At 37.5% G+C, this 72089-nt stretch overlaps 1 long non-coding RNA gene across 1 annotated transcript; it reads right to left on the bottom strand.

Annotated features, from left to right (window-relative positions):
* Nucleotides 1-28867: 28867 nt before the first annotated feature.
* On the bottom strand, nt 28868-30068 carry LOC140174988 (uncharacterized). The gene is made up of 3 exons (XR_011865156.1): nt 29705-30068; nt 29198-29356; nt 28868-29113 (listed from the first exon to the last, which is right to left on the bottom strand). It is a non-coding gene; the product is annotated as an uncharacterized lncRNA (long non-coding RNA).
* Between the last annotated feature and the right edge of the window lie 42021 nt (nt 30069-72089).

The raw sequence follows: 72089 nt of genomic DNA on the forward strand, positions 1-72089 counted from the left end.
ACTGGAACACAAGGCCTACTGGGCAACCAGATTCCTGAACCTTGATGCCAAGTTAGCTGGAGAAAAACGATTGCTTCAGTTAAATGAGCTAGAGGAATTTAGACTCAATGCTTTCGAGAATGCAAAAATTTACAAGGAGAAAGCAAAAAGATGGCATGATAAGAAATTGTCATCCAGAGTCTTTGAGCCAGGGCAGAAAGTTCTGCTATTTAATTTAAGGCTCAAATTATTCCCCGGGAAATTAAAATTCCGGTGGAGAGGTCCATATGTAATTACAAGTGTATCACCATATGGATACATAGAACTTCAGGATAATGACTCTAACAAAAAGTTCATTGTTAATGGACAAAGAGTTAAACATTATCTTGAAGGTAATTTCGAGCAAGAATGCTCAAGACTGAGACTTAATTGAAGATCAGTAATAGTCCAGCTAATGACATTAAAGAAGCGCTTGCTGGGAGGCAACCCAGCCAATCACAAAATTTAATTTTATTCGTTTTTCTAATTAATTAAAGTTTTACAGGTAGATGCTAAAGTATCTTGAAAAGGTGAAATAGCAATTGGTTGAAGTCACAGAGTTACAGGGAAATTTGGAAGCTCACTGGCGTGAAAAAGCCAGTAAGAAACACTTTGGGCGTTGAACGCCCAAAAGAAGCACCCACTGGGCGTGTAACACCAGTAAGGGTAGCCATCTGGGCGTTAAACGCCAGAAAGGGGCATCTTCTGGGCGTTAAACGCCAGAAAAAAGCACGTTCTGGGCGTTTAACGCCAGACTGCTAGCATCCTGGGCGTTCAGAAAAACGCCCAGTGACAAAGGACTTCCTGGCGTTCAACGCCAGAAAGAAGCATCAGCTGGGCGTTGAACGCCCAGGAGAAGCAACAATTGGGCGTTAAACGCCCAAAACATGCATCGTTTGGGCGTTTAACGCCAGGATGGTGGGAGGAGGTAAAAATTCGTTTTTAATCCTAATTTTTCTAAATTTTTATGTTTCAATTCATGATTTCTTACATAAACATGTTCCAAACTGTCATCCATCATATCAAGTTAGTTTTCTAAAAACCCTGATTTCTAAAATTCCATGTTTCAAAAAATTTTAAATATATCTTAATCCAAAAAAACAAATGGTTTTCCAATCAAATCCAATTTTTTGTAAGTTTGTTCTCAAAACTCAATTACATTTTTAAAAAAATCTTTTTCAAAATTAAAAATTCAGATCTATCTTTTAACTATTAGTTAAATCTTTTTTTAAAAAACTATATCTTTTTCTTATCATATCTATCTTTTACAAATCATATCTTATATCTTATCTTTTCCTATTTTCGAAAATTACCCACCCTCCCTCCCTATATTTTGAATTCGGCGCCCCCCTCCTCATCACCATCAAACACTTGCTCTCCTCCTATTCCTCTTCTTTCTTCTCTTTTGCTTGAGGACAAGCAAAGCTCTAAGTTTGGTGTGTTTTATCCGTGATCACAAAAACATACCCACTAAAGATCATGGCTCCTAAAGGAAAACAACCCAACCCAAGAGGCAAGAAAGAGAACACTCCAAAGCCACTTTGGAATCAAGGGAAGTTCTTAACTAAAGAACATTCAGACCATTACTACAAGATAATGAGTCACAGATCAGTGATCCCGGAAGTTAGATTCGATCTGAAAGAAGATGAATATCCGGAGATCCAAGAGCAAATTCGAAACAGGAATTGGGAAATTCTGGCCAATCCTGAAACGAAAGTGGGAAGGAACATGGTTCAGGAGTTCTATGCTAATCTATGGCAGACAGACAGGCAAAGAATAATTGGAGCTGCTCTCTTTGACCATCGGACCATAGTCAGAGGAAAGATCATTCATAGCAATTCTGACAAGATCAGGGAGATATTTAAGCTTCCCCAACTAAAAGATGACCCAGACTCCTTTAATAGGAGAATGATGAGGGTCAATAAAGGGCTGGACAAGATTCTAGAGGATATATGCATCCCTGGAGCCAAGTGGACCACCAGCACGACTGGCATCCCAGTTCAACTCAAAAGGGAAGATCTAAAACCAGTAGCCAGAGGTTGGCTAGATTTCATAGGGCGTTCCATATTGCCCACCAGCAACCGTTCTGAAGTCACTATTAAAAGAGCAGTAATGATTCACTGCATCATGTTGGGAAAAGAAGTAGAAGTCCATCAGCTGATCTCATGTGAGCTATACAAAATAGCAAACAGGAATTCTAAGGATGCCAGATTGGCCTATCCGAGCTTAATTTCTATGCTCTGCAAAGATGCTGGAGTAAAGATGATGGGAATAACAGAATATATCCTAATTGAAAAGCCAATTACTGGAATATCAATGGTCAGACAACAGCAACAAGATGATTCAACCAAGAGAAGAGCACAAGAAGCCCTCCCAGAACTGCCTCAATTCGAATATTGGGAACATCTTGAGGCTTCTATTTCCAAATTGCAAGAAGCTATGGACCAAATAAAGGAAGAACAGAATAATCAAAGTAGCATGCTTTGCAAACTGCTCAAGAAACAGGAAGAGCAAGGGCGTGATCTAAGGGAGCTGAAGCGCCAAAAATTAATCCTTGAACAACACCCCACAGATTAGAGGAACATCTACTCCTCAAAACAACAGGTTGCTGAGTTCCAATTTTTCTACTTTAGCTTAGTGATAGTATTATTATAGAAATTCACCTTAGGAGATATTTAGTAGTAATTAGTATGTCTATTTTGATTTTATTTCCAATTAAGCTATAATTTATTTTTCTCATCATCATCAGGCATGAATAAAGTAGTAGATTTTTTAGAATAAAGAAGTAATCTATATTTTTCGAGTTCTCAATAATAAAAATTATAATTAATTATATGTGGTGGCAATACTTTTTGTTCTCTGAATGAATGCTTGAACAGTGCATAAATTGTACTTTGAATTTGATGAATATTGGCTCCTGAAAGAATGAGGAACACGAAAAATATTATTGATAATCTGAAAAATCATGAAATTGATTCTTGAAGCAAGAAAAAGCAGTAAAAAAAAAAGAGAGAAGGAGCAATAGAAAAAGCCACGAGCCCTTAAAACCAAAAGGCAAGGGTAAAAAGGATCCAAGGCTTTGAGCATCAATGGATAGGAGGGCCCAAGGAAATAAAATCCAGGCCTAAGCGGCTAAACCAAGCTGTCCCTAACCATGTGCTTGTGGCATGCAGGTCCAAGTTACAAACTTGAGACTGAGTGGTTAAAGTCGTGATCCAAGGCAAACAGAGTGTGCTTAAGAGCTCTGGACACCTCTGACTGGGGACTTTAGCAAAGCTAAGTCACAATCTGAAAAGGTTCACCTAGTCATGTGTCTGTGGCATTTATGTATCTGGTGGTAATACTGGAAAACAAAGTGCTTAGGGCCACAGCCAAGACTCATAAAATAACTGTGTTCAAGAATCAACATACTACACTAGGAGAGTCAATAATACTATCTGAATTCTGAGTTCCTATGGATGCCAATCATTCTGAAATTCAAGGGATAAAGGGAGATGCCAAAACTGTTCAGAAACAAAAAGCTACAAGCCCCGTTCATCTAATAAGAACCTGAGCTTCATTTAAAACTCTAAAAATGTTATTACTTCTTAATTTCTGTTAAAACCTATTTTATTTATCTAGTTGCTTGAGGACAAGCAACAGTTTAAGTTTGGTGTTGTGATGAGCGGATATTTTATACGCTTTTTAGGGGTAATTTCATGTAGATTTTAGTATGTTTTAATTGGTTTTTAGTAGAATATTATTAGTTTTTAGGCAAAAATCATATTTCTAGACTTTACTATGAGTTTGTGTGTTTTTCTGTGATTTCAGGTATTTTCTGGCTGAAATTGAGAGAGCTGAGCAAAAATCTGAGCTAGGCTGAAAAAGGACTGCTGATGCTGTTGGATCCGGACCTCCCTGCACTCGGAATGGATTTTTTGGAGCTACAGGTGTCCACTTGGCACGCTCTCAACGGCGTTGGAAAGTAGACATCCAGGGCTTTCCAGCAATATATAATAGTCCATACTTTGCGCGAATATAGACGACGTAACTTGGCATTGAACGCCAAGTACATGCTGCTGTCTGGAGTTAAACGCCAGAAAGACGTCATGATCCGAAGTTGAACGCCCAAAACACGTCATAACTTGGAGTTCAACTCCAAGAAAGGCCTCAACTCGTGGATAGCTTTAGTCTCAGCCCCAGCACACACCAAGTGGGCCCCAGAAGTGGATTTCTGCACCAATTATCTTAGTTTACTCATTTTCTGTAAACCTAGGTTACTAGTTCACTATTTAAACAACTTTTAGAGACTTATCTTGTACCTCATGACATTTTCAGATCTGAATTACATACTTTTTGATGGCATGAGTCTCTAAACTCCATTGTTGGGGGTGAGGAGCTCTGCGGCGTCTCGATGATTTAATACAATTCCTTTATTTTCCATTCAAACACGCTTGTTCTTATCTAAGATGTTCATTCGCGCTTAATTATGGAGAGGGTGATGATCCGTGACACTCATCACCTTCCTCAATCCATGAACGTGTGCCTGACAACCACCTACGTTCTACATCAGATTGAATGAGTATTTCTTAGATTCCTTAATCAGAATCTTCGTGGTATAAGCCGAATTGATGGCGGCATTCATGAGAATCCGGAAAGTCTAAACCTTGTCTGTGGTATTCCGAGTAGGATTCTGGGATTGAATGGCTGTGACGAGCTTCAAACTCCTGAAGGTTGGGCGTTAGTGACAGACGCAAAAGAATCAATGGATTCTATTCCAACCTGATTGAGAACCGACAGATGATTAGCCGTGCTGTGACAGAGCATAGGAACATTTTCACTGAGAGGATGGGAAGTAGCCACTGACAACGATGACACCCTACATAGAGCTTGCCATGGAAGGAGCTATGCGTGTGGGAAGAGGACTTCAAGGAAGAGTCGAAGTCAGAGGACAAAGCATCTCCAAAACTCCAACATATTTCTCATTACTGCACACCAAGTAACGATTTGATTCTCTTTTACTTTTCTTACAATTTTAAATACTTTGACTTCTTACAATTAAATCCAAATAATCTTATTGGCATCCTGACTAAGATTAATAGAATAAACATTGATTGCTTCAAACCAATAATCTCCGTGGGATCGACCATTACTCACGTAAAGTATTACTTGGACGACCCAGTGTACTTGCTGGTTAGTTGTGCGGATTACAAATTCGTGCATCAAGTTACAACAATGAGCAACTTAGTAGAAACAGGGATACTATCAGTTTATCATAATGTCTACATAAAGTAAAATATAAGTAATTCGTTCATTTGTCCAATCTGGTCTAAGAGTTGGGAAATCATCTGCAATGAAATTACAAGTTAGCTAAGTTTACAAACACAAACAGAAACATAACATCCATGACAATATCATATCACAATAGTCATAAAATGTCACATCATATCCACATCTTACTTCTCTCGTTCTAGTTACTAACTACTAACACTTTGCTTTCTAGTTCAAAATCTTGCTAAGATAACTAAATGAATTTGGGAAATGAAGCGAGGAAAGAAAAAAGGAGCGCCTTAGCAACTGGAGATGCAATTTTGAAATTACCAGGGTCCTGTTCGAGATTCTCGGGCTTGAATTGAGAAGATTTTAACATTAGGAATTCAATCAATTCATGGCAAACAAATCTTAACAAATACATACAAAACTTTTAAGAAGATTGCAAAGAATAATAATGAAACAGTGAATATTAGAAAAGAAAGAACACAAAAGGAGGTTCTTCTTCTCCCTCATTAGACTCACCTCAAAATAGAGAATATCAAAACCAACCCTAGAATTTGTTGAAACGAGAGAGTGATTCAAGGAGCAGAGGAGCACGATTGAGAGCGCCAGTAGTAACAACCCCGTTTTTCGAGTACACGAGATCTTTTCTGAAGGCACGGATTTCTCCGAAAGATCAGTAAAGGGAACACCTCTGCTGTATCATCAAGCATCTTAATCCTCATTGTCATTATGTCATCCTTAAACTAGAACCTCTTCTGAAGAAAGCTCGATTATGCAATCACGAAGAACCTAATTTTTGAACCGTATCAGTTAGGAGTTTTGGTTCTAGTTTTCATAAATAGTCTCTGTTTGACAAACTGGACACGATTCATGAGAGAAGAGAGATAATAGTATAATACTATTATTATAGTAGATTTAGGAGATGCTTGAATAATATTATAAGATTAGCTGGTCTGTATTAGTTAAAAACATGAAATCGGTTTAACCGGGTTCACAGTTTACTGGTGTAGCTTTGCACCAGCACTCCCTGATGACTTTAGCAATGCTAAGGCCTCATCATGCATATTCTATTCTCATAATAAATGTGTTACTAGTATCATTTATGCTAGTAGCTCAGAAAATAATTTTTAGAGATGTTTTTACAAGTGTTCCAATACATCTAGTTTTAGTAGTTATACACCTAAGATATTCTAATATTATTTTAACCCACCTCCAAGCCAACCAATCACAACTCACCCTACACCCCCAAAACCCGCAAGGCTGCCTCATTTTCTCATTGTGGCCGAAAATCATCAAGAGAAAAAGGAGAGAAAAGTTCTTAGTTCCAAATCTTCAAAGCTTGATTTCTATTGAACTAAAACTCAAATCAAAATTCCAATCCGACCAAAATGATCCTCTCTTCTTTCTCTACATGATCATATGACTTATCAAGGCTGGAATCAAGGTGAGTTGGCTGCACCATCTCCCTTTTGCTTTGGTTTCAAGGAAACATGCTTAAACATGTGTTTTCTTGATGTTCTTCCTAGGAATCATGCTTAACTTGACTTGAGGGCCAAGAAATGTTAATTTCCAGAAAGTCTAAGGTGATATATCCCTTCCTAACATGCTGAGAGAGATTTGGTTAGTTGAGGATTTTTGGATTTAAAGTTGTTCTTGATGTGATTTAGGAGGAAAAATTGCTTAAGGACCACCTGAAAGTCTAACTGGATTAGGAGCAACAAAACCAGGTAGGGTTTGATGAATTTAATCTTGATTGATTGTGTTTGATTTGTGTGATTATGATATGGTTTGGCTGTGCTTGAAATTGATTGTTTATATGAGTAACTCTTGTTGAAAATTTGGTGAAATTTTGATGAAATTTGATGAAATTCAAGCTATGAACTTGTGTTCTTGTGGCTGCTAAAAAATGAAACCCTAACCCTTAAATTGGGGTTCAATTTGTATTAAAATCAAGTAGAAAAGATGGGATTTTGGTGGCTTCTAATTTATTATGAATTTTGGTAAAAATCGGTTGCTGAAAAGATTGAAAAACGGGTAAAAATAGAGAAAGAATTTGAAGAATTTACGAAGAACACTTTGAGTGTGATGAAGACCATTAAAGAACAGGCTTTAGATCTTTAAAAGGGCAAGAAATTAAAATTTTTGGTGTTTGAGGGGTTATTTGGTAATTTCTGAAAGTTAGGGTAGTTAAGGTAGAAATATTAAAAGTTACGGGTGGTAAAAAGTAAATTTTAAAGGTTAAAACTTAAAGTTGGATAATTTTCAAAAATTTAATGATAAAATAATAAATAATAATAAAATATTAAATAATAATATTTAATTGAAAATACTATTTTAATAAAAATAATAAAATAATACGGAAAATGCAGTTTTCTGTAAAAGCTTTAGAAAGACAACTTTAAGCGCAAAATCTCATAATTACCTTCATAAAACACTTAGGGAGTCGTAATAACATGTCAGTGAGGCAAAGATAAAGGAAAGATAAAAAGTTAAAGAAGAGATAAAAATCAAAGAAAAATTCTGTAAAGTTTTAATGATAGAAAAACGGACAGAGAATAGTTAATGAACTAGGACAACATAGTTAGTCCTTGAGTTGCGACTAGGGTTAAGTATTATATGAAAAGTTAAACTGTTTCAATATAGACTTAATGAACCTATACCTGGGACATGCTAACTATTCATACCGAAATTTACATAAGCTATAAATACATACATTAAACAGAGAAAACTATAGCAGAGTAAAGAGACAAAGAGAAAAGAGTAATCAGAGCAGAGTAAAGGGATACAGAGAAAAGAGTAACCAGAGAAGAGTAAAGAGACAAAGAAAAAAGAGCAATATAACAAAGAGAATAGAGGAAAAGAGTATAAAAATAAAGAGTTAAGCCTTGTGGCATGATATTCTATTGTATGTTTATCTGCTGCTTTTTCGTTGGCCCTAGAGGTCCTGTAGGCCCAAGTTCATCTACAGAGCGTTGTTATTCCTGTAGGCCGAAGTTCATCTACAGTAAATATCAATTGTGTATCTCAGGGTGTTGCTCCTGTAGACCGAAGTTCACCTACAGAGAGTTGTGATTCCTGTAAGCCGAAGTTCACTTACAGGGGCGCCATTTCTGTAAGCCGAAGTTCACTTACAGGGGTGCCATTTCTGTAGGCCGAAGTTCACCTACAAAAAGTTGTTGTGTTGTGTTTAGACTATTCCTGTAAGCCGAAGTTCACTTACGGGAAGTGCTATTTCTGTAGGCCGAAGTTCACCTACAAAGAATAAGCCATATCTAGGACTAGTTCCTGAGTAATGTTGGGTTGCATGGTGTAAATCGATACTTGAGCTCATGGCCTGCATAGGACAGACATGCATCATATTTGGTTGTGCATTTCCTCTGTTATGATTGTTGTATGAATATATGTTTTCCCTGTTTGTATTATACTCTTTGTGTCTATGTTTTACTTTCTTGTATTCTTCTGTTTGTGTTCGGTTTTCCATTTTCTCTATTTATCTATCCTCTGTTACTGCTTCTCTATATTCTATTTTTTGTCTGCCAACAAAATTAATGAATTAAACGAATAACCCTGACCATACTAAGAACTCCCCAGTTCTTACCCCTTCTCTCTCGCTTCCTCCTCCAGATGGAAGTAAGATTATCCTTCCGTAATCCACTAATGATCGTTCTGTAAAAGGGTTCTGCTTTGGGTAGTCTTCTGAGTCTAGAGCGAGATTCATTTTCTGTTTATGTATATACTATGAGACCAGCCAACGTCTACACCCCGTTTGTATGCAACTTTTAACTTAAATCCTGTGTACGAGACTCCTGTTATGTGGCTACTTGATGAGGTACCAGAGATACGTCATATGGCAATGTCTGATCGTGCAGAGAAGTAGTAGATGATGTTTCGCCTTTTGATGACGTTTCACCTGACATTAGTTTTGGAGACTTAGAACGTACTTTCCCTCGCTTTAGTAGTTTAGAGGGACTAGGTGAGTATAGAGTCTAGGCTAGCTTGGGCGCTAGCTTAGGGACTTCTTGAACAGGTCAGGGCCTGGGATGTTGTATGTATATACATGTATATTGTTATTATCTAGCTATATATAGGAGTGTTCTAACTAAAAGTCTATATTTAAATAAAGGCTGGATCACTGAATGTTGTTAACTACTTGTGATGTATTTATATGCGGTTGTTTATAACTGTTTTATCTGTTATCAGTTGTGAATTGATAAAGAATGATTCTGTCTATTAATCCAAACGTTTTCAAAAAAAATTACCTCGCAAATTGACTACGTTTTTAACAACGAATCAGGCTCATATGATAAATAATAGATAATAATTAGGAAGACAAATTGGTAGCGCTCAGTTTCCGGTATAATCTAGACATATTGAAAATTGGGTCGTTACACCACTGAGATTGAGAGCGAGAGTGCGAAGGAGAACAGATTTAGAGTGAGATTGAGAACGCTAGCAAGTTCCCCAATCTTTCTTCTGTCCTAGCCGTTTGGTTAGGTCTCTAATTTTGATTTCCAGTGTGTTATAGGAATAGGTAACATTTTTGAAGTTTTTTTTAAAAAATTATATATTTACTAACATTTCATTATAAATGTTACATTATATATAATTTTATAATAATCACTAACACTTTAACAAATGTTAAGCAATAAATGTTATCAAATATTCAAAATGTAGTAGTAGTATACACATCCAGTGAGAAGTTCGATTGTTCAATTCTATGTTTTCACTTGTTATTATCCCTTATCTTGCAAGTTATTATACTTCTTTAAGAAATCAAATTGATTCATGGGAATTACATTGAGTGATATATTGGTTAAGCCCTTGATTGTTTATATATTTTTTTGGAAATTGAATTGTTTTAATCATATATATATATATATATATATAGAATAGTTTAAGATAGTTTTCTTTTAATAAATATTGAATATCTCTTGATTTTATCTTTCTTGATGTTTAACATGAGGATATGTCATTGTTTAAGTGTGGGGAGGTTGATAAACCCATATTTTATTATGGATTTTGGATTAAAATGAGTGGATTTTTTATCAACTTATCTTGCATTTATTCATTGAAATACCATATTTTTGTCAATTTGTCCTAATTGTACTTAATGATTATAAATATGCTTTTTAGACTCTTAAATTGCTAAAAATTCACTTTAATTCCATTGGATGCCTTGATGTGTTTGTTGAGTGATTTCAAGCTTAGAAGGCAAGGACGACTTGAAGAAGTAGAGAAAAAGCATGTAAAAGTGGAGAGTTTATAAAGAAATAAAGATTGAAGTTCCTTATGGCTATGCATACACTTGCCTTATGCATACGCATGAAACTAAATTTGCGCGTATGCATGGCAGATGCGTACGCATGACTGTCAACATGTGATTTAATTAAGTAAACACGTGGTCACAATTTCAAGGCTTTCTTGAGTCCAATCCAACTCATTTCTAAAGTATATGATGCAAGACTCAAGAAGGATCAAGGGGGAGCCATTGGTATAGTTTAAAGCATGTTTTAGATTAGATTTCTAGAGAGAAAAATTCTCTCTTCTCTCTAGAGTTTATGGTTCTAGGTTTAATATCTTCTTAGTTTAGGGTTTAATTCTTATTTTATGGTAGATTTGTTTACATTTCCTTGTTCTATTATCTTAATTTTTCTAATTTTACTTATTAGTTTCTTTATTTTGTTAATTTTAGTTTATGAACTCTCTTGTTAATTTTGATTTTCTTTAACACAATTTGATATTTTATGTTTTCTTATTACTTGTTTGAGTTATTGTTATCCTTTTTTATTTTTGGTAGTTATAAATTTTATTATTATTGTAATTTATGATGTTTTTTTTATGCACACCTAGTGTTTAATAAAATGTTTAGTGTAATTTTAGAGTAGATTTTTACATTCTTGACTTAAAATTGAAAAATAAAGTGACCATGAATCATTAATGTTCAATTTAAATTGATAATTTAGAATTATTAGTTAATTTTATCTCTATTAATTCTAATCATTTGCTAATTCAATTAATAAATTATTGCTGACTTTTTTAAGAACTCTTTTAGCACTTTCATTATCTACATCAACATCTCTATTGACTCCTCTCGTTTACTAGGCTCATTTATGAAAAAATGAAATATGAATATTGGTCCAAAAATTTTGGATTAAAGGGCCAAATTCATGGGAATATTGACTGATTAAAGAGTAGAATTGAGTAAAGAATAAATATTTTAACTAAATTTATAAATGACATTTGCATGACACACGATAAAATCTTTTGTTGAATTTTTTCTTTACTAGAAGAAGTAATTTTCCCTCTTCAGTTCTTCATCGTATCATTTTTTGATAAAATTCACCAAAATTTTGCTTTTCACCGTAATATTATCCGATTAAAATAGATTTTTTTTTTCAAAATATAGTTGAAGTGGATATTAAATATTGATACAAATAAAAAAAATCAGACAGAGAGGGGTTGAAATTAACATAATTTGTGTTATAAATATAATGAACAATATAATATCTACATTTTTAAGAATAATGGCTTTGGAGTTGTAATTTTTCGATTAGCTATGCTAATAACAAGATTCGCCTGTTATATATTATATATGCAAATAAATAAGGATGCATCTAAATAACTATATAACAAAATTCTTTCCAACCCCAAGAAGAAAGCTAAGATCTGTTAAGAACTTAACTGGATGAGCAAATAAACGAGACAACACAAGTTTTAAATAATGTTCCTTGACTAAAAAAGAATATTCCTTGACTGCAAATGGGTATTTCTTATTCATTCTTTTTTTCAGTTCAACATATTATAACCTAACACCTGAAGCCATCGTCATAATTATTTTGTACCACCAACAAGCTAAGGTTATTGTATATTTATATATTGTGATTTCCTTATTATTATAGACACAACCATCTGGGATATGTATATCCTATAAACTTTTTATTTTTTATGGTTAAGATATGATATGATGAGTAGCGATGATTGATCCACGATCATGCCTTAGTATTTTAAAATTTGTGCGTTAGATGTTTGATATTTGTTTCACTTTTTTGGGTTTAAAGAGCTGTATTTAAGAAAAATATAGGTAGCCACCATAATGGAAAAAAAAGGGGCATACACCGACTTATGATTTAAGCTCATATATCTAGCAAGCACAGCTTTTGACAGATTGTATGGGGTCCTCGCTGTTTGGGGTTTCTAGGGTTGTAACACCATGTATTTATTCTTTTGGTTCCATTAAATAGCAGCATGCAATGGACCTTAAGCGTTGTTATGTTTGCTCGAAATATAAATTATTTATTAATTAAATTGGTAAACGGCTCGATGTTTTTATTCTTTTTCTTTTTTGGATGGAGTTATTGAACCTTTTGATATTCTTTCGCAATATTGGAGTGGGAATTGAAATATTGTTAATACTTGTCATTATATTTCAATTTGTATAATCGCCACATAATTTAAAGGCAAGTCATGCTAATTATATAAGGTTTTGATATGAGTGTTATAGATCGGTTTAAATGGGCATTATAGATCAACTAAAAAGGCATAACTCGACCTAAAATGTTAACGTTTTAGTTATCCATAAAACGGTCATTTGAATATAAACATTCCTGTCCGACATTACTCCTCATAAAGGAGGAAAACTTTCAAAATATAATCATCGGATACTCCACCCTATAAAAGGAGAGGTAAGGCGCTTTTTATAAATGGTACACATTGACAACATACAATAGACTTAAGCTTCTGAGTGTTTTTTGCATATACTTCCTCCCTTGTCTTCCTGTGACGTTGTTCGTTTTCCCTACGGAGGCATATCTTTGTTGAAGGCATAAGTTTGAGATCGAAGGCCTAATAGCTCGACGCAGAAACCCAAGGCAGACAAACTATATCTCGACCATTCATGTCAGAAAAATTGGCGCCCACCGTGGGGCCGAAGACATAAAATTCTTTGTCTTTTTTCATCGGCCTCAATACTTCAGTGTCCGTCCATGGCTGATTTACCTCCACCAACACCTTCCAAACTTCTTCGGATGGTCACTTAAGTTACAACAAGCAAACCAGCGCATGGCGGAGAAAAATCAAAGGATGACAAACCAAATCGCCGAGTTAACTAATGCTCGGATCGAAAATAATAATGATCGTAATGAGCAAACGGAGGAGGCAGAAAACGAATCCGACCCAACACACGTCTCCGAAACTGCTTGGAACGAGAAAGATCAGCTCCCCGGAACGAATAAGCTCGCACGACCAGAGAATGAAGAAACTAGGCCTGATAACTCTGTAAGACCATTCACGGTTGACATTTTGAATTTCCAAATACCTATGAGATTCACTTTGCCAACAACCTTAATGATGCGTGAGCATCTTCTCTATGTTTTCCTAGTAAATTTTCACTTGAATTGCTAAGTTTAATCAAGATTTAATATATTTTAGCCACTATAAATGCTACTTTGAGTCGTGTGCATTTCCGTTTATTTCAGGTAGCATTCAGATGGATTTGACAGAGTTTTGTAGCAGAAAAGGAAGAAAGCGAATGATGTTGTCAACCCCGACTCTTTGCACTCAAACCGAAATAACTTGAGCTACAGAGGTCCAATTGATGTGATTTTAGTTGCTTTGGAAACCTAACTTTCAAAGCTTTCCAACGATATACAATATTATACCCTTTTCTTTCATTCAATTTGGCCTTGTCCACGCACTAAGGGAGATGAATGCATCATCAACGCTGAACTTGGAATAATTCAAGTTCAGCATGGGAATTGAGGAAGAGCGAGGAAGCAACACTGCCTCCTCCACATTGAACTTGGGCATTTCCAAGTTCAGCGTGGAGTCCACTTACAAAGGAGGAATTGCACATCACCCCACGCTGAACTTGGGCTAATCCAAGTTCAGCGTGGACTCAAAAGGAAAGCGTGATTCTGCACGCTAAACCTGAAGTTTTCCAAGTTCAGCGTGGACCCTCAATACGCAAGTGGTCCCAGTCATTCATACAAAGTGCGTATGAAGCTAAATTTATTTTGATTGAATTTGTATTTTATTTTAAAATAGGAAAATATATTATTTTAGTTTTAGAAAATATAATTTACATTAATTAGGATTGGATATAAAAGGGAAAAGAATCAGTCCTTCGGGCTCTTCTCTTCTCTTACCTCATTCCGCAATTTACAATTTACCTGAATCCTAGTTTTCTCTCTGAACCATGAGCAACTAAACCTTCAATGTTAAGGTTAGGGGCTCTGTCTATTGTATGGATTGATACTATTACTTTTCTATTTTAATTCATATACTGATTTATAATTCAAGAATTGTTTTCGTTCTTTATTTTATGAATATGGGTAGAACGGAAGTATGACCTTGGTTCTAATTGAGTTCTTGTATAACTTGGAAACGTTCTTTACTTGAACAACAGTTTGAAAACATATTCTCCTAAATTTCTAATTATCTGGACTTAACGGGATACGTGACATATAATCCTCTTATATTTGGGTAATTAGGATTTTTGTGGCATATAAACTAGAATTGAACTTCACCCTCTAAATGGAATTAAATGACCAAGGAATTGGCGATTGATGAATTTTAGAGGAGACTAAAAAGGTCTAAGGAATTAGGGTTTAGTCACATATGGTTTGCCATGAATTAAATCTTACATGATTAAAATAGTTAGAAAGAAAAGTCAATTCGAAAAATAGATAACTCTGAAGCCTTAACTGTTTCTCATTATATTATTCACAACTTGTTTACTATTTGCTATTCTGATTCTCTGATTTATTGTTTAATGATTTGAACTCTCAAACACTATTTTCTGTTTGTCTAACTAAGTAAATCACTTAACCATTGTTGCTTAGTCCATCAATCCTCGTGGGATCGACCTTCACTCACCTGAGCTATTACTTGGTATGACTCGGTGCACTTGCTGGTTAGTTTGTGGTTATAAATTCCGCACCACTTAACCCCTTATGATGGGCTAGCGGATCCGAATAAGCACATCAAAAAGTTCAGATTTATAATGATAGTAAACGGTGCTTCTGACCCTATTTTATGCCGTTGTTTTCCTACTTTTTTAGATGGTCTTGCACTTGATTGGTTTTATTCTTTGCATGCAGATTCTATTTCTCTTTTTTGGAACTAGCGAAGCTTTTTGAGGATCATTTTGCTGCCTCTGCTATCTACCTACACGATTCCGATTACCTGAACACAATCAAATAAGGTCAGAATGAAAATCTGAAAGACTACATTACTCGTTTCATAAAGGTGGCCATGAGCATACCTGATCTTCACCCTGAAGTGCATCTGCATGCCATCAAAGGTGGACTCCGACCAGGCGAATTTCAAAAAGGCAAAAGGTCTGATGGACATGGAGGAACTCTGACAAGCTAGGAAAGCAGAAAAGCCCTAGTATAAAGACGAGGATAAATCTCGGGAGAGTAAGAAGAATTTTAAACTAACCCCTCGCTATGATTCATATACTCAGTTTAACATAAAGAGGGACGACATCATCAAGCAGATCCTAAATTTCAAGCTGATCAAACCACCACAAAAAGTTAGCACCTACCAGGATGCAAAGAATGTGGATAAATAAAATTATTGCACTTTTCAACAAAAGCATGGACATATCACTGATGAATGTGTAATTGCTAAATACTTACTAGAGCGATTAGCTCAGCAAGGTCATTTAGACAAGTATATCAGTGGCCATATACAAAGGCGTACCCCATTCTCTACTGACAACACCTTCGCAAGGCAACACTCCTGAGACCAAGATAAATCAACTTCAAGCCACCCTGACCAACCACGGAGAGTTATCAGCTGTATTTCTTAAGGTTTTGCAGGTGGGGGAGCAACAAGCTCGGCACGGAAGCATTCGTACCGAGCTATGTTGTCGATAGAAGGCAACCTCAATGACAACCAAACATCTTCCCATTTCCCACAAATGACATTCCAGGCATCTGATCTTAATTCAAAAACTTCCAATCTGGATGATCCAGTGGTAATCTCTATTCAGCTCAGAGACCTTTTGGTACGCAAAATATTGCTAGACCCTGGAATCAGTGCAGACATTCTATTTTATTCCACTTTCCAAAAAATGAAATTAAGAGACAACATACTCCAACCTTCCAGGGTGACTTGGTCGGCTTCTCAGGTGAACGTGTTCCAGTGTTGGGATCTGTGTGGTTACAAACCACACTGAGGTAAGCATCCCTTATCTAAAACTTCTGATGTTCAGTATTTAGTAGTTGATTGTGTCAGTCCTTATAATCTAATACTCGGCCGACTATTTTTAAACAAGTTCGGCGCTATAGTATCTATAATTCATCTCTGTGTGAAGTTTTCTGTGCAGGATGACCTTATCGCTACCATTCACAGCGACCATTGTGAAGCTCGTCAATGCTATAATATCAGTCTTAAACAACGAAGCCGAGCTATAGGAGCACAAGTGAATAACGTCAGTAGCTCTAACGACCTCCCAGCATTTGCCGACCTCGATCGAAGAGCCGAGTTTCTTAAGTGGCCAACACCAACAGAGGACTTACAAAAAATATATTTCAATAACAACCCAAACAAATTTACTTATGTAGGTACAACTCTTATCTCGGAGGAAAGAATCTCATTCCAAAGATTTTTGTAGCAACATGACGATCTCTTTGCATGGACACATGCTGATATGCCGGGGATTGATCCTTCGGTCATTTCCCACAAGTTGGTGTTAGATCCGTTCGTCAGACCTATAGCTCAGAAGAAACGCAATTTGGGTGACAAAAAGAAGCAGGCATCTTTCAAAGAAACTAAGAAACTAATCAACGCCAAATTCATCAAAGAGATTTGGTTCACCACTTGGCTGGCAAATGTGGTGATGGTAAAAAAATACAACGGTAAATGGCGCATGTGTATTGGTTTCACAAATCTCAACAAAGCATGCCTAAAAGACGTTTACCCTCTGCCCTCCATTGACTGTCTAGTAGATAATGCTTCAGGTTATAAAACTTTAAGTTTCATGGATGCCTACTCTGTTTATAACCAGATTCTGATGCACCCCTTTGACCAAAATAAAACTGCTATAAGGTTATGCCTTTTGGACTTAAGAATGTAGGAGCCACATATCAACGGCTCATGGACAAAGTGTTGGCACACCAAATCGGCAGAAACATAGAAGTTTATATTGATGATATGGTGGCAAGGACAAAGCTCGGCAACAACCATCTTAAAGACCTCTTGGAGATCTTCAATCAAATATGAAGATACAATATGCGGTTCAAAGAAGTGTGCTTTCGGAGTACAAGGAGGGAAATTCCTCATATTCCTACTTACCATTGAGGAATAGAGGCTAATCCTGAGAAGTGCCAAGTTATATTAGACATGGCCAATCCGCAGACAATCAAAGAAGTTCAGCGTCTAACAGGGAGACTTGTTGCCCTGTCAAGATTTTTACCATGCCTAGCATCTAAATCATTCTGCTTTTTTCAAATATTAAAAAAGAAAAATAATTTTATTTGGACTGACGAATGTGAAACAACTTTTTTAGAGATAAAAACCACCCTTTCAAAATCTCTAATTTTACAAAAACCCTTTTCAGGGGAAGAGCTTGATCTATATTTATCTGTTACTAACTAGGCAATAAGTTTTGTCCTTGTTACAGAAAGACATAAAATGCAACAACCAATTTACTATTCATTAGTAAGTCCCTGCAGAATACTGAGCTTCGATACCCAAAAATTGAGAAGTTAGCCCTGGCCTTGATCTTTTTAGCTCGATATCTTCGGCCGTACTTTCAAAGTCATATCATCTACATTAGAACTGATCAACATTCGCGACAAGTACTATACAAACCAGAGCTGGCTAGTCGACTTATAAAATGGTCGGTGGAACGCTCCAAGTTTGATATCAGATACCAGAGAAGAGGTCCAATCAAGTCACAATACCTCGCAAATTTTATAGCCAAGTTTACAAGCCAGGATCAACAAATCAGTCAACGGAATGGACCCTTTTATGGATGGAGCCTCCAACCCTCAAGGGTACGGAGCCAGAGTCATACTTGAAGATGGCAATGGCTTTGTCTTGGAGCAGTCTCTGCAATTGTCATTCAAAGCTAGCAACAACCAAACTAAATACGAAGCTCTAATTGCCGGTCTAAAACTAGCAACCGACTTAAACATTTAAGAACTCAAGGTATATTGTGATTCCTTGCTCGTCGTGTAACAGGTAAACAACTTCTATCAGGTTAAAGATCTCTTATTAGCGAAATATCTTGATATTGTCAAAACATTAATTTCAAAATTTTCTATGTTTGAAATCCATCATATACCTCGAGAAAAATCACCGAGCTGATATCTTGTCAAAGCTCGCAAGCTCACAAACACCTACTTCTTCTCTTTATCAATCTACACTCCTTACTCCAAGTGTAACTCTAACCGACGTTTTGAGCTTAGCACAGAACGAAGACTGGCGCACTCCTTATATAGAATACATAAAGTTTGGAACCATCCCAGTTGGCATTAAAAATGTTCAAAAATTCTGACGTCAAGCATCCTTTTCCACTTTATACAATAACTCCTTGTACAGGCAAGGTTTTTCTCGTCCTTTGTTAAAGTGTCTTTCTAGAACCGGGGCAGACAGTGTACTCGCCAAGGCTCATGAGGGCATATGTGGTACACACGTCAGCGCTCGATATTTGTCATCCAAAATACTTCGAGCAGGTTTCTTCTGGCTAACACTGCAAAGAGATAGCACTAAAAAAGTCAAAACGTGCAGAAACAGCCAAAAGCACGGTCCAATCACACACTTACCAGCCGAGGTTCTACACATTTCTGAGGTAACATGGCCCTTCAACCAATAGGGGGCTCGATATACTTGGTTTCCATTAGCACCTAGACAGGTAAAGTTTTCTATAGTTGTAATTGATTACTTTTCAAAATGGATAGAGGCTCTACCCTTGGCAAAAATAACATCTCAGTAAATGATTTCCTTTGTTTGAAAAAATATTATCTATCGATTTGGCATACCTCGAGACATTATCACTTATAATTGTCGCCAGTTTGCTGATAACAAATTCACCTCTTTTTTTTTGCAGAATTTGAGAATCAAACAACATTTTTCGTCAGTAGAACATCCACAAACAAACGGCTTAGCAAAATCCTCCAACAAAGTTATCTTATGCGCCTTGCGAAAGAAGTTCGACAATGCTAAGGGACTTTAGTCCGAATTAATCCCAAAAGAAATATGGAGATACAATACTACTGTGAATTCAACAACGAAAGAAATACAATTTTTTCTTAGTATATGATTCTGAAGCAATGATCCCTGTGGAAATCTCTCAGTCCTCACTCCAGACACAACTTGCAGATCTTGAAAGATGATGAGCGGAAATCGGATTTCACACACAAAACTCGCCGGCAAGTGTACCGGGTCGCATCAAGTAGTAATTACTCACATGAGGTTGACTATACAAACGTAGCGCTACTTGTTTTGAGAGATTGCTAATTGGTTTGGAGTGCACTAAAGCTAGTCTTTCCTTGGGAGTTGGCTAGGACTTGTGGCTCAAGTCAATTCATCCACTTGACTTTCCTTTATTTAGTAAGGGTTAACTAAGTGGTAGCAATGAACAATTCTCATCACAATTGAGAAGGATAACTAGGATAGGACTTCTAGTTCTCATACCTTGCCAAGAGCCTTTTATAGTTGTTAGTTTATTCTTCTTGCCATTTATAATTCTTGTCTATAAATCCTAAAAACCCCAAATATAACTCACAACCAATAACAAAGCACTTCATTACAATTCCTAGGGAGAACGACCCGAGGTTTGAATACTTCGGTTTATAAAATTAGGGGTTTGTTACTTGTGACAAACAATCTTTTGTATGAAAGGATTTTTGATTGGTTTAGAAACTATACTTGCAACGAGAATTCATTTGTGAAATTCTAAACCGTGAAAAATCCAATCGTCAAAATGGCGCCATTGCCGGGGAATTGCAATGGTGTTATGTTATTGGTTATTGTATATATGTGAATATTGTGAATATGTTTGCTTTTTGCTTCTTTGTTAGTTTTTAGTTTGTTCTCTTTATTTGTTACTATTTTTTATTTTTGCCCTATCTTGCTACCATGAATTCTCATTTTGGCTATGAGTGTGATTACAATTATGTTGTAGGTGATGAGGACTATAATAGAGATATGTATCAAGGATGGGACAACCAAAGGTGGGAGGAGCCATATGCATATGATCAATCCTCATGGCAACAACCCCCACCAATGCACTATGAAGAAGAGCCATTCTATGATGCATACCAATCAAATGGCTATGGTGAATCTCCTTGTGATTTTCAAGAACCACCACCATATGCCTATGATCCATATCCTCAACATGACCCTCAACCACACTCACAAGCCTATTTTCAACAAACACCTCCATATGACCATGATCCTTACCCACCATACCAACCCCCTTTTGAACCATATGAGCCATACATGGAACCACAATTCCAAGATTACTCCCAAGAACTACCTCAATACACACCACCACCTTACCAAGAAGAACCACCTTCCTATAATGAACCCTTTCTCCAAGACAATGAACCCTCTTATCCACCCCAATCTCTAATGGATGAAACCCTTGATGTTCTTCTTCAAGGGCAAGATGAAATGAAAAGGGATGTGCAACAATTTGTAGCTACCATGACCAAGGTAGTAAATCATTTAGCCTCCCAATGCTTGAATATTCAAGGAACTCCTATAGCTACATGTGAAGGATCCAAAGAAGAGCATAGCATGAAGGAGAGATTGGAGACTCCGGTGGAGAAGGAGGAAGGCTACTTTGTGTTAGAACAATTGGAGAAGCCTATGATTATTGAAGAAAAGGAAGAAGTGGTTGAAGACTTAGGAGATGCGAAACCTCCATGGGAAGCTAAAATCAAAGAAAATCCCTCCAAGAAGAGTAAATTTGATGTTGAGGAGGAATGTGCACAACCTCCAAGGCATATTCTATATGAAGACTTGGAGAGAATGAAGCAAGAATTGAGTTCCCTTGGTGATGAAGATCATGCATCCAACCTTCTTGGTGAAGAATCCTTTGAATTTGAAGAACCTTCTCCCCATGAATTTGAAAGTGATGTGGAGGTAGATTTCTCTCAACCTCCCATTTATGACTTGAGTGATGGAGAAGAGTTAGATGAAGTTGATGAACAAGGGATTGAAAGTGAAAAAGTTTTTGAAAAGGTGGAGGCAATCAAGGAAGAAAACAAGGGAGTGGAGTTTACTAGCACATTGGAAATACCTCTCCCCAAGCCACCACCATCCACTCTCTCATTCAAGTGGGTAAATTCCTTATACTCAAGCTTTATTATTCCCCTTGAATATGGTTTGCTTGAAACGAATGGTCAACTTAGATATATTTGTGGCTTTAAGAGTAAAAAGGAGATAGTTAGTGGTTGGAAGCATCATTCTAGGTTCATTATGGTCACATGTCCAAAGCTTGATAGTAAATGTTGGTGTATAACTAGAGTACATGGGTCTAGAAGGATGTTTGGTCACTTTGTTGAGAATTCACCTTGCTCACCACCCACATGGATTAATGATAATCAACTTGGAGATGGGTGTGAAGATAAAATATGGGATCCGGAAACACATGAGGATCAACATTGGGAGCCCATGGTTTGTGAAGAACTCCATCAAAGCTTGGAGATATTAATCTTGAATGATGGAGCTTATTGGAAGTCCAAGCATTGGTGGAAGTTCCAAGATGAGTACAAGCACAAGCCACCTTGAGAGAAGCTCCCCATAAGTCCAACTTAAGGACAATAAATAAAAGTGCTAGGTGGGAGACACCCCACCATGGTAAAATCCTTGCATTTTCTCTTTTTGTACATATTGGTAGAAATGGTTTAAATTCTTGTTTTGATTGATTTGATGAGTTTAATTGGTATTTTAGTATGTTAAATAAGGTTTTAGGGTGTTTTGGTAGTTGCTTGGAGGTTTGGAATGCTTGGATTGGTGCAAAAACATAGCAAAAATTTTTGAAAAAAACAGAGCACCATCCACGCGTACGCGCACTGCATGCGTACGCGCACATCATGCATTTTGGACCATCCACGCACGCGCGCCATGCGTGTGTACGCGTGGATTGAGAAGTTCCACATTCCATACATTTTCCAGAGAGTTATACCTACGCCATGCCAACGTTGTGCCTTTGGCACAACCCCACTTGCGCGTACGCGCACATGACGCGTACGCGCCATTCTCGAAATAAACCATCCGCGCGTGCGCGCCATGCGTGCGTACGCGTGGATGTCCTTCCTTCACCACATTTCTTTTCTTCTCCTCTTCCCATTTCTTTCCTTCTCATTTCTTCTTTCCTTCTTCTACCCCTCATTCAACACTTCCAAACACCATGGATAACCATTTATTTTGGTTAGTTTTAGTATGGTTTTCATTTTATTTTCTCTCTTTTCATCATAAGTGTTGGATTATTGGCTTTGTTTACCATACATTGTTGCCTCCTTATTGCCTAAATGCTAATTTAGCATTAATGTTTTTAGATAATCTTTCTTGGATCCTATGATTGAGGTTATATTTTGCTACTTGGTCTTGAGTTTTTCATGCTTACCTTTTAAAAATACCAAGTGATGAGAATTGCATTTGAGCTTGTAACTTTTTTTGAATTGCATGATTTGGCCACCATGTGATTTGAACCGTATTCTTTGATTAGGCAATCTCTTGATGGATGATGATGTGCATTTACCTTAATGCATGGTATTTCATGATCATATGCATCCATATGTGTTTGGCTTGAATGCTTTCATGCTTCTTTAATGCTTGTTTTACCTTACAAGTTTACTTAAAGCATCTCAAGCATACTAGAATGAGTAAAGTGCATGCTTCTTTGGTGACATAGCCTTTTATGCTAATGTGTGTTCTAAACCGCGCAATTTAGAATTCACACACTTATTTGTCATTCATGTCACACTAATCCACTCACTCAATTCTAGTGATTTACCTCATTCCAACAAAGTATGCTTCCTTGCTTTTATATCTTCTCATCTTATGGTGTTATATTTTTGTTTTTCATGATGAATGCACCACAAGCAATAACGGAAGCAAGACTAAGAACACGTAGCAATCCGGAGAGTCGCCGTACCCCCTTGCTCATCTTTGAGTGCACCGAGGACGATGCAAACTTTTAAGTGTGGGAAGGTCGTCCGACCGGTCGGCAATTTTAGGTGACAAGTTTCTAATTCCAACACTTTTGCATTTCATTCTAGGATTTTAGGATTCTTACTTGCATTTTCCTATTTTTGCATATATATACACAATAAGCTTAGTCAAAATAATGAAAATTTTCAAGATTTCTATCTATAGGGCACCTCAATTGATTTGAGTGAAAACTCTTCATAGAACTTGCTTGAAACATATATATTGTGGATCATGTTTTTGAGCTAAGAACACAAGCTTGTGAGATTTGAGCCTAATGGTGTGGTTACATCTTATAACCACTTATTTTCCTTCTTGTGTGCATTATTCTCTTTCTATGATTGTAATCTTTGATTTGTTTGATTCTTTATGTCCATTATTTTGTGTATTCATACATTTATATGATTGAGGCCATCATTTCATTAGCTCACTTACCCAAATGGCTTTACCTTTTATCTTCCTTTGTTAGCCAATTTGAGCCTACGATTAACCCACTTGTTTCTTTAATTTAGCACATTACAAGCCTTAAAGCGGAAAACAATAAATGTCCTTATTTGGATCTTTGATTAGCTTAGGCTAGTGTGTGTGAGTACCATTCAAGTGTGGGAACCTTGGGACATTGGGTGAATAAAAGGGTAGTTTTGTATTTTTATTGAAAATATTGGGAATTGGGTACATGTTCATGTATTGATCAAATGTATAGACCTTATGCATTGATGCTCTTGTATATAGAAAGAAAAAATGAATGAGAAAAAGAAAAAAAAGAAGAAGAAAAATAAAAATAATATGGAAAAGGAAAAAAAGAAAAAAAAGTAGAAAAAGAAAGAAATAAAAAGGGGACAAAATGCCCCAAAGCAAAGTGTAGCTCAATAAAATCAATGCATGAGTGTTGTGAAATAAAAAGGAATACATGAGTATGTGAAAAAGTGAGGAATGGGTAGTTAGGTTAGAACTTAATTGTATAGGTTGTCATAGGTTAGGTGGAAAGTTTAAGCTTATCAAAGATTCAAATTTCAAGCTCACTTGACCAAATATGCATCCTACCTTGACCCTAGCCCCATTACAACCAAAGAAAAGACCTCATGATACTTGTATGCATGCATGAAATATATGTTGATTGTTAGAAGAAGAACAAATCTTGGAAAACATGATTAGGGGAGAATTGAGAGAATCAACCCTAAACACTTGAGTGAATAGAGCACAAACACATCCGGTGAAAGTTTGATGCTCAATTACATGTTTCCACCTATGATCATCTCTTCTCATGCAAGTTTGTAAAAATATTTAATAACTCAATTCAATTGTGGATTAGACTTGCTAGTCCTTAGCCCTTGTGCATATATGCTTCTTGGGAATTGATTTATTTTGACCAAGCAATTGCATTCATGTAGATAATTGCATATAGGTAGATTGCATTTAGTTAGTTTTCATTGAATAAATGTTGATCCCTTTGCTTTCTCTTGGTTTAAGCATGAGGACATGCTAAGGTTTAAGTGTGGGGAGGTTGACAAACCCCATTTGTAGGGTTTATCTTGTACTGATTTTAGGGGATTTTATAACCTTTTACCCACATTTATGCAATGAAATAGCATGGTTTTGTATATTCTCCTTTAATTGTGCTTAAGAGTGAAAACATGCTTTTTAGGTCTTAAAATAGCTAAATCTAATTCTCCTTGATTCCATTAGATGCCTTGATATGTTTGTTAAGTGATTTAAGGTTTAGGAGGCAAAGATTGGATCAAGGGAATGAAGAAAGAAGCATGAAAAGTTGGAGAACTCATGAAGAAATGAAAGAACCGGAAAGCTGTCAAGCCGACCTCTTCGCACTTAAACGACCATAACTTGAGCTACAGAGGTCCAAATGATGCGGTTCCAGTTGGGTTAGAAAGCTAACATCCGGGGCTTCGAAACGATATAAGATTTGCCATAGTTGCTACAAGTATGGTGGCGCGCACGCGCATAGTACGCGCACGCGCCGTTGCTGCCACCTAGTCCACTTGAAGCAAAACGTGGCCAGCGATTTTAGAAGCCTTGTGGGCCCAATCCAACTCATTTCTGATGCTATTTAACCCAAGGAGTGAAGAGGAAAACACAAGCTAGTTACCATTAGGATTAGTTTAGTAGTTAGAAGTAGTTTCTAGAGAGAGAAGCTCTCTCTTCTCTCTAGAATTAGGATTAGGATTAGTTCTTAGATCTAGGTTTTAATCTTTGCTTTCTTCTACTTCTACCTTTCAATTCCTTGTTGTTACATTCATCTTCCTCTATTCTTTTGTTGTATTTTCCTTTATGTTGTTCTTATATTTTGTTGTAGATCTAGTATTGTTCCTTCTACATTCTTCCAATTCAATTAGAGGTAATTCATAATTGTGTTCATTTGATTTGTTGTTGTTTAATTCCTTGCAATTGAGTAGTATAGATTTACTTTTCTTGCAATTTTACTATGCTTTCCTTTTATGCCTTCCAAGTGTTTGATGAAATGCTTGGTTGGATTTTAGTGTAGGTTTTGTTCCTCTTGGCTTAGGTAGAGTAATTAGTGACACTTGAGTTATCTAATTCCTTTATTGATTGAAAATTGGAGAGATTGCTAATTGGTTTGGAGTGCACTAAAGCTAGTCTTTCCTTGGGAGTTGGCTAGGACTTGTGGCTCAAGTCAATTCATCCACTTGACTTTCCTTTATTTAGTAAGGGTTAACTAAGTGGTAGCAATGAACAATTCTCATCACAATTGAGAAGGATAACTAGGATAGGACTTCTAGTTCTCATACCTTGCCAAGAGCCTTTTATAGTTGTTAGTTTATTCTTCTTGCCATTTATAATTCTTGTCTATAAATCCTAAAAACCCCAAATATAACTCACAACCAATAACAAAGCACTTCATTACAATTCCTAGGGAGAACGACTCGAGGTTTGAATACTTCGGTTTATAAAATTAGGGGTTTGTTACTTATGACAAACAATCTTTTGTATGAAAGGATTTTTGATTGGTTTAGAAACTATACTTGCAACGAGAATTCATTTGTGAAATTCTAAACCGTGAAAAATCCAATCGTCAAGGATCCATGAGATGGACGGCCTACCTGTGAGGATGAGTGAAGACAAGGATTGCTCCTTTATTGGCTGCATGTGGTTCGGTCTCCAAGGTGCAAAGCCATGCAGATTTTGTTTTCAAGAAAGCACACTTCCCTAGGTACATGTGACTCCCTTCTTCATCTTGTGATGACCATACATGCATCTTTTTGTCCTCTTCTCAATCTCCCTTGTACCTATACAATTAAACCAAGATAATGGTAAGCTTAGGACTTAGATTGGTACGATGGTGTGGGAAGCACAAAAGGAAAGATTTTACATGTTCTTTATTCATAGATAACCAATTGTGTTTCTTAGATAGTGAACCAAAATTTGGTGAACACCAAACTTGTCCCCTGCTAAGTGATCTATGTAAAATACAGAGAATATCCATCACAATTGGTACATTCATCATAAGAAACATTTTATTTTCTAACATAAACTCATAAAATGAAGCTATGTAGACACTGAGGTCTAGAACAAGAATATCTTAGAACAAGAATAAGCTGAATTGAATAGAAGAACAATAGTAATTGCATTGATACTCGAGGTACAGCAGAGCTCCACACCTTAATCTATGGTGTGTAGAAACTCCACCGTTGAAAATACATAAGAACAAGGTCTAGGCATGACCGTGAGGCCAGCCCCCATAATCTAAGAACTAGACGTCCAAAGATTATCTGAAGATCTAAACTGATCCCAAGATGTCTAATACAATAGCAAAAGGTCCTATTTGTAGAGAACAAGTAGCTTAGGGTTTACAAAGATGAGTAAATGACATAAAAATCCACTTCCGGGCCCACTTGGTGTGTGCTTGGGCTGAGCATTGAAGCTTTCATGTATAGAGACTTTTCTTGGAGTTAAACGCCAGCTTTTGTGCCAGTTTGGGAGTTTAACTCCCATTCTTGTGCCAGTTCCAGCGTTTAGCCTCTGAATCAGATTTTTGCTCAGGTCCCTCAATTTCTGCCAGAAAATACCTGAAATCACAGAAAAACACACAAACTCATAGTAAAGTTCAGAAAAGTGAATTTTAAATAAAAACTAAGAAAAACATAATAAAAACTAACTAAAACATACTAAAAACATACTAAAAACAATGCCAAAAAGCGTATAAATTATCCGCTCATCTCAACACCAAACTTAAATTGTTGCTTGTCCCCAAGCAACTGAAAATCAAATAGGATAAAAAGAAGAGAATATACAATGAACTCCAAAAACATCTATGAAGATCAGTATTAATTAGATGAGCGGGGCTTTTAGCTTTTTGCCTCTGAACAGTTTTGGCATCTCACTTTATCCTTTGAAATTCAGAATGATGGGCTTCTATAGGAACTCAGAATCCAAATAGTGTTATTGATTCTCCTAGTTAAGTATGATGATTCTTGAACACAGCTACTTTATGAGTCTTGGCCGTGGCCTAAAGCACTCTGTCTTCCAGTATTACCACCGGATACATACATGCCACAGACACATAACTGGGTGAACCTTTTCAGATTGTGACTCAGCTTTGCTAGAGTCCCCAATTAGAGGTGTCACTACAAGAAAAACACCCATTCAGGTACACTTGAAAAGTGTAGCCAAAAGTGAAAAAAAATGATGCTTTAGGCTACGGCTACGCTTTTTGGGGTGATTCCTATTCGGCCGTTGCCTATTCTCAAAGGCTACGCTTTTCTGCACCAAGGGCTACGCTTTTGGCGTTTGGGAATAGGCTACGCTTTTCAAGTGATGCTGTCCAGGACCAAAGGCTACGCTTTTCAGCTTTCATTTTTCCAGAATAGGCTACGCTTTTCAATGCTACTGCATCACTTATAAAGCGTAGCCACATTGTATACCATAGCTACTTTTTATAAGCGTAGCCTTAGATCCCTCTTTTTTTTTTATACTATAGCTATTGTATATAAGTGTAGCCTTAGGTCCCTCATTGTTTTTTTTATTTTCTCTCTCTCTCTCTCTCTATATATATATATATATATATATATATATTCTAATAATTTTTTTTCTAAAACCTAATATTTAGTAATATGATTATATATTACATGTATAATAATTTTGTATTTTTATTTGAATGAATTGAATATTATAAAATAAAAATAAATACATAATTATACTAAATAATTTCTTTAAATAAATACATAATTCTATTCTATGTGTTAGCGTCTTTTTGAGACTGCTGAGAACAATTTGCGAGTCCTTGCTACCCAAGACAAATAAAAAAGAATTGTTGTATATAATGCTTCCATGACTCTTTCAAGTTCCTTGCTATGAGAAGCCTTCATGTTTCATGAACATTGCATAAAGCAGCTCATTCCATGTATCAGGTACACCATGCAGACACTAGTGGCTGCAATCTTGCCGATGGAGTGCCGCCGTGCTGCCATTCGGACCAAGATAGTAAATTGATGAATGTCCATCTTTTCTCTGAGCTGTCATCTCTGTTATATTCAATATTTTTAACTTGACAAGTTCAGTGCTGTTTTTGTGTGATGATAGCAATGAATTGCCTATTTTGAATTGTGACCAGTTATCATTAGGCACTAATGACATGTTAAGCTCTGGCAGTGTTTCCAAATGACAACTTCCACCGCTTCTCCAATCTCCACTTCTGTTCATACATTATTGGATAAATATATGTAAAACTTGGAAGGCAAAATATAAATCATAACAATTGTTGCAACAAATTACAAACCTGAAGTGCACGGGTGTATATGTACGAAAGAAAACTTAACTCTTGTTAAGATTTACAGTATCTTGTATCCAATTCAACACTGTCTCCATTGACTTCCTATATGCATCTTCCACCTTCATTTCTATCTTAACTTCCATACCTTGTTGGAAATAACAGCCCCTGAGCAAATATGAAAAGGTTTGTTTATAGGTTTGTTTATCGAGATTCCAGAATTAATCCATGTATTAAATGATTCTTAAAAGTTAGCACAACACTGCTACCAGCTCAAACAACTAAACCAAAATAACTGTAAAAATTACAGACAAAAAAATTGTAACTGCCATGCAACCATTTAACCACAAATTCAGCACAATCATCATTTAGCAAGAATTAAATTGATATAATCAAACAGATTTGGGACCCAGCAGCAGCAGCAGCAATTAAATCATTCAAGAGATAACGGCAAAACAACAAAATAGGGCAGGAAAAAAAAAGACAACCTAGAAGAAGGTGGAAATTAGGCAGAACCGGATAGCACAGGACAGAATAGCAGCAGGCAGAATCGAAGAAAAGGAATTTGTGAAACAGCAGGCAAACACAGCAGACGCTGGTGGTGCTGGGTGAGCCACCAAATTTTGCTCCTGAAAAGGAAACACAATTATGTCCACTAGCAGGTCTCCATAGGAACAGTTTACTAAGTTTTTAAAAATTATAGGGACGCATCAAAGATCTTATTATTGCTTCATCAAAGGACATATGCTCAGGATCTTAGATTTAACAATTTTTTCTATCTTATATTTACTTAATTTGAATTAATAACTTCAAACTTAACTACTTAAAGCATGCACTACTCAATCATTTTTTCCATGAAATGGAATTTTGTAACTCATCAATATGTTCATATATTCCTCGACAAAACATTAAGGTGTATTGACAGGTATTAGTCATCTTAAATTTTTCTCTTTAAACCATACTCACAACCAGCAAAGCATACAAAATTAAAGATGATTTTTTAAATGCAGAGGTTTCATAGTTGTTTCATGCAGTCTACCTTTATCACCACATCTTTTATGGAAAGACTCATGGAAGTTTACAGCATCATCTGAGAAAAAGTACCTAAAGAAGTCTTCAACCTTTATCTACAGTTTGTAAATTTAAAATTTTAAAATTTCTAATAAATTTACAAGACTAATATTACTAAAGTCAACAAGGGAAAACTTGAAAATGAAAAAAAAATGGTATTTTTTCTAATAAGAAATACCAGAAAATCAGCTTCTGCAACACCTGTGTATTTTTTTGGGACTGCACATTAGAAAATAAGCTCAGATCAGCAGAGTTTTTGAAAAAATATGATGGATTAATAAAATATATTATAAGTTAAATACAATAGACATTTTTTTTATCTTTTTTATAAAAGAATAATTTCATTAAGATTTAAGGAGAAGGATAATATGATAAAAAAGCAAAACAAAGGATTCATGTATAAAGCATGGCTTTTCAAATCCTAAACACAATGGGCATGAAAAATTGATCAATTTTGCTTAGGCAAAGTTTCCTAGGCTTATATATTTAATATTTTTTAACTTCTCAGACCATAAATAAACAGAGGGGTTGGAGAATTTCAAAGACGGGATCAATCAAGTCCGTTTACCAACTTCTACTTGTAAGAAATCCCATTTCAATTTGGTTTCTTTTCTTATCAACAACAGAACCAACTTTCCCACCAATAAAAGTCCTCGACTCATATATATCCACCTGATCGAGAGCAATTAGAAGTAAACATACTAGATAAAATGCATTAGCTAGAATATCCTAATAAATTTAACACCATAATTGTGTTAAGAAACTGACCAAATCACTCCCCTTTGCTTCAAAAATCAAGTTTACCATGTACACCATAACATCCAATTTCAAAATAACATTTTCTTCGTTCCATATTGATAAGTCGCTTTGACTTTTCACATATATTCATAAATCAAAGTATCAAAATGACTTATAAAATATGAAATGGAGGAAGTGTGATATTAAAGATTAAAGGAGCTAAACCTCGTGTCCTTGATCCAAGAGTTCCACTGTAGTTGACATGCCAGAAAGCCCAGCTCCAATGATGGCAACTTTTAGCTTTGGTCCTCGATAATGTTCTGGTTCCGGCGAAAACAGCCCTTTTGGCGCTGGCAGGAAACCATTTCATTTGTCAAACTTACAGCTCAGCTCAATTACTTAATAACTAAACCTGGTAACATGGCAAACCAGATTCATTCATAAGCTCACACCACTCCCCTATGATATGTGTTGCGTACTCAGGTTTGAGACTTGATTAGGGTCAATAGTGGATGAGAACTCTTAATATTTTGTGTATAACTGTGTGTGTAGTATAGGTGTGTGTTGTGATATTATAATACTCAAAATTATAGGCTATCCAATTTATGACAAAAAAAAACATAAATAGAAAACTGAAATATAACATGAGTAACATGGTGAATATGCAGCTAGCATACATAGTAATTAAAATATTTAATAATTGGACTTACAATGTTCCAGTGAATTGTGTGCTAAGATAAGCTTGGTCTTCAGGGAAGAACCTGGCAAGGCCAAAGTCTCCAATCTTGGGATGAAACTTATGATCAAGAAGAATGTTGCTTGCTTTGATGTCTCGGTGAACAATTCTTAGATGTGAATCCTCATGAAGGTACTGCAATCCCCTTTCCACGCCTAGAACAATTTGGAACCTAGTGCTCCAATGCAGGAATCGATCAGCATTGTTCCCTGCATGAGGGGAACATTCAAAGTTTCAATTTGCTCTGTTTAACCAATCCTAAGCTCTTGTGGGAATTAAAAAAGAAGGGATACCATACATGAAGAGGTCCAAACTTCTGTATTCACAATCCTAACCATCCTTCACAATCCAGTATTCATCCACAGGCACAGAAATTCAGCAAAAATTAATGAAATTGAAAGTTCAAACACTCCCCTTCCCTCTCTTTCAGTCCAATACAACTTCTAAAATATATTGTTGCCTACAGAGACATCGAAATTAAAATTGAAATGAGAATGAAATGAAAGTTGAAGAGGGAGAGAGAGAGACAGAGGTTAGGAGTACGGACAGGAGCACGGCAAGCCCTAGCTGCGGTGGCGGCTTCAATCGACCCCAGGAGCAACGACAGTGCACGGCGGAACAGCCTCCTCTCTTGCGTTGCATCTTCGTCCTCTTTCTCCATCTCGTCTGCAAATTGTCTCTCTCTCCCCTCCGGGCTCCCTGCTCTGCGACGGCAATGGCGGCGGCTGCAGCGACGTTGCGGCGGTGACCCCCTCTCACTCTCTATTCTCTCGATCGCGCTCTCTCATCTCCGTCTCCCTCCTCTCCTCCCTCTGGTTTCACTCTTTCTCTCGGATCTGGGTGTGTGTGTGTGAAAGGGGGCGTGGTGGCAGTGGTGAGTGATGGTGAGAATGAGTGTGAGTGTGTGGGTGTGTTAGGGAAGGGTTTTCAACAATTAATTCGAAGGTGATTTGCGAAGGTGAGGGGCAAAACTTTTTTCTGATCAGAAGGCGAAAGTGAGGGTATTTGAAGGTGAGTGTGATTTGGTGATAAGGAAAAGAAAAATTACTAAGTGTTTAGGTGCATTTGGCCTAGATACATTAGGCTACGCTTTTAAAGTGCACCCAAAACTTAACAAATAGGCTACCCTTTAAAAGCGTCTCCTTTGATATGAAAAGTGAACCTATAGATATCAACCTACGGCTACGCTTTATAAGTGATTTCTATAATACCTAAGGCTACGCTTTTTAAATGATGCCGCATTTGTGTATCCTTTTCTCTTATAAAAAGGCAACACGGAGAAAAGCGTAGCCTATTCTATGAATAGGCTACGCTTTTCAAATGTAGCTTAAAAAAGTGTGGCTGAATGGGTATTTTTCTTGTAGTGTGTCCAGGGTTCTTAAGCACACTCTTTTTGCCTTGGATCACAACTTTAATTTTACCCTTGCCTTTTGGTTTAAAGGGCTATTGGCTTTTTCTGCTTGCTTTCTCTCTTTTTTTTTCGCATATACTCTCTTTTTTTCGCATATACTCTCTCTCTTTTTTTTTTGAATACACTATTTTTTCTTGTTTCAAGAATCATTTTTTTATGATTTTTCAGATCCTCAGTAACATGTCTCCTTTTTTCATCATTCTTTCAAGAGCCCACAATTTTAACATTCATGAACAACAAATTCAAAAGACATATGCACTGTTCAAGCATACATTCAGAAAACAAAAGTATTGCCACCACATCAAAATAATTAATCTGTTATAAAATTTGAAATTCATGCAATTCTTCTCTTTTTCAATTAAGAACATTTTTCATTTAAGAAAGGTGATGGATTCATAGGACATTTATAACTTCAAGGCATAGACACTAAGACACTAATGATCATGTAATAAGACACAAACATAGACAAACATAAGCATAAAAATTTGAAAAAACAGAAAAATAAAGAACAAGGAGATTAAAGAACGGGTCCACCTTAGTGATGGCGGCTTGTTCTTCCTCTTGAAGATCATATGGAGTGCTTGAGCTCCTTAATGTCTCTTCCTTGCCTTTGTTGCTCCTCTCTCATGATTCTTTGATCTTCTCTAATTTCATGGAGGAGGATGGAATGTTCTTGATGCTCCACCCTTAGTTATCCCATGTTGGAACTCAATTCTCCTAGGGAGGTGTTGATTTGCTCCCAATAGTTTTGTGGAGGAAAGTGCATCCCTTGAGACATCTCAGAGATTTCATGATGAGGAGTTTCCTCATGCTCATGTCCATGAGTGGGATCTCTTGTTTGCTCCATCCTTTTCTTAGTGGTATCCATGAGGAGTTGGTCCAACCTTTGATCAAAGTTGACCCTTTTTGAGTTTGAAAGGGACCTCAGGGATCACCTTCTTCATGGCCACAACTTCATAGAAGTGGTCTTGATGCACCCTTGAGATGAATCTCTCCATCTCCCATGACTCAGAGGTGGAAGATTTTGCCTTCCCTTTCCTCTTTCTAGTGGTTTCTCCGGCCTTAGATGCCATAAATGGTTATGGAAAAAACAAAAAGCAACGCTTTTACCACACCAAACTTAGAAGGTTTGCTCGTTCTCGAGCAAAAGAAGAAAGAAGAGAGTAGAAGAAGAAGAAATAGAGGAGATGGAGGTGGCTATGTTTTTCGGTCAAGGGGGGAGAGGTAGTGTGTAGGTTGTGTGAAAATGAAGGAGTGAAGATGGGTTTATATAGGGGTGGAGAGAGGGGTAGGGTTCGGCCATTATGGGTGGGTTTGGGAGGGAAAGTAGTTTCAATTTGGATGGTGAGGTAGGTGGGGTTTTATGAAGGATGGATGTGAGTGGTGAAGAGAATGGTGGGACTTGATAGGTGATGGGTTTTTGGGGAAGAGGTATTGAGGTGATTGGTGAATGGGTGAAGAAGAGAGAGAGTGGTGGGGTAGGTGGGGATCTTGTGGGGTCCACAGATCCTGAGGTGTCAAGGATAACTCATCCCTACACCAAGTGGCGTGCAAAAATGCTCCTTCTGCCAATCGTGGCATTAAACGCCGGGCTGTTGCCCATTTCTGGCATTTAACGCCAGCTTCTTGCCCATTCCTGGCGTTAAACGCCAGTCTGGTGCCCCTTTCTGGCGTTAAACGCCCAGAATGGTGCCAGACTGGGAGTTAAACGCCCATTTTGCTATCTTCACTGGCGTTTAAACGCCAGCAAATTTTCCTCCAGGGTGTGTTATTTTTCTTTCTATTTTTCATTCTGTTTTTGCTTTTTCAATTGATTTTGTGACTTCCCATGATCATTAACCTGTAGAAAACATAAAGTAACAATGGAAAATAGATAAATATAACATTGGGTTGCCTCCCAACAAGTGCTTCTTTAATGTCAGTAGCTTGACAGTGGGCTCTCATGGATCCTTACAGATACTCAGAGCAATGTTGGAACCTCCCAACACCAAACTTAGAGTTTGACTGTGGGGGTTCAACACCAAACTTTGAGTTTGACTGTGGGGCTCTGTTTGACTCTGTTTTGAGAGAAGCTCTTCATGCTTCCTCTCCATGGTTACAGAGGGATATCCTTGAGCCTTAAATACAAGGGATTCTTCATTCACTTGAATGAATAATTCTCCTCTGTCAACATCAATCACAGCCGTTGCTGTGGCTAGGAAGGGTCTGCCAAGGATGATGGATTCATCCATGCACTTCCCAGTCTCTAGGACTATAAAATCAGCAGAGATGTAATGGTCTTCAATCTTTACCAAAACATCCTCTACAAGTCCATAAGCTTGCTTTCTTGAATTGTCTGCCATCTCTAGTGAGATTCTTGCAGCTTGTATCACAAAGATCCCTAGCTTCTCCGTTACAGAGAGAGGCATGAGGTTTATGCTTGACCCTAGGTCACACAGAGCCTTCTTGAAGGTCATGGTGCCTACTGTACAAGGTATTGAGAACTTCCCAGGGTCCTGTCTCTTTTGAGGTAATCTCTGCCTAGTCAAGTCATCCAGTTCTTTGGTGAGCAAAGGGGGTTCATCCTCCCAAGTCTCATTACCAAATAACTTGTCATTTAGTTTCATGATTGCTCTAAGGTACTTAGCAACTTTCCATTCTACAAGCAAACAAGGCTTGAATGTTTATCTCTTGGATTCCTTAATCAGAATCTTCGTGGTATAAGCTAGAATTGATGGCGGCATTCTTGAGAATCCGGAAGGTCTAAACCTTGTCTGTGGTATTCTGAGTAGGATTCAAGGATTGAATGACTGTGACGAGCTTCAAACTCGCGATTGTGGGGCGTTAGTCACAGATGCAAAAGAATCACTGGATTCTATTCTGACATGATCGAGAACCGACAGATGAATAGCCGTGCAATGACAGAGCGCGTTGAACATTTTCACTGAGAGGACGGGACTGTAGCCATTGACAACGGTGATGCCCAACATACAGCTTGCCATGGAAAGGAGTAAGAAGGATTGGATGAAGACAGTAGGAAAGCAGAGAGACGGAAGGGACAAAGCATCTCCATACCCTTATCTGAAATTCTCACCAATGAATTACATAAGTATATCTATCTTTATGTTTTATTCATCTTTTAATCATTAATCCTCCATAACCATTTGAATCCGCCTAACTGAGATTTACAAGATGACCATAGCTTGCTTCATACCAACAATCTCCGTGGGATCGACCCTTACTCGCGTAAGGTTTATTACTTGGACGACCCAGTGCACTTGCTGGTTAGTTGTGCGAAGTTGTGATAAAGAGTTGAGATTGCAATTGAGCGTACCATGTTGATGGCGCCATTGATGATCACAATTTCGTGCACTAAGTTTTTGGCGCCGTTGCCGGGGATTGTTCAAGTTTGGACAACTGACGGTTCATCTTGTTGCTTAGATTATGTATTTTTCTTCAGAATTTTTAAAAATGAATTCTAGAGTTTCAAGGTGATGTTTTCATCATCACCAAAGCTGATTGATTCTCATCAATTTAGCTCTTGAATGCAATGTCCTGCTCAAGCTTGGCTAGCCATGTCTAATTTCTTTAGACTAAAGCTTTAGACTAACATTGCATGATTCCTGGAATTCTCATTAAGAATTTTGAAATCCTTATTTTTCTTTTCCCAATAATTTTCGAAAAATCCAAGAAAAATTTACAAAGTCATAAAAATCAAAAATATTTTATGTTTCTTGTTTGAGTCTAGTGTCTCATTTTAAGTTTGGTGTCAATTGCATATTTCTGTTCTTCTTGCATTTTTTGAATTCATTCATGTGTCTTCATTGATCTTCAAGTTGTTCTTGATGATTTACTTGCTCTGATCTTTAAATTCCCTTGTTTTGTGTGTTTTGTTGTTTCTCAAATGCATTCTCAATTTGTTAGTGTCAGTAGTATACAAACTTCTAAGTTTGGTGTCTTGCATGCATTGTTTATTTGATTTTAGTTGCATTTTAATTATTCCTCATCACTAAAAATTCAAAAAAAAAATTAATTTGTGTCTTTTCAAGTCAATAATACAGAGAATTGAAGATTCAGAACATACAGTAGAAGAATTACATAGAAAAAGCTGGGCGTTCAAAACGCCCAGTGAAGAAGGAAAACTGGCGTTTAAACGCCAGCCAGGGTGCCTGGCTGAGCGTTTAACGCCCAAAAGGGTAGCATTTTGGGCGTTAAACACCAGAATGGATACCATTCTGGGCGTTTAACGCCAGGATGGCACAAGAGGGAAGATTTTGTTTTTAATTCAAATTGTTTTTAGGTTTTCATAATTTTTCAAAATCAAATCTTTTTCAAATCATATATTTTCAATCATATATTTTCAAAATCAATTTCTTTCCATTTTTCAAAAATACTTGCTAATAATTAATGATTTGATTCAACATTTCAAGTATGTTGCCTTTTCTATTGAGAAAGGTTTAATGTTTGAATCATATCTTTTCTTGTTAGCCAAGTCATTAATTTTAAAAATCAAATCTTTTTAAATTGTTTTTTAGTCATATCTTTTCAATCATATCTTTTTAAAACCATAACTTTTCAATCATATCTTTTTAATCACATATTTTTCAAAATAGTTTTCAATCATATCTTTTTGATTTCTAATCTTTTTCAAAATCACTTTATTTCTTTCCCAACTTTAATTTTCGAAAATCATTCTTCAATTTTTCAAAATTTCTTCAAAATATTTTAATTTATTTTCGAAAATTTTTTCCCTCTTCTCACATCCTTCTATTTATGGACTAACACTCCCCCTCAATGCACAATTTGAACTCTATCCCTCTTGATAAGTTCGAATTCTTCTACCTTCTCCTTCTATTCTTCTTTTCCTCTGACATCTCAAGGAATCTCTATACTGTGACATAGAGAATTCCATATTTTTTTGTTCTCTTCTCTTTCATATGAGCAGGAGCAAAGACAAAAGCATTCTTGTTGAGGCTAACCCTGAACCTGAAAGGACCTTGAAGCAAAAGCTAAGAGAAGCTAAAGTACTACTCTCTACAGAGGACCTAACAGAAACCTTCAAACAAGAAGAAGACATGGCAGCCGAAAACAACAACAATGCCAACAATGCAAGGAAGGTGCTGGGTGACTTTACTCCACCTACTCCCGACTTCTATGGGAGAAGCATCTCTATCCCTGCTATTGGAGCAAACAACTTTGAACTTAAGCCTCAATTAGTTTCTCTAATGCAACAGAATTGCAAGTTTCATGGACTTCCATTGGAAGATCCTCATTAGTTTTTAGCTGAATTCTTGCAAATCTGTGACACTGTCAAGACCAATGGGGTTGACCCTGAGGTCTACAAACTTATGTTATTCCCTTTTGTTGTAAGAGACAGAGCTAGGATATGGTTGGACTCACAACCTAAAGAAAGCCTGAACTCTTGGGAAAAGCTTGTCAATGCCTTCTTGGCAAAGTTCTTTCCACCTCAAAAATTGAGTAAGCTTAGAGTGGAAGTCCAAACCTTCAGACAGAAGGAAGGTGAATCCCTCTATGAAGCGTGGAAAAGATACAAACAATTGATCAGAAAGTGTCCTTCTGACATGCTTTCTGAATAGAGCATCATAGGTATCTTCTATGATGGTCTGTCTGAACTGTCCAAGATGTCATTGGATAGCTCTGCTGGAGGATCTCTTCATCTGAAGAAGACGCCTGCAGAAGCTCAAGAACTCATTGAAATGATTGTAAATAACCAATTCATGTACACTTTTGAAAGGAATCCTGTGAACAATGGGATGAATCAGAAGAAAGGAGTTCTTGAGATTGATACTCTGAATGCCATATTGGCTTAGAACAGAATAATGACTTAGCAAGTCAATATGATTTCACAAAGTCTGTCTGGAATGCAAGTTGCATCAGGCAGTACTAAGGACGCTTCATCTGAAGAAGAAGCTTATAATCCTGAGAACCCATTAATGGAAGAGGTGAATTACATGGGAGAACCCTATGAAAACACCTATAATCCTTCATGGAGAAATCATCCAAATCCCTCATGGAAGGATCAACAGAGACCTCAACAAGGTTTCAACAACAATAATGGTGGAAGAAACAGGTATAGCAATGGCAAGCCTTTTCCATCATCTTCTCAGCAACAGACAGAGAATTCTAAGCAGAGCCATTCTGACTTAACAACCATGGTCTCTGATCTAATCAAAACCACTCAAAGTTTCTTGACTGAAATAAGATCCTCCATTAGAAACTTGGAGGCACAAGTGGGTCAGCTGAGTAAGAAAATTACTGAACTTCTTCCTAGCACTCTCCCAAGCAATACAGAAGAGAATTCAAAAGGAGAGTGTAAGGCCATCAACATGGCCGAACTTGGAGAGGAGAAAGAGGCAGTGAGCGCTACTGAGGAAGGCCTCAATGGACGTCCACTGGCCTCCAATGAGTTCCCTAATGAGGAACCATGGAAATCTGAGGCTCACACTGAGACCATAGAGATTCTATTGGATTTACTTCTGCCATTCATGAGCTCTGATGAATATTCTTCCTCTGAAGAGGACGAAAATGTCATTAAAGAGCAAGTTGCTAAGTACCTTGGAGCAATCATGAAGCTAAATGAAAAGTTATTTGGTAATGAGACTTGGGAGGACGAACCCCCTTTGCTCAACAAAGAACTGGATGACTTGACTAGGTAGAGATTACCTCAAAAGAGACAGGACCCTGGGAAGTTCTCAATACCTTGTACAGTAGGCACCATGACCTTCAAGAAGGCTCTGTGTGACCTAGGGTCAAACATAAACCTCATGCCTCTCTCTGTAATGGAGAAGCTAGGGATCATTGAGGTACAAACTGCAAGAATCTCACTAGAGATGGCAGACAATTCAAGAAAACAAGCTTATGGACTTGTAGAGGATGTTCTGGTAACGATTGAAGACTATTACATCCCTACTGATTTCATAGTCCTAGAGACTGGAAAGTGCATGGATGAATCCATCACTCTTGGCAGACCCTTCCTAGCCACAGCAAAGGCTGTGATTGATGTTGACAGAGGAGAATTGATCATTCAAGTGAATGAAGAATCCCTTGTGTTTAAGGCTCAAGGATATCCCTCTGTAACCATGGAGAGGAAGCATGAAGAGCTTCTCTCAAAACAGAGTCAAACAGAGCCCCCACAGTCAAACTCTAAGTTTGGTGTTGGGAGGCCACAACCAAATTCTAAGTTTGGTGTTGAACCCCCACTTTCAAACTCTAAGTTTGGTGTTGGAGGGTTCTAACTTTGCTTTGAGTATCTGTAAGGCTCCATGAGAGCCCACTGTCAAGCTACTGACATTAAAGAAGCGCTTGTTGGGAGGCAACCCAATGTTATATTTCCCTTTGTTATTTTATGTTTTCTGTAGGTTGATCATCATGTGAAGTCACAAAATCAATTGAAAAAGAAAAAACAGAATGAAAAACAGAAAGAAAAATAGCACACCCTGGAGGAAAACTTGCTGGCGTTTAAACGCCAGTGAAGACAGCAAATGGGTGTTTAACGCCCAGTGTGGTACCATTCTGGGCGTTTAACGCTAGAAAGGGGCACCAGACTGGCGTTTAACGCCATAAATGGGCAAGAAGCTGGCGTTAAACACCAGAAATGGGCAATAGCCCGACGTTTAACGCCAGGATTGGCAGAAAGGGCATTTTTGCACGCCACTTGGTGCAGGGATGAGCTATCCTTGACACCTCAGGATCTGTGGACCCCACAGGATCCCCATCTACCCCACCACTCTCTCTCTTCTTCACCCATTCACCAATCACCTCAATACCTCTTCCCCAAAAACCCCTAACCTATCAAATCCCACCATTCTCTTCACCACTCACATCCATCCTTCATAAAACCCCACCTACCTCACCATTCAAATTCAAACCACTTTCCCTCCCAAACCCACCCATATTAGCCGAAACACAAAGCCCCCATCCATCTCCTCTATTCCTTCTTCTTCTACTCTCTTCTTTATTCTTTTGCTCGAGGACGAGCAAACCTTCTAAGTTTGGTGTGGTAAAAGCGTTACTTTTTGTTTTTCCATAACTATTTATGGCATCTAAGGCCGGAGAAACCTCTAGAAAGAGGAAAGGGAAGGCAAAAGCTTCCACCTCCGAGTCATGGGAGATGGAGAGATTCATCTCAAGGGTGCATCAAGACCACTTCTATGAAGTTGTGGCCATGAAGAAGGTGATCCCCGAGGTCCCTTTCAAACTCAAAAAGGGTCAACTTTGATCAAAGGTTGGACCAAGTCCTCATGGATACCACTAAGAAAAGGATGGAGCAAACAAGAGATCTTACTCATGGACATGAGCATGAGGAAACTCCTCATCATGAAATCCCTGAGATGCCTCAAGGGATGCCCTTTCCTCCAATAGTAATTCTCTGCATATGTAGACACCAGACTTAATGTTTGGCTATATACTTCATCAAAATGAATAAGCATATAGTCTTAGAAAGTTTGAAAAGCTATTTTGGAGTGCCTTCAGGCACACTAAACTTAGAAGTCTAGCATATGCTTCAAGACAATGTATGTGATTATCAAATATACTCATGAGAATTCAAATTCATGCTAGAAAGACCGTTGATTATTCAAATTAAAACCAAAGCTAGAATCTTAAATCATGGGATGCCTCCTATGGAGCGCTCTTTTATTGTCATTAGCTTGACATTGGGCCCTTATTAGGGTGGTTGATGATTGTAGTGTCTCAATTTGTCTCCCCTCACTGTGAGCTTCCTTCCAGTGCCTTGATGTTCAATCTCTGCATGCTCCAGTGAGAGTATCCTGTTGATAGTGTAGTAATCATCAGCTTGTTATTCTGTCCCCAACTGTTGGTAGATTAGTTGTACTTTATCTCCCTTTGAGAATCCCTCAGTTGGGATCTTTTTGTTTTTCCACCCTTTTGGAGCCTATTTCTTACTTTTCTTCCCCTTTCTTATTGATCCTTCTCCTTTGACAGTGGGCTGTGTTTTGGGATCTATTTCTTAGTGGCCAGCACCTCACTTTCTTCTTGCTTTCCCTCATTATTCTGTATAGTTTCATTCTCCTTTTGTCCTGCTTTGTTGCTTGTTTCTTGCTTTGAAAGGAAATTAATGAGTGTCTTGTTGGTTTTTTTCCTTCCACTGGAAGTTTTTCTTGTCAACCCCCATGCAGTTTTCCTTGTCATCAATATACTGTGCTTCTGAAAAGACATTCAGAGTAATGCTTTCATCATGTACCCTTAGGGTCAGCTCTCCTTGTTCAACATCTATGATGGCCCTTGTTGTGGTCAAGAATGGTCTTTCCAAGATAATAGAGTAACTTCCTTCTTCTCCTAGGTCCAGGATCACAAAGTCTGCAGAGAATACGAATGTCCCTACTTGGACCAGGAGATTTTCAATCACTCCTTTGGGAAACACCAATGATTTATCCACTAATTTCAATGACATTTGTGTAGGCTTTACTTCTTCTATACATAGCCTTCTCATCATAGAATAGGGAATTAGATTGATGCTGCCTCCTAAGTCACATAGAGCCTTATCAATGGTTAGACTACCAATGGTACAAGGCAGGAAGAAGCTCCCAGGGTCCTTGAGTTTTGGTGGGAGGCCCCTTTGAATCACAGCACTGCATTCTTCAGTGAGCATAATGGTTTCCTTCTCATGCCAACTTCTCTTTTTATTGATAAGCTCTTTCAAGAACTTTGCATATAGAGGCATCTGCTCTAATGCTTCAACCAGGGGGATATTGATGCATTTGCATATTTGCTATATTAGCTAGTTAGTTTAAGTAGTTTTAGCTTAATTTCATTCACTTTCTTTGGAATAAATAAGCATTTGTGTGAGTTTTCTCTCCATGCATTCATGAACCAAGAACTAGGTGGAATTTGGCCATATTTGTGCAAAGAATTCAAGGAGTTGACAAATGAATTAGCATGAATGAATCTCTTGAAAATTGTTGCATAGAATGGCAAAACTTTGAAGCAAATTCTTTGGTTAATGATAGGTAATGAAGCAAGAAGGTTATGGAGCAAGAATTGGAGCAAGAAGCCTTGAGAATACATCAAGCTTGGCAAGGAGGCAGAGGACTTGCACGTTGCCAACTTGGAGAAAAGGGTGAGTTGTTGAAGGCAACGCCAAGGTAGCCCTGGAGAGCAAATGTTGGCGTTGCCAACTTGGAGAAAGGGTGAGTGTTTGAAGGCAACACCAAGCAACTTGGAAAGCTCATTTGGACGTTGCCAACGCCACCAACAAAGGCGTGTTTGGTGACAACTCCAGCAGCAAGAAGGCTTGGGTAGGAAGGGTGTGAAGCACGTTGCCAACGCCAAATTCTGAAGGCGTGTTCCTTGGCAACGCATCATACAAGCAAGCTAGGCAACCTTGGGAATGAAGAGCACGTTGCTAACTTGGGAATGCATTGGCGTGCTCATCAACAACGCAGCAATGCTTGGAGCTAGGAAGCATAAGTTAGCACGTTGGCAACTTGAAAGAACAAAGGAGTGTTTGCCAAAAACGCTGGTGAGCTGGACAGCCTGACCTTACCTCCTTCAATGGAGTATATCTTGAGCTACAAAACTCCAAATGAGGTGATTCCAACGGCATTTGAAAGTAGACATCAAGAGCTTTCCAACCATATATCATAGTATGGGATTGACATTCGTTTGAAGCTTCAAAAGCTGGCTTCATTTGGAACCTCAGAAACTAAACACGTTGGCAACTTGGAATCTAAGTTGGCAACGCCCTTGCTAAAATTTGGCTCCCTGGGAGGCATAACCCACGTTGCCAACTTGGGGAAGGTGAAGGCGTGTTTGCTAGCAACGCCTGCGAAGCTCAGCAGCCTTAGAAGATAACCCACGTTGCCAACTTGAGAATGTGAAGGCGTGTTTGTCAAAAACGCCGGCAACCTTGGCAGCCTGACCTTGTCATCTTCAAACAAGAATAACTTGAGTTATAGAGATCCAAATTGAGTGCTTCCAGTTGCGTTGGAAAGCTGACATTCAGAGCTTTCCAACCATATATAATAGTCTATAGTGGAGCATGAAATTGAAGCTCGAATCAGAGTCATCTTTAGGCCCCAAAAACAAGGAAATGAGGTTGAAATTCAAGGAAGCATGAGTAGGCCAAGGTGGGGGAGTCGAACACGTTGCCAAGGGTAAAATAGCCTGGCGTGTTCCTTGGCAACTTGGGCAACAACGCCCAGGCCAAGAAATCTGGGCTAAAGGCGTTGTCATGGGCGTTATTGGTGGAGTGTTTGGCAAAAACGCCCAACCAGGGCAGCCTGACCTTGCCCTCTTCAATGGAGCATAACTTGAGCTAGAAATATCCAAATGAGGTGATTCCAGTGGCATTGGAAAGTAGACATCAAGAGCTTTCCAATGATATATCATAGTTCATATTTAAGCAAAGGATTGAAGCTCAAAGTTTAGGCAACATTAAGCATGAAAAGTGAAACCAAGAAGAAGAGCCAAGTGTTTGGCAACAACTTGGGCTAGCAACGCCCATCACCAAGCCCCAGCCCAGGAAACCCATGAGCACGTTGCCAATGTGCAATAACATTGGCGTGTTTGCCAATAACGCTCGTTCACTGGGCCAGAATTGATGTAAACAAGCTTTGCTTCCTCTGTTTTCCTTAAAAGGGCATCAACTCCACTCATGAGCTAGCTAACCTCAAGCAAGCAAAACCCATAAATCTCAATCAATCAAGGCCACAAGAATCATCTAGAATAGTTGATTTTCATTTAATTGTAATTTGCTTTTAATTTCATTTCAATTTGTAATTTAGAAAAGCCTATATAAAGGCCATAGCCTCATAGCATTAGGAGGTTGGATTGGGGGACGGAGGAGACCAATTTGAAATTCTGTGAATTGGCACACTCCATTGAGAGTGGGTCTTCGGACCCCTCCCCTTCATACACTCTTCTTCACTTCCCCTTCTCTTCTTCCTTAGTAGTAGTGTAGTTTAATTTGTAGTTTTCATCTATGAATTTTTGAATTCTCAATTTCAGTTTTGAGTCTTTGAGCATTTCCTTTTTATTCTTCATCTTTCTACACACTTAGTTTAATTTTTGTTTATGGCAATTGTTGTTGAAATTGGAGCTATGATTCACTAAACCCCACTTTCATTAGGGGGAAGAGCTCTGCTTGTTTGAATGCATTGATGAACTCCTCTTTTCCTTCTTAATTCAAGTGGTTAATCCAAAGAGGAAACTCTTGTTCTTCAAAGATTCAACCACCATCGAGAGAGGGGTTAATCTATGAGAATTGTGTGGTGAATTTAAGAAATGAGCCACATAATTCAGTTTAGAGTTCATCCTTTCATGATTTCCTTAATCAATACACCTTGGTTGGTATGTGAGATGTAACTTTCCTTGGTTGAGATTATGGGAGTTGTGTGGCTGGATTAGAATTGAGCTTCATCTCTTCTCATGAACAATTAGATCACGAGAGTGGCAATTGGTTATGTTGAGAGAAATTGAATCACCAAGAGATTGGGATTCAATTACCCACTTGCCATGGATCTATACCCATGATTGAGAAGGACTTGACTAACATCAATTCATGAAAACTTGCATCTCTGATCCCTAATGATCCTCTCTATAATTAATTCTCATTTCTTTTGCTCTTAGTGCTTGAATACCCATTACCCAATTCCCTTTTACACTCTTGCAATTTATTATTCTTGTCATTTACATTCTGTTTCTTTATTTCTTGCTATTTTCTATTTTGCTCTTTAGAATTCAGCATTTTATATTCTTGCAATTTACTTTTGATGTCATTTAAATTTCTTGCAATTTAAGTTTCCGTTATTTACTTTCACTTTATTTCTCTCTTCTAGTTCTTTACATTCTTTGCCATTTAAATTCTTGCAATTATGTTCAAAAATCACAATGCTCATGAAATCAAAACTATGTTTGCTTGACTAAATCTACCATTTAACTAAAGTTGCTTAATCTACCAATCTCCGTGGGATCGACCTCACTCTTTGTGAGTTTTATTACTTGATACGACCCGGTATACTTGCCGGTTGTACGTGAAATCCAAATTTTTACGTATCAAGTTTTTGGCGCCATTGCCGGGGATTGGAAAAGATTGACAATGATTAAGTGAATGGTAGTTTAGATTAAGCATTTTCTTTGTTTTTGCTTTGTACAGTTCTTTTAATTTTTTTTATTTTCTTTTTGACATTAAGGTGTTTGTGTTATTGCCTCACTAAGAAATTCTCATCTGAGACATGTATTTTAATTGCTTTGTGATTGTGTTCTACAAAACTTAAATGGAGTTTATCTCATCTTTTGATCAAACAAACTTTCTGGGATATCACCCACCACCACCAATCTCTAATGGTGGCTGGGAGTATCGCCAAGAACTTGCAAATTATGAGCACTCCAATCCATGGAGATTTGCTCCAGAGCCACAAATTGATCAAGCTAATCACATGAGATGTTGTCCAGAACCACAAAATGATTTATGTCATTACCCTCATGGTGTTTGGACATATCAACAAAAGTGTGAACAATTAAGAGAAATGAATTTCCTCCCAGAGCCACAAAGTGAACCATGCTGTTATGACATTGATACAAACTATGGCTGGGAAGGGAATTTTAATTCTCCAAATGCTATTCATCAAGAGACATCATCTCTTGATTATGCTTACAACAAATTCATGCAAGATTCCTCCCAAGGACCACAAGATTGTCCATACTATGATGATTTCAACAATTCTTCAAGTTGTGCCTGGGAGGAGCAAAACCAGAAAGCATTTGAGAGCCCATATTCCACTTATCAAGAGCCATCACCTCTTAATTATCCAACCTCACCTCCAAATTTTTCATATCAAAATTCTTCACCACTTGAGTTTGCCTCAACACAGAATTCCTTCCAAAATTCATACAATTCAACTCATCATCCACAAAATTCATTCCACCAACCACAAAACTTATTCCACAATTCACAAGATTCATTCCATACCACTCAAAACAACCTCACCACAACACATCCATATCCACAAAACTTCTCTCAACCTTCATCTCTTAAGCTAGTAGCTGAGGACCTCCTTCAAACGTCCAGAGAACTCTTGGAAAGACAAGAACAATATTGGGAGGAACGAGAGAGCCTTTTTGAGAAAATAGATGGGCACTTAGAGAAAATAAGGAAACATTTAGGATTGCCAAGCATTGAGGATGAAGACCAATTTGTGAGTGAGGAAGTGGAAAAACAAGGAAAAGAGGTCCATGTGTCAAGTGAAATTTCAATGAAGAATGAGGTGGCTGAGAATGAAATTGAACTTGAGGTGATAAAAGAACATGAACATTCACAACCATCACAAACTTCCCTTGAATCTGTGATCGAAAAATATGAAGAGGAGATGAAAAAATCTTGGGAAGAACAACAAACCTCTTCCATGATTGAGCTGTTAAAGCAAATGTTGAGTGTAAAAGAAGAAGTGGAAGAGCAAGAATGTGAGGAAGACACTCAAGAGAAATCACACTCAACTGAAACAGAGAAGTGCAAAAAGGAAGGGCTCATAGAACCACAAATTCAAAAGGCTTTTGATGAAAATAAGACTCCAACAATCACACAACCACCAAGACTTGGATTCAAGGAAGTGAAGGTAATTAACAAAAGCACCAAGAAGAGGATTGTGACCAAGCTATCAAGGACAATATTCATGAAGAAAAATGGGTCAACCACAAGCAATCCTCCCCCTGATCCAGCAAGCAAGCTCAATCAAGCCATTAACAAAAGAAAGCTTGCTGAGGAGAGGCCAAGACAGGGGACACTAGCTGAATCTCCTTTCTCCTTAAGGTCATTCCTATTAACAAACTGGAAGAAGAGGAAGAAAGTGAACATCATGTCAACCATAGGTATAATTTCTCTTCTCTGCTTTGTTTTCGTTCTTTGTTTTATTTAAATTCAATAAATTGGCATATGGTTACATTCTAAGTTTGGTGTTGCCTTGCAACAAATTGTTTTCAATCTTTTTGGATGATTGCATCAAATCAAAAATGAGAGTGACACACCAAGATTCTAAGTTTGGTGTGCCATTTATTTTCTATGCAATTTATTCAAGCAACACTACTTGTCTGCATAATCATAATGCCTCTGTAGTTTTAGTTTTCTCTTTTGATTTGACACTTTTGCATTCTACTTGCTTTAGTTATTTTTCTATCTTTAAATGCTTTCATTTAGTTTGCTTATTAACTATTTTTGTTAATACATTACCAAGAGATCCTTATTCATGACAGATTCTTAGCTTGGTGATTGTATTTAACATACAATAGTTTTATTTGCTTAGTTTTAATTCAAATAAATTGACATATGATTGCATTCTAAGTTTGGTGTTGCTATGCAACAAAATTTGTTTCCAATCTTTACTGGATACTTGCATTAATTCCAAGTGAAAGTGTCACACTAAGTTTGGTGTGCCACTTATCTTTTATGCAATGTATTGTGCTCACCTTCTTAAGTTTGCAATCAAAATGTCTTTGTCTCTTGTGCCTTAATTGTTATCTTTAATTTTGCTTACTTGAAACACATGTGCTACTAATATTTCATTGTGTAAGACATTCATGATCTATCTTAGCCCCATAGCCACGGTTCTAATTGTTGCTTGAGGACAAGCAATCATTCTAAGTTTGGTGTGGGAAGGGAAAGAAAAGGAGGAAAAGGACAACAATAGAGAAGATAAATTACAAGGTTGTAAAGTTCTTTTTTTTTCTCTCATTTGTTTCCAGCACTTTAAATTGTATGATTGTCTTATTACCTTCTTTATATGCATGTGTGGTATGAATAAGCATAGCTTGAATTTTGATTTGCAATATGTTACTGTGGCATTATGACTACCAACTTGAGTTTTGTGAGTTCAAAAGCAAAAAAAAGCATCATGATCATAAACAAACAAGGAATTAAAGAAGAATTTAGTATGTGCATACAAGTATTGGAAAGCTAGTATGATTGATTGTTGCTCAAGTACATTAGATTTTATTTAATTGAAGTTTTCATCTAGGACATTTTGTGAAATCTTTTGAAAATCATGAAAACCTTGAAGAAGCAAATGCAATTAAGGCAAGAAAAGAAAAAGGGAAAGAATGAGAAAGCTGAAGGCTTTGAGTACCAATGACAATTTCATTGTTATGTACTTGTGGTGTTTATGTATCAAGTAAAATGCTTGAAAACAAAACACTTAGAAGTCAAGGCTAGACTCAAGTGCAAAAGCACTCCCTCAAAGCTCAAGGCTCTGAGCATCAATGATTAGAGAGTCAAGAAAAGAAATAAATGTGCTTAATGAAGTCCTCTAATTAAATGCTTGTGGTGCTTATGTATCAAGTGGTAATACTTGAAAACAAAGCATTTAGAGTCGTAGTTTTGTTATCAACTCATGGGGCAAAGCACCCAAAAGGAGAAGCTAATAAGAAAATCAAAAGCTTGTTTCAAGGAAGAAATATAAGAAAAAGATTTCATAAATTGAGCTAGATAGAAGCATCAATCAGTTACATTTCTTTTGTGATTGTAGCATGCTTAGAAAACTAGCTTACCATGAACATTGAGTTGCTATTCTTCTTACCTTGGATTGTCAATCTCTATTGCATGATTCTTTTCTTGCTTGAGGACAAGCAAGGTTTAAGTTTGGTGTTGTGATGCATTTGCATATTTGCTATATTAGCTAGTTAGTTTAAGTAGTTTTAGCTTAATTTCATTCACTTTCTTTGGAATAAATAAGCATTTGTGTGAGTTTTCTCTCCATGCATTCATGAACCAAGAACTAGGTGGAATTTGGCCATATTTGTGCAAAGAATTCAAGGAGTTGACAAATGAATTAGCATGAATGAATCTCTTGAAAATTGTTGCATAGAATGGCAAAACTTTGAAGCAAATTCTTTGGTTAATGATAGGTAATGAAGCAAGAAGGTCATGGAGCAAGAATTGGAGCAAGAGGCCTTGAGAATACATCAAGCTTGGCAAGGAGGCAGAGGACTTGCACGTTGCCAACTTGGAGAAAAGGGTGAGTTGTTGAAGGCAACGCCAAGGTAGCCCTGGAGAGCAAATGTTGGCGTTGCCAACTTGGAGAAAGGGTGAGTGTTTGAAGGCAACACCAAGCAACTTGGAAAGCTCATTTGGACGTTGCCAACGCCACCAACAAAGGCGTGTTTGGTGACAACTCCAGCAGCAAGAAGGCTTGGGTAGGAAGGGTGTGAAGCACGTTGCCAACGCCAAATTCTGAAGGCGTGTTCCTTGGCAACGCATCATACAAGCAAGCTAGGCAACCTTGGGAATGAAGAGCACGTTGCTAACTTGGGAATGCATTGGCATGCTCATCAACAACGCAGCAATGCTTGGAGCTAGGAAGCATAAGTTAGCACGTTGGCAACTTGAAAGAACAAAGGAGTGTTTGCCAAAAACGCTGGTGAGCTGGACAGCCTGACCTTACCTCCTTCAATGGAGTATATCTTGAGCTCCAAAACTCCAAATGAGGTGATTCCAACGGCATTTGAAAGTAGACATCAAGAGCTTTCCAACCATATATCATAGTATGGGATTGGCATTCGTTTGAAGCTTCAAAAGCTGGCTTCATTTGGAACCTCAGAAACTAAACACGTTGGCAACTTGGAATCTAAGTTGGCAACGCCCTTGCTAAAATTTGGCTCCCTGGGAGGCATAACCCACGTTGCCAACTTGGGGAAGGTGAAGGCGTGTTTGCTAGCAACGCCTGCGAAGCTCAGCAGCCTTAGAAGATAACCCACGTTGCCAACTTGAGAATGTGAAGGCGTGTTTGTCAAAAACGCCGGCAACCTTGGCAGCCTGACCTTGTCATCTTCAAACAAGAATAACTTGAGTTATAGAGATCCAAATTGAGTGCTTCCAGTTGCGTTGGAAAGCTGACATTCAGAGCTTTCCAACCATATATAATAGTCTATAGTGGAGCATGAAATTGAAGCTCGAATCAGAGTCATCTTTAGGCCCCAAAAACAAGGAAATGAGGTTGAAATTCAAGGAAGCATGAGTAGGCCAAGGTGGGGGAGTCGAACACGTTGCCAAGGGTAAAATAGCCTGGCGTGTTCCTTGGCAACTTGGGCAACAACGCCCAGGCCAAGAAATCTGGGCTAGAGGCGTTGTCATGGGCGTTATTGGTGGAGTGTTTGGCAAAAACGCCCAACCAGGGCAGCCTGACCTTGCCCTCTTCAATGGAACATAACTTGAGCTAGAAAAGTCCAAATGAGGTGATTCCAGTGGCATTGGAAAGTAGACATCAAGAGCTTTCCAATGATATATCATAGTTCATATTTAAGCAAAGGATTGAAGCTCAAAGTTTAGGCAACATTAAGCATGAAAAGTGAAACCAAGAAGAAGAGCCAAGTGTTTGGCAACAACTTGGGCTAGCAACGCCCATCACCAAGCCCCAGCCCAGGAAACCCATGAGCACGTTGCCAACGTGCAATAACATTGGCGTGTTTGCCAATAACGCTCGTTCACTGGGCCAGAATTGATGTAAACAAGCTTTGCTTCCTCTGTTTTCCTTAAAAGGGCATCAACTCCACTCATGAGCTAGCTAACCTCAAGCAAGCAAAACCCATAAATCTTAATCAATCAAGGCCACAAGAATCATCTAGAATAGTTGATTTTCATTTAATTGTAATTTGCTTTTAATTTCATTTCAATTTGTAATTTAGGAAAGCCTATATAAAGGCTATAGTTTCATAGAATTAGGGGTTGGATTGGGGGACGGAGGAGACCAATTTGAAATTCTGTGAATTGGCACACTCCATTGAGAGTGGGTCTTGGACCCCTCCCCTTCATACACTCTTCTTCACTTCCCCTTCTCTTCTTCCTTAGTAGTAGTGTAGTTTAATTTGTAGTTTTCATCTATGAATTTTTGAATTCTCAATTTCAGTTTTGAGTCTTTGAGCATTTCCTTTTTATTCTTCATCTTTCTACACACTTAGTTTAATTTTTGTTTATGGCAATTGTTGTTGAAATTGGAGCTATGATTCACTAAACCCCACTTTCATTAGGGGGAAGAGCTCTGCTTGTTTGAATGCATTGATGAACTCCTCTTTTCCTTCTTAATTCAAGTGGTTAATCCAAAGAGGAAACTCTTGTTCTTCAAAGATTCAACCACCATCGAGAGAGGGGTTAATCTATGAGAATTGTGTGGTGAATTTAAGAAATGAGCCACATAATTCAGTTTAGAGTTCATCCTTTCATGATTTCCTTAATCAATACACCTTGGTTGGTATGTGAGATGTAACTTTCCTTGGTTGAGATTATGGGAGTTGTGTGGCTGGATTAGAATTGAGCTTCATCTCTTCTCATGAACAATTAGATCACGAGAGTGGCAATTGGTTATGTTGAGAGAAATTGAATCACCAAGAGATTGGGATTCAATTACCCACTTGCCATGGATCTATACCCATGATTGAGAAGGACTTGACTAACATCAATTCATGAAAACTTGCATCTCTGATCCCTAATGATCCTCTCTATAATTAATTCTCATTTCTTTTGCTCTTAGTGCTTGAATACCCATTACCCAATTCCCTTTTACACTCTTGCAATTTATTATTCTTGTCATTTACATTCTGTTTCTTTATTTCTTGCTATTTTCTATTTTGCTCTTTAGAATTCAGCATTTTATATTCTTGCAATTTACTTTTGATGTCATTTAAATTTCTTGCAATTTAAGTTTCCGTTATTTACTTTCACTTTATTTCTCTCTTCTAGTTCTTTACATTCTTTGCCATTTAAATTCTTGCAATTATGTTCAAAAATCACAATGCTCATGAAATCAAAACTATGTTTGCTTGACTAAATCTACCATTTAACTAAAGTTGCTTAATCTACCAATCTCCGTGGGATCGACCTCACTCTTTGTGAGTTTTATTACTTGATACGACCCGGTATACTTGCCGGTTGTACGTGAAATCCAAATTTTTACGTATTAGATATTAATCTCCAAATTCTTGAAGACTTCAAGGAATTTGGGGAAGTGTTGATCCTTGGTCTCCTTGTTAAACCTTTGATGGTATGGCAAGGGAGGTGTGTGAGCCTTCACTCCTTGCCTTTGTTCTAGAGATGGTTCTTCCATTACTTGCTTCCCTTGCCTTGAATCATGTGGTTGATCATTCTTCTCTTTAAGCTTCTCTAGTTCCTTCTTGTTTAGTACAGCTTCATCTTCCTCAGTTGGCCTTTTCTCATTGCCCATAAGCTTCTTGTCAATTTCCTTGTCTTTCACCAAGGTTCTTCCACTCCTTAACTGAATAGCTTTGCATTATTCTTTAGGATTTGGAATAGTATCACTTGGGAATGAGCTTGTTGGCCTTTCAATCACAGCTTGCTTGGACAATTGTCCAATTTGCCTCTTTAAGTTCCTCATTGAAGCTTGATGATTCTTGCTTGTTAGTTCCTGCTGCTTCATCATCTTTTCCATTAGTATCTCCAAGTTGGAGATCCTTTGAGTATCTTGTGGTATCTGTGGCTGATTGTGAGATGTTAAGGGTGGATGATAATTGTTTTGGTTAGTGGCTGGATTATTGGATGGATAATAGTTGGAATTGGGATGATTGTTTTGGGGTTTTCTGTATGGATTAGGGTTAGTGTTTTGCTGGTTATTGTTGTTTGTGTTTCTTGAGTTGTTTTGGTTTGAATTTCTTTGCCATGGCTGCTGATTTTGATTGTGGTTATCTCCCCATCTGAGATTTGGGTGGTTCTTCCAAGAGGGGTTATAGGTGTCACCATAAACTTCATTTGATCCAGAACCCTGGTTGTGCACATATTGAACTTGTTCCTGCTGCTGGTCCTCTTGGTTTTCTTCATTTGATCCCCACCCAGTTGGTGGTTGATTGGTGACATTCACTGATGCAACTTGTAAACTGTCAATTCTCTTAGCCATTTGCTTAAATTATTGCTGGATTTGCTGCTGCATCACCTTGTGTTGAGCTAGGATAGTGTCCACACCTTCCAACTCCAGGACTCCTTTCCTTTGGGTTGGTTGGCATTGCCTTTGATGAGCAAAGAAATATTGATTGTTTGCCACCATATCAATGAAATTTTGAGCCTCCTCTGCTGTCTTCATCAATTGCAAAGAACCTCTTGCTGAGTGATCTAGTGCTTCTTGAGCTTTCAAGGTCAAGCCTTCATAGAAATTCTGAAGTATATCCCATTCATTGAATATTTCAGGGTGACACTTTCTGATCAAGGTCTTGTATCTCTCCCAAGCCTCATAGAATGACTCTCCATCCATCTGAGTGAATGTTTAGACCTTTATTTTGAGTCTAATGATCATTTGAGGATGATAGAACTTGGCTAAGAACTTGTTCACTAAATCTTCCCAATTGTTGATGCTATCTCTTGGAAATGACTCCAACTATTTAGTAGTTTTGTCTCTGAGGGAAAATGGAAATAACAACAGCTTGTAAATGTCAGGATGCACTACATTGGTTTTGACAGTGTCACAAATCCTTAAAAAAGTGGATAAGTGTTGGTTTAGATCTTCAAGTGGGCCTCCTCCATAGAAACAATTGTTTTGTACCAAGGTGATGAGTTGTGGCTTCAATTCAAAGTTGTTTGCATTGACATTTGGGGTAAGGATGCTACTCCCATAATGCCTTGGATTAGCAAAGGTGTATGAAGCCAAGATTCTCCTCTGAGGTTGACCATCGTTGTTGGCTACTCCCACTGGTGGATTTGTTGGATTCTCCTCCATTTCTTGGTATTCTTCCTCGGATGCTTCTTCACCAACAACACTTTTTCCTCTTGTTTCACTTCTTAATCTCCTGAGAGTTCTTTCGTCAGTCTCACATAGGGTAGGGGTCTCCCTCTTTGCCTCTATCATACAAAACAATAAGAAACACACATAAAACCAAAAAACAAGAGCAATTCACTCTACTGCTAGAGTGAGGTTAAGGTTAGCAAAAATTCAAATAGTTGGTGTGCTTGTTAAAAATAAAGAAAATAAAGAAAAACAAAGAGAAAGTGCTTAATCTAGACCACCACCTTACTTAATCATTGTCAATCTAATCAAGCCCCGGCAACGACGCCAAAAACTTAATGAGCGGAAATCAGATTTCACACACAAAACTCGCCGGCAAGTGTACCGGGTCACATCAAGTAGTAATTACTCACATGAGTGAGGTCGATCCCACAGGGATTGAAGGATTGAGCAATTTTAGTTAAGTGGTTGATTTAGTCAAGCAAACAGTTGATAATTTGAGTGAATTGTAACCAATAAAAGCTAAATTTCATGAAAATAAAAGGGAGAGGGGAAATTTATAGAAAAGTAAAGTGTAGAAGAGTAAATTGCATGAAACTTAAAGTGAAAGAAAGTAAAAGAGCTAAAACTTAAAGTGGAGGTAATGTAAATGACTGAAACTTAAATTGCAAGAAATGTAAATTGCTTGAAGAGTAAAGATTTGGGAGCTGAGATTCAGAATTCAACAAGAGAATGTAAAGAGCGATAGATCAAAAAGTAAAAGATGAAGTAAGATTCAGCAGATCTCAACATAAATGGAAAAATTGCTTGAAGAAATAAAACAGAAAGAAACTTAGCTCAATTGTAAAATCTGAAAGAGAAATTGAAGATCTCAGGGGATCATTGAGACTAGAAAGTAGATCTAGATCTCAATTTCTTCTTTGATCAAACAGAAAATAAGCTTACAGAAGAAATGTAAAAGCAGTCAAGGAAACTCAAATTCAATCCTCAATTCTCAAAATTATGCAAAAGAAGAACAAAAATAGATTTCAGATCAAGAATTGAAATAGAATTCCTTTAATTTCAACCCAAATTCCCAAAATAGAAAGTGAAAGTTACAGAAGCAAGAACAATGAGAAAGTAAACTTAGATCTCAATCCCAATTTCCCTAAATTCAAAGTGAAAACAAAAAATTTAGCTAAAGGAAGTTAAAAATGCTAAAAAAAGGTCCTTTCCAAATCAAACTAACTTCTATTTATACACTCTTTATTTTTTTTATTTTCAGAACTTGGAGTGGGCTTTTCAAATTTGTGAAGAATTGAATCCAAATTGGCCTTTGCTTGAAAAATGGACCATGGGACACCTTCCAGGGGAGCGCTCGGTGAAGTAAGGCAACGTAGCGCTCCTTGCCTTGTCCCAGGCTTTCGAACCAAGCCCATATGCATAGCAAAGTAGCGCTCAGTTAAGTAAGTTCACGCAGCGCTTCATGCTTTGAGTGAGCTCCCACTTTCGAGCCTTGCTGGTTGTATTTTGTGCCCATTCCCTTGTGAGGAGTAGTGCTCAGTTAACTATACAAATGTAGCACTACTTGTTTTGAGGAGAGTCTCCCACATCGAGCCTTGGCTCTCCAAAGTTGGCCAATAATTTGTGAAGCATAGTGCTTAGTGAACTAAGTTCACGTAGCACCCTTTCTTGCATTCCTCTTGTTCCCCATTTCGAGCCTTGGTGAAGCCATTTTGGCCACCCTCCTTGCCAAGCCCTTGTAGCGCTCCTTCCTTGCTTCATGGGTTCGAATCTTGACTGCCCCATTTCTTGATGTTGCGCCTTGCTTTTTTTTTTTCATGAGGAGCCCGATGAAGCTAACAAAGTTAATCGAGCGCTATTGATTTTGCCTTGTTTTCTTTGGTTCCTTGTAGCGCTCGGTTAAATCACCCAATGTAGCGCCTTGGCCTTGCTCCCTTGGCTTTGGACTAGCACTCAAATAGAGAGCATTGCACTCAATTAGAGAGCGCTGTACCCTTGCTTCCTTGATGCGCAACGCTTTTTCCTTCCTTGAGCCACGCTTTAATAGGCACGCTTTTCTTGTTTCTTTCTCTTCTTCACCTACAAGTAATCAAAACAACCAATCAAAGTATCACCAAATTCTCAAGGTTTATAAATAATTCAAAAACCAACTAATTCTAGCTTAAACCTCATGATTTTGCGTCAAATAAAGGGTGGTTGATTGATTCAACAAAACCATGCAAATTCACTCCAAATTACTTACTTACAATGCAAGAAAGTACATAAAACCTAATGAAACAAGTGAAAAATGCTTGAAAGGCTTGCATAAGATGACTTGTCATCAAAAGACCAGATGAACCTCAGAAGCATAATCTAGACACAATTCAAGAAATATGAGTTTTGACAGAAATTCGTCACAGAGCTATGCAATAGCATATATCTCGACGGTACAATAAACAACTTCAACCAAGATCATTTCAAGTCAATGACTTGGTGCTGAGGAAAATAAAATAAGCCAGAAGACTTCAAACCATGGAAAATTAGCAGCAAATTAGGATGGCCCTTTCCGAGTTATAGACGTACTCGGCAACCGGTCCTATCCTTTACAATCACTTGATGGTAATACTCTGCCAAATATATGGAATACCTTATCCTTAAAGCTATATTACAGTTAAAAGTCAGGGCAAGTGGTGCGCACGAATCCCCACACTTTCGTACAGTTGTACCAGCAAGTGCACTGGGTCGTCCAAGTAAAACCTGAGCGAGTCTAGGTTGATCCCACGAGGATTGTGGATTGCATGGTTATCTTGCAGGTCTTAGTCAGGTGGGATCACAAGGTTGTCGGAAGAGTTGTCAAATTCGCATTAAAAGGAATAAATAGAAAGGGTAATTAGAACTCAGAAGTTGTGTAAACTATGAAAAGAGAATAGTTGAGGACTAAAGTTGCTTTGTCTTTCTGAATTAAATCTGGTAGTACTGTTTCCTTTGCTTGTGAGTGATTTCTTCAATGGCAGGTTGTATGTGATTGACACTCGTTAGAGCAGCTGCCAATACTCTTCCAGATCTGAACCCCAGGTTTAGTGCGGGTCCATGATGATTGAGGGTGAAGCTCCTACAGTCCATTCTCCTTAATGATCCTACTCAAAACGCTACAGACAAGGTCGAATCTTTCGAATCAGAGAATGCTGCACCTTGGATTCTAGCCTCTACCACAGAGACCCTAATCTCACTGTAAATCGACTGAACTAATGTCTTGAGAAGTCCCCAACTAAGTCGTGGATTAGCCGTTTGAGAGACATATATTCAAGCTGGTGGTTCATCATTGTCCGATGAAAGACGCACTATGAACCCATGTAGAATGTGATAACCTTATACTAGTTCAACACATTCATATTGATGAAGAACGAATATACATCTTAGAATTAATCAAACATGGATCGAAGAGAAACAGTAGTACCTTTATTACTTCATAGGACTCATCAGGGCTCCTCCTCTCAACCAAGGAGGTTTAGAAACTTATACTGAAAGTAAAATACAATCTGTAATTCGAATAGTTTGTAAAAAATCTTGATGTTTATGTAAAATACACTTTAAATACTAAGTAGATGACTAGTAAGGGTAAAATAGTCTTTTTAGTGCTAAATTCTACTTCTGGGGCCCACTTGGTGAGTGTTTGGGCTGAGCTTTGATGAGAGCCACATGCTATGAGGTCTCTTGGGCATGGAACGCCAGCTAGGTGGTCCTCTCTGGGTATTTGGACGCTGGGCTCTGCTCCTTGGGCGCTGGACGCCAGAAAGGGGGCAGGAAGCTGGCGTTAGACGCTAGTTTTGGGCCTTCTAATTCGAAACAACGTATGGACTATCATACATTTCTGGAAAGCTCTGGAAGTCAAATTTCCATAGCTGTTAAGAATGATCCATTTGGACTTCTCTAGCTCCAGAAAATCTCTTCCGAATGCAAGGAGGTCAAATCTAGACAGCATCTGCAATGCTTTCTCTGTCTCTGAATCTGACTTTTGCTCCAGCTCCTCAAATTCAGCTAGAAAACACCTGAAATGGTACAAAAACATTAAAACTCAAAGTAGAATCCAAAAATGTGAATTTAACTCTAAAATCTGTAAAAACATAATAAAAAACTAAATAAAACATATGAAAAACTATATAAAAACTACGCCAAAAAGCGTATAAAATAACTGTTCATCAGCCAAGCAAGTACTCTTTTTCCTACTCACAAGATTTTTTTCGAAAAGGGTTTTGCTTAGAGAGGTTTTAATGAGACTTGCCTACTTGCACCTTTGTAATAAAGGTTCATTAAATTCCTATTGTTCATTTACTATTTGTATACCTTTATCAGCTCAAACGTCAAACAACGAACTAAACGTTCTATCTATCAAATTTTTCAATAAATAATGAATTGGCACAAGGTGCCTCTATAAACTCGGTAAACTACATAACGTGTCGAGCAACTAAACAAAAAGGTCATCAAACAAATCAAATAACAAACATTTCCCAACAATTCACAACTATTTGGTCGCCAAAATCAGTCTTAAGACCAGAACAATCTAAAACAAACAAAAAGCATAACTCAAAGTACCCAACCATGAAAAGTAAATTCCAAACAACCAAGGTACTAATTTTCAGAAAATTCAAAAAACCTACATTTATATCAAAAAGAAAATTTAAATTACAATGACAAACTACTCGGCAACATTTTCATCCTCGTCCTTGGCAATCCCTTCATCATCAACTAAACCCCTGTCCTGAATAATCTTGCCCGGATCCATTTGGGAGAAATCTTGATTAGGATCCAAAAACTTTGCCTGAATTACTGCTCTCTCAAAACCCTCTGCAAATGCATCTAAAATTTTTGCTTGGTGGTTCTTTTCAGCCTCCTTCATCTTTACTCTCAAAAACCTCGGCTTCCTTTTTCTTTACAGATTCAGCCTCATTCTCATATTAACTTTGGATCAACTTCAACTCTTCCTTTTTCTCGGCCAAGTTTTTTCACACTTCTGTCAGCAAGCCGTCGTTCGTAGATATGTCCTGTTTCAAACTAGCTATCTCTTCAACTTTTCTGAGCAATTTATTATGCTTCACTTCCCTAGTACGACCAATACTAGCCAACCAAAATCCAAGAACCTACAGACATATATACAAACATTATCAAAACATTATAAGAATCTAATTAGGATAATAGAGCTCGAAAATCAAACCTACAAGAACTTATCCACAGTAATATCACCGACCTCTTCAATTGACATTGGCTGATGACTGTAACATCTCATCAGCTACAACCATATAAGGAAACTTCTTATCCCATACAGACGAGCCTTCCCCATCTTTAGAAAAATCGTGCAGTTTGCATTGGTTATCGGCAAAAGCATTAAGCTCTTCAAGGGGAATTCCTTTCTCCGTCGTATGATCAAAAACATCAAGATCCACGACATCCGACTTCCTCTTTTTGAAAACAACTTTCCTCCTACTAGGTTTGGGTTGATTCACTTCACCTTTACCATCCTTCAGGTAGGGTTTGATGATGAATGATGCATGAGCATCTTTCCTATCTTTTTCTAGTAAATTTTCATTTAATTTGTTGAGTTTAATCAAGAATTAATTATCTTTTAGCCACTATTGATGTTACTTTGAGTCGTGTGCAATTCTGTTTATTTTAGGTAGCATTTGGCTGGATTTGATGGAGTTTCCATAGAAAAAGAGAAGAAGGCGAATGATGCTGTCAACCCTGACCTCTCAGCACTCAAACCTGAATAACTCGAGCTACAACGATCCACTAGACGTGATTCTAGTGGCATTGGAAAGCTAACTTCTAGTGCTTTTCAACAATATATAATAGTCTACACTTCTCTCCCACCAATTTGGCCAAGGCTATGCCTAACTTGAGATTTCTCAAGTTAGGCGCAAGACAGCATCAACAACACGCAACAATGAGCGTGACTCCAAGTAAGGCGCATGCCATAACAAAAGCACTCCACATTGATTTTGCTTCACTCAAGTAGGGCGCAGCAACACAAGCCTTGTAGCTCCAATCACTGCATACCTCAAGTAAGGCGTGGCTTGATGCCAAGTTAGGTGTGCCTCCCTACGAAGTAAGTGGTCCCCATTCATCAATTGAAGACGCGCAGATTGCTTTAATTAATTCTGATTTAAACTTTATTTTTATTTAAAAATAGGAAAAGATATTATATAGTTTTAAAAAAATATAATTTAAATTTATTAGGATTAGATATAAAAAGGAAAAGAAACTTCTCTTCTGGGGGGATTCCATTTCATTCTGTAAATTACAGTTTACCTGAATCCTAGTTTTCACTATTTTTCATGAGTAACTAAACCTCCGCTGTTAAGGTTAGGAACTCTGTCTATTGTATGGATTGATTCTGTTCCTTGGTTTTTCTATTTTAATTTATGTAATGATTTATATTTCAAGAATTATTTTCGTTCTTTATTTTATGAAATTGGGTGGAACGGAAGTATGACCCTTTTTCTAATTTAGTTCTTGTTTAACTTTGAAAAGCTCTTTACTTCAACAATAACTTGAAAATATATTCTCCTAAATTTCTAATTATCTGGATTTAACGGGATACGTGACATATAATCCTCTTATATTTGGGTAATTAGGATTTCTGTGGCATATAACTATAATTGAACTTCACCCTCTAATTGGAATTAATTGACCGAGGAATTGGCGGTTGGTGATTTTAGAGGAGACTAAAAAGGTCTAAGGAATTAGGGTTTAGTCATATATAGTTTTCCAGGAATTAAATCTTTCATGATTAAAATAAATTTATAAGAAAAGTCAATCTGGAAAATAGATAACTCTGAAACCTTAACTGCTTTCTCCATATTTTATTCCCAACTTATTTATTGTCTGTCTTATTGTGAGTTTCCTGTTTAATACTTTTTGAACTCTCAAATACCATTTTCTGTTTGTCTGACTAAGCCAATCACTCAATCATTGTTGCTTGATCCATCAATCCTCATGGGATCGACTCTCACTCACCTGAGGTATTACTTGGTACGACCCAGTGCACTTTTCGGTTAGTGATTAACAACTATTAGTCATTTGATTGCTTAGATTAGGCATTTTAGTTTTAATTTTGTTTAAACTTTACTTTAGTATTCTCGAAAAAAATAAATAAATAAATAGCATTAATATATTTTTTTTAATTTCTGAAATTAAGTTTGGTGTCACCTAGTAATTTTGTTTTAATTTACCTATCTATATTTTTTTTATAAAAAATTTTTTCAAAAGTTTTAATTTTTTTCAGTTGTTTTATTTTATTTCTTTTACACAGGTTATCTCATTGGGAATTCTCTGCACTCTGACGTAGAGATTCCCACCTTTCTTGTCTTATGTCTGTTTATAAGCAGGAACAGGGACAAAGAACCGCTTTTAGACTTTGATCCTGAACCCGAAAGGACTTTTAGACGGCGTTTGCAACAAGCACCAAATTCACTATGGATCATAATAATGCTGCTAATGCCAATATGGAAAATCCGAATGGGAATGAGCAACCCAGGAGAGTGCTTGGCTCTTACACTACTCCTACTACAGATCTTTATAGAAAAAGCATTGTGGTGCGTCCTATAACTGCAAACAACTTTGAGTTGAAGCCACAATTGGTCACCCTAGTGCAACAAAACTACCAGTATCATGGACTCCCTCAGGAAGATCCCAATCAGTTTATCTTTAATTTTCTACAGATTTGTGATACTGTGAAAACTAATGGGGTGAATCCTGAGGTGTACAAACTCATGCTCTTCCCATTTGCCTTGAAGGACAGAGCAAAGCTGTGGCTAGATTCTTAACCCAAGGAGAGTTTGGATACTTGGAATAAGGTTTTCACTGGGTTTCTTACTAAATTTTTCCCACCAAAGAAGTTGACTAAGCTTAGGGTGGAGGTTCAGACCTTTAGGCAGAAGGATGGTGAGAGCCTCTATGAAGCTTGGGAGAGGTACAAGTTGCTGACTAGGAAATGCCCTTCGGACATGTTCTCTAAATGGACCCAACTAAATATCTTTTATGAAGACTTGAGTGAAATGTCCAAGATGTGCTTAGATAATTCTGCGGGTGGTTCATTGCACATGAGGAAGACACTGGAAGAGACTATTGAGCTTATTGAGTTGGTTGCTAGCAATCAATATTTATACTCATCTAACATGAATCCTGTGAACTCTGAGACTTCTCAGAAGAGAAGTGTGTTAGAAATGGAAGCTGTTAATGCTATTCTTGCTCAGAACAACCTTGTGTCTCAGCAAATAAATCTACTTACTCAGTAGATGGGTGGCATATAAGTCTCAGCTATCAACACCCAAAATCTACCTCAAGAGGTCCCTTATGACATGACAGGTAATTTTATACAAAATAAGAATTATGATTATGCTCAAACTTTTTCTAAACAGGTAAATTACATGGGGAATAGTCCTAGACACCCTAATAATGATCCATACTCTAAGACATACAATCTTGAGTGGAGGGACCAACCTCAGAGATCTCAGAATTTCAACAATAATTCTCAAGGCGGTTACGAACAGAACAATCATAATAACCACCAATTTTAGTCTCATCAACAACAACCACCTCAGCAGGCAAATTTTCAATCCCAACAAGATTCTAATTGGGAGATGATGAGGAGTTTTATGCTGGAAATCAGAGCCTCCATTAAAAACATGGAGGTGCAAATGGGCCAACTGAGCAAGTAAATACCTGAGAGGTCTACAAATATAATTCAAAACTTGGAGATTCAGATGGGTCAATTAGCCACAAAAGTTAATAAAATTGATCAGATGACCATTAATAGCCATCCTGGTAACACAATTTCAAATCCAAGAGAGGAATGCAAGGCTATCACCTTGATAAGTGGACAAGTAGCAAGTATGGAAGCACAAGTTAATGAGGAGCCAGTTGAAAAAGAAGCTCCAGAGGAGAAGAAGGAAGAAGTAGAGCACGCCCCTCCAAAGCGTGCGGACAACACATTCCCAGACTCTCTTGACACTTATCCTACATTGCCAAAGGCTCCTGAGTACAAGCCTAAAATGCCATATCCTCAGAGACTTCAAAAGGAGACCAAGGACAAGTGGTTTTCAAAGTTCTTAGAAGACTTCAGAAAGTTGCAAATCAATATTCCTTTTGCTGAGGTTTTGGAGTAAATGCCTCTCTTTGTCAAATTCATGAAGGAGTTGTTGTCAAAGAAGAAGCCTTTAAAGGGAAATGAGACAGTGGTCCTGACTAAGGAATGTAGTGCCATCATTCAGAATAACTTGCCAAGGAAGATGCCAGATCTAGGGAGCTTTCAAATTTCATGTACCATTGGAAGCACCACTTTTGAGAAAGCCCTGTGTGATTTGGGGGCTAGCATAAATTTAATGCCCTTGTCTGTGATGAAGAAGTTACAAATCCAAGAGGCAGAACCCACAAGGATAACATTACAGATGGCAGACAAATCTACAATGCCTACATACGGATTAGTGGAAAATGTCTTGGTCAAAGTGGGTAAGTTCTTCCTCCCATCAGACTTTGTGATTCTTGACACGGGGGAGGATGAGAATGCCTCTATTATTCTAGGAAGACCATTCCTAGCCACTGGAAGGGCTCTGATTGATGTGGAAGAAGGTGAATTAGTGCTTAGAGTGTATAATGAGCAACTTGTCTTTCATGTCTTCAAAGATATACATTCAGCAGGTGAAGAAGAGAGATGCATGCAGACTGAACTTATTGATCCAAACCTTCAAGAACCCCCTGATGATGCACAGTAGAATCTGCAACTCAAACGTCCTTTGGTGACAATTAATGAAATTCCTCCTGACATCAAACCTAAGTTTGGTGTCGGGAATGCATCATCCACCAAGGAGGAGGTTCCCAAAAAGAAGAAAGTACCCAAACAATGGAGAAATAAAAAGATCTCCACTGAAGGTTTCTCCCCATGAATGAAAGTGGTGTTAACTAGCAATCCAGTGTGAATTTATACAGTAAACAGAATCCTCTCGCTGGAGCATATTGAGCTACTTTATGGAGACACAAGAAAGAAGTTCAAAGTAAGGGGTGAAGAGCTGAGGCTCTATGATCCTCCTTCTTAGAGTAGCTGACTGTCAAGCTAGTGACGGTAAAGAAGTAGTTGTCGGGAGGCAACCCGATAATTTCGTATCCTTAGTTATTTTTTGTAGTAATGGTTTTCTTATTTATTTGATTTTTATTGAGTTTTTACTGTTTTTCTTTCGTTTTACGTGTGTTTTGATCATGCAGCTATTTTAGAACAGAAATCGAACACTTCGAAAATTTTTTGCCTATCTCCAAATTCAGCGTGGGAGAGTTGAAGAAAAAGAAAAGAAAGAAAAAAAACATGCAAGCTGGTCCCCACCTACCCCCTCATTCATTCCCCATTCAAACCAACACCTCTCTCCCACTCTCCCCTATTAATTAACCATTAAACCCAACACCTCCCTTCTATATATATCTCTCTAATATATATATATATATATATATATATATATATATATATATAAACAAAAAAAACAAAAAGATCATCTATTTATTTTAATTATTTTAACCTCTCTTGTTCTTTTATCCTTTTATTCTTTTTTTATCATACTATTTGTTTTTATTTTTCTGTGTATCTTTTTATGTCCCTCTCTTTTTAGTTCTTCTTTGCTTGAGGACAAGCAAACCTTTATGTTTGGTGTTGTCACTTTGCTGATGGCTTCTCTGTTTATTTTTATGGTACCAAAGGGAGGCGAATCATCTTCACGGAGGAGCACAGCCTGAAGAATAAAACGGCCACTACGATAACTGAGGTGGTTGAATTCCTTTCATTCTATATTCCTTCCCGCTCCTACTATGTTATGTTCCGATTTTCTGCTATTTTGTCTCATTTATTGCATGATCGTTTATTAGATAAATTCCAAGGTTCTAGTTTAGTTCTACTATTTTGAAATTTTATATTATTTTCTTTAATGTTGAAAGGTGCCTCATGTATTGCTCACTGAGCTTGAAATCAAAAAGAAAGAAGAAAAGATGTAGTGCATGAGAAAGTGAGTTTAATTTTAAGAGTAGTCTCGTTTATCCAAATGTGGTGGTATTTTCTGTGACTCTAAATGTATGACATGAACAGTGCATATTTAAATTTGTATCAAAGAATGTTGATGTACAAGGAACAGGAATTTAGAGAACTATTATGAATTCTCTGCAATAAGTGAAAGTTAATCCTTGAAAAAAAAAACAGCAAAAGAAAAATAAAAGCAAGGTCCAAGGCTCTGAGCATCAATGACTAGGGAGGTCAAACATGATTAAAAGCTCAAAGAGTTGTTTCCCTGGTCATATGGTTGTGGTGTGATTGTGTCAAGTAATCTTTGAGACAGAACACTAAGAGTTGAGATCAAATGCATTTAACAGAGTATGCCAAAGACTTTGAGCACCACTGTCTGGGAGTAACTGAAAGGAAAATCAGAACTTAAAGAGAGTTCCCCAGTTAAGTGCTTGTGGTGTTTTGCATCAAGTAAAGCATGAAACAAAACATTTAAAGTCCTGGCTAGGGTCAAGGTGCAAAGCACCAAAGAAAAGAGAATAAAAGGAGATGTGCTGTGTTCAAGGATTAAACTGAAGTATAAAAGACTAGAGAATTCATAATATTATCCGGATTCTAATTACAGATGACAGTAACATTCTTTTAATTCAAACGATAGTGAGATGCCAAACCTATTCAGGATTTCAATTGTAAACCCCACTTCAAGAAGAGATATGGACTTAATTGAACTCTCACTCTCATGCAAATTCACATCTTAAGCCAATGTTAGTTTTGGTTGCTTGAGGACAAGTAACAATTCAAGTTTGGTGTTGTGATGCATGAGAATCTTTCCTATCTTTTCCTAGTGAATTTACATTCAATTTGTTGAGTTTAATAAAAAATTAATTATCTTTTAGCCACTATGTATGTTACTTTGAGTCGAGTGCAATTCTGTTTATTTTAGGTAGCATTTGGCTAGATTTGATGGAGTTTCCACAGAAAAAGAGAAGAAGGCGAATGATGTTGTCAACCCTGACATCTCTGCACTCAAACCTGAATAACTTGAGCTACAGAGGCCCAATGGACGTGATTCTAGTGGCGTTGGAAAGCTAACTTCCAGATATTTCCAATGATATATGATAGTCTACACTTCTCTCCCACCAATTCGCCTAAGGCTGCGCCTAACTTGAGATTTCTCAAGTTAGGCGCAAGACAGCATCAACAACACGCAACAATGAGCGTGACTCCAAGGCGCACTAAAGCTTGAGTTAGGCGCATGCCACAACAAAAGCACGCCACATTAATTTTGCTTCACTCAAGTAGGGCACAACAACACAAGCCTTGTAGCTCCAATCACTACATGCCTCAAGTAAGGTGTGGCTTGACACCAAGTTAGGTGTGCCTCCCTATGAAGCAAGTGGTTCCCATTCATCAATTGAAGACGCGCAGATTGCTTTAATTAATTCTGATTTAAACTTTATTTTTATTTAAAAATAGGAAAAGATATTATTTAGTTTTAAAAAATTATAATTTAAATTTATTAGGATTAGATATAAAAGGGAAAAGAAACTTCTCTTCTGGGGGGATTCCATCTCATTCTGTAAATTACAGTTTACCTGAATCCTAGTTTTCACTATTTTCCATGAGTAACTAAACCTCCGCTATTATGGTTAGGAGCCCTGTCTATTGTATGGATTGATTCTGTTCCTTGTTTTTTCTATTTTAATTTATGTACTGATTTATATTTCAAGAATTGTTTTTGTTCTTTATTTTATGAAATTGGGTAGAATGGAAGTATGACCCTCTTTCTAATTGAGTTCTTGTATAACTTGGAAAAGCTCTTTACTTGAACAACAGCTTGAAAATATATTCTCCTAAATTTCTAATTATCTGGATTTACGGGGATACGTGACATATAATCCTCTTATATTTGGGTAATTAGGATTTCTATGGCATATAACTATAATTGAACTTCACCCTCTAATTGGAATTAATTGACCAAGGAATTGGCGGTTGATGAATTTTAGAGGAGACTAAAAAGGTCTAAGGAATTAGGGTTTAGTCATATATAGTTTGCCAGAAATTAAATCTTTCATGATTAAAATAAATTAATAAGAAAAGTCAATCCGGAAAATAGATAACTCTGAAACCTTAACTACTTTCTCCATATTTTATTCCAACCTTATTTATTGTCTGTCTCCTGATATTGTGAGTTTCCTGTTTAATGCTTTTTGAACTCTCAAATACCATTTTCTATTTGTCTGACTAAGCCAATCACTTAATCATTGTTGCTTGATCCATCAATCCTCGTAGGATCGACCCTCACTCACCTGAGGTATTACTTGGTAAGATCTGGTGCACCTGCCGGTTATTTTGTGGCTGTAAATTCCGCACCAATGAACCTTCTTTCTCTAGATTTTTTGTTTTTAGGCGAGACCTCAAGGTTGTTGTTGACACTCCAGGATACTTGCCACATCCATCAAACCACAACACTTTCAGCATCACAAATCAGAATATAAATAAAAACCTTGATAGCAAACTCACCAAGATAATCCAACACAGGCCCTTTATCCTCTTCCTAGGGGAGTGATGCAGGTGGAAACTGTCTCTCAACAAATTTCCTTCGGCAAGTGTACCGAATTTTTTGTCAAGTAAAAACTCACAATAGAGTGAGGTCGAATCCCACAGAGATTAACGGATTAAGCAATCAATGGTTAATTGATTATCCTAGTTAGACGAATCATATTGGAGTGATAGGTAACAAGGAAATGTAAATGGCAGAAAAGTAAAGAAAGCAATAAAGTGCAGAGGAGTAAAATGGAAAGAAAAGTAAATGTAAAAAATAAAATGAACATTGGGATCAAGAGATATCGTAATCCTCCGGATTAAGTTCATTCTCATCTCTTCCTCAATCATTCATTGATCTCCTTGGCAATCTTAAGTGATCGAATTACAATTACTTGTAATTCAATCTCTCAAATCTTGATCAATAGCCAATTCCTTGGTCAATTGCTCATGAGAAGAGATGAAGTATGGTCACTAATTATACCACATGCATTCCTAAATCAAGTGTTGGAGGATTATAGTCACATATCCTTCCAAACCCAATTTGGTACAACATGAGAAAGCATTTCTAGCATGATCTCTTCATTCCTCTTCCAAGGTTCAGAAGAGATCCAAGTATGAATAGCTTCTTTTCCAAGATAACTACCCAATTGGATGAAGATCGAAAGCTTTCAAGCAAAATCAAGAGAAAAGATAGAAGAAGAAGAATAAGAACTACACTTAATCTGTTGAATCACAATAGAGCTCTCTAACCCAATGAAAAAAGTTAGTTGGTCATTGCTCTAACAAAATAGAAAAGAAAGAAAGTGTATAAAAGTAAAGATGAAGATTAAAACTGAAATTGAAACTTCAAAATTCATAAAAATGAAAAGTACAAAGAAAAAGAAAGAGAAAGAAAAGTGTGTGAGGGGAGGGAGTCCGAAGACCCCTCGTCAATCCCCCATTTCAGAATCCGTCCAATCCCCCCTTTTTCAAAGTAAAAACTAAGGCCTTTATATAGGCTCTCCTAAATTATAAAATAAAATTAAAAGCAAATTACAATTAAATGAAAATTCCTATTCTAGATGCTTCTTGTGGCCTTGATTGGTTGACACTTGTAGGCTTGCTTGGTTGACACTTGTGGGCTTGCTTCCTTGAGGTTAGGTGGTCCTTGAAAGAGAAGTGAATCAAGTTGAGGTCCAGGTGCTAAAGTTAGTGCTAAAGTTAGCCACACTAAGGCTACAAGTGTGGCGTTAGTGCTTGGTGCACGAAATTGCAATCACACTTTTGCAACCCCGCACAACTAACCAGCAAGTGCACTGGGTCGTCCAAGTAATACCTTACGTGAGTAAGGGTCGATCCCACGGAGATTGTCGGCTTGAAGCAAGCTATGGTTATCTTGTAAATCTTAGTCAGGATATCAGAGATTATCAGGATTGATTGTGAAAAGTAAAAGAACATGAAATAAGTACTTATTTTGCAGTGATAGAGAATAGGTTGAGGTTTTGGAGATGCTACATCTTCTGAATCTCTGCTCTCCTACTGTCTTCTTCTTCAAACACGCAAGGCTCCTTCCATGGCAAGCTGTATGTAGGGTTTCACTGTTGTCAATGGCTACCTCCCATCCTCTCAGTGGAAATGTTCAACGCACCCTGTCACGGCACGGCTATCCATCTGTCGGTTCTCAATCAGGCCAGAATAGAATCCAATGATTCTTTTGCATCTGTCACTAACGCCCCGCCTTCAGGAGTTTGAAGCTCGTCACAGTCATTCAATCATTGAATCCTACTCAGAATACCACAGACAAGGTTTAGACCTTCCGGATTCTCTTGAATGCCGCCATCAGTTCTAGCTTATACCACGAAGATTCCGGTTAAAGAATCCAAGAGATATCTACTTAATCTAAGGTAGAACGGAGGTGGTTGTCAGGCACACGTTCATAGTTGAGAATGATGATGATTGTCACGGATCATCACATTCATCAGGTTTAAGAACAAGTAATATCTTAGAATGGAAGCAAGCATGATTGAATGAAAAACAGTAGTAATTGCATTAATCCATCAAGACACAGCAGAGCTCCTCACCCCCAACCATGGGGTTTAGAGACTCATGCTGTAGAAAATACAATGAGAAACGTGTAAAGTGTCATTAGGTACAGATACAATGTCAAAAGATCCTATTAATAGTAAACTAGTAACCTAGGGTATACAGATATGAGTAAATGACGTAAAAATCCACTTCTGGGTCCACTTGGTGTGTGCTTGGGCTGAGCATTGAAGCATTTTCGTGTAGAGACCTTTTCTGGAGTTAAACGCCAGCTTTTATGCCAGTTTGGGCGTTTAACTCCAAGTTTTATGCCAGTTCCAGCGTTAAACGCTGGAATTTCTGAGGCTATTTTGCCACGCCGGTTTGGGCCATCAAATCTCGGGCAAAGTATGGACTATTATACATTTCTGGAAAGCCCAGAATGTCTACTTTCCAATGCCGTTGAGAACGCGCCAATTGGGCTTCTGTAGCTCCAGAAAATCCACTTCGAGTGCAGGGAGGTCAGAATCCAACAGCATCTGCAGTCCTTTTCAGTCTCTGAATCAGATTTTTGCTCAGGACCCTCAATTTCAGCCAGAAAATACCTGAAATCACAGAAAAACACACAAACTCATAGTAAAGTCCAGAAAAGTGAATTTTAACTAAAAACTAATAAAAATATACTAAAAACTAACTAGATCATACTAAAAACATACTAAAAACAATGCCAAAAAGCGTATAAATTATCCGCTCATTACAACACCAAACTTAAATTGTTGCTTGTCCCCAAGCAACTGAAAATCAAAATAGGATAAAAAGAAGAGAATATACTATAGACTCCAAAATATCAAGGAAACTTAGCTCCAATTAGATGAGCGGGACTAGTAGCTTTTTGCCTCCGAACAGTTTTGGCATCTCACTCTATCCTTTGAAGTTCAGAATGATTGGCATCTATAAGAACTCATAACTCAGATAGTGTTATTGATTCTCCTAGTTAAGTATAATGATTCTTGAACATAGCCAGTGTATGAGTCTTGGCTGTGGCCCAAAGCACTCTGTCTTCCAGTATTACCACCGGATACATACATGCCACAGACACATAATTGGGTGAACCTTTTCAGATTGTGACCCAGCTTTGCTAGAGTCCCCAATTAGAGGTGTCCAGGGTTCTTAAGCACACTCTTTTTGCCTTGGATCACAACTTTATTTCTTTCTTTTTCTTTTTCTTTCTCTCTTCCCTTTTTTTCGAATTTTTTTTTGAATCACTGCTTTTTCTTGCTTCAGGAATCAATTTGATGATTTTTCAGATCCTCAATAACAGTTTTCTTTTTCCTCATTCTTTCAAGAGCCAACAATTTTAACATTCTCAAAACAACAAATTCAAGAGACATATGCACTGTTCAAGCATTCATTCGGAAAACAAAAATTATTGTCACCACATCAAACTAATTCAACTAGTTTCAAGGATAAATTTCGAAATCCTGTACTTCTTGTTCTTTTGTGATTAAAGCATTTTTCATTTAAGAGAGGTGATGGATTCATAGGACATTCATAGCTTTAAGACATGAATTTTAAATTTTATTAATTATGAATTAAAAACAAGACTCAAAAATAAATATAAGATGAGACTAGAAAATAAAAATAAAAATAGAAAACAAAAATTTAAATAGGCTCCTAATGATAGAGGTTTTCACAGAGTTAGGACTCAACAA

Source organism: Arachis hypogaea, chromosome 9 (assembly GCF_003086295.3).
Source record: "Arachis hypogaea cultivar Tifrunner chromosome 9, arahy.Tifrunner.gnm2.J5K5, whole genome shotgun sequence".
Classification (NCBI taxonomy): domain Eukaryota; kingdom Viridiplantae; phylum Streptophyta; class Magnoliopsida; order Fabales; family Fabaceae; genus Arachis; species Arachis hypogaea.